This window comes from Citrus clementina, unplaced genomic scaffold (assembly GCF_000493195.1).
Source record: "Citrus clementina cultivar Clemenules unplaced genomic scaffold, Citrus_clementina_v1.0 scaffold_4, whole genome shotgun sequence".
NCBI classification, from domain to species: Eukaryota; Viridiplantae; Streptophyta; class Magnoliopsida; order Sapindales; family Rutaceae; genus Citrus; species Citrus x clementina.
This window is the reverse complement of record NW_006262274.1, coordinates 16,863,232-16,935,320: the sequence shown is the minus strand read 5'-3', so window position 1 is coordinate 16,935,320 and position 72,089 is coordinate 16,863,232. Positions and strand designations below refer to the sequence as shown.

Genomic DNA, 72,089 nt, shown 5'->3' with positions numbered 1-72,089 from the left:
CTCTCTATGAAGAACTAAACTTATTTTTCTGGTTGAAGGATAATGAAGCTTTGATTCATCACTATTGTGAGATCTTTCTTGTGCTTTAATTGTTTTATTGCTTTTTGGGTATTTGTTTATTCTCTGAATTATTTTCATGATTATGTTTGTTAATTAGGTAATTGGCCACTATTTAATTATCAACTTAATCTATTGTCAATTAAATGATTCATCGTATGAAGAATTTAATGTTTGTGACAAATAACATAACAGAGAGTTGTGTTGTGAGAATAAACAATCTAATTTAAATGAATCATCATATGTGTTGATTAGGATTTGGGTCTCTCTGGTTTTTCAGGTTGTCAATTGATTAAATTCTATGATCGTATCTAGGGTTGTCTATTGATTAGGGAAATAACTAACGGTCGTACCTTGGTTATCGACTAGTTAAGGAGAGATTGGCTATTAGAGGGTCTCGGTAGCTATAACCGGTCTATTCATGAGTAATAATAATCTATATTTGAATCAATGATCAGTAGTCGAATCAAGCTGAGTTAATTCCTTCAACCAGAGCTTTCTCCAATTTGAATTACAACTTTAATTTGCATTCTTGTTATTTTAATTTGATTTTTATTATTGTCAACAAAACCCCCATTTTATGTTTTACGTTTTAAAATGATTTAAATAACTACCGATCTCTGTGGACACGACCCTGCTCAATTACTATACACAATTTATTTAGAGTAGGAATTTATTTTTGTTGGCTTCGACACCCATCAAATTTTGGCGCCGTTGCCGGGGATTGGTGTCATTTATTTAATCCTTTTTACGTTTTACTTGGTGTATGGTTCGTTCTTCTCGTACAGGTACACTTTCGTTTGATCCTGAAATTGAGAAGACAGCTCGCCAGCTGAGACAGCAGACGAAGCGAGCTAAGCAACGATCCTCGTCACCTTTGCTTTCTGAAACAGATACGGTGCCTAATTTAGTTGAATCATCTAGCGATTCAGAAGAACAAGTGATGGATAGACCTGCACCTGTAGAAAGAACTCTTAGAGAGTTAGCTGAACCAGACTTGAATCAACAACCACTCTGCATTCAATATGTAGACTTGGAGGTAAATTTTGAATTAAAGTCTGGTCTTATTCATTTATTACCCAAGTTTCATGGTTTTGCAGGTGAAGATCCTCATAAACATCTTAAGGAGTTTCATGTTGTGTGTTCAAGTATGAGACCACAAGGTGTGACTGAAGAGCAGATTAAGTTGCGTGCTTTTCCGTTCTCTGTAGATGGGCTAGCTAAAGACTGGTTGTATTACTTGCCTCCTGGATCGATTACAACGTGGAATGGTTTGAAGAAGCAGTTCCTTGAGAAGTACTTTCCTGCTTCAAGAGCTGCCAACATCAGAAAAGATATTTGTGGGATCAGACAACTTCCTGGGGAGACTTTATATGAGTATTGGGAGCGATTCAAACAATTGTGTGCCAGCTGTCCTCAGCATCAAATTTCTGATCAACTTCTTATTCAATATTTTTACGAATGACTGTCATTGATGGATAGGAGTATGATAGATGCTTCTAGTGGAGGCGTGTTGGTGAACAAGACCCCTACTCAAGCAAGGGAGTTGATATCAAATATGGCTGCCAATGAACAACAATTTAGCAGCAGGCAAGAGCTCACTTCAAGGAAGGTGAATGAGGTAAATATTTCTTCTGTTGAACAACGTTTAGATAAACTTACTTCTCTTGTGGAAAAGTTTGTTGTAGGTAATGTGCAGCAGGTGAAGACTTGTGGTATATGTTACAATATGGGTCATTCAACTGATATGTGTCCTACACTTCAAGAAGAACCCATTGAACAAGCCAATACAGTTGGAGGATTTCCAGGCATGCCTCAGAGGAGGTATGATCCTTATGCACAAACATACAATCCGGGATGGAAGGATCATCCCAACTTCAGCTATGGAGTTAGGCCGTCAGGATTCCCACAACAGTATCCACAAAGACAACCAGCACCTCCACAGCCAAACTCCAAGTCAGGTATATCTCTTGAAGAAATTGTTAAATCACTTGCGATTAACACTCAACAATTTCAGCAGGCAACTACAGCAAGCATTCAGAACTTGGAGAACCAAATGAGTCAATTGGCGACTACAGTGAGCCGTCTGGAGTCTCAAGTATTAGGGAGATTGCCTTCACAATCTGAGGTGAATCCAAAGCAAAACGTTAGTGTTGTCATCCTTAGAAGTGGGACGGAGTTGCAAGAGCCTAGTAAGAAAGTGACAAAGCATGTAGAAGATGAGCTTGAGAAGAATGAATTGATGCCTCAATCTCAAGATGCACAACCCACCAAAGCGAAACCCCTACCTATTGTGATACCTCCTCCTTTTCCAAGCCGATTTGCAAAATCCAAGAAGGAGGAACAAGAGAAAGACATCCTTGAGACATTTCGCAAGGTTGAGGTAAATATTCCTTTATTAGATGCTATAAAAAAAATACCTCGATATGCTAAAGTCCTTAAGGAACTGTGCACCTCCAAGAGAAAATTAAAAGGAGATGAAAAAGTTCACATGGGGGAGAATGTTTCAGCAGTTCTCCAAAAGAAACTACCTCCTAAGTGCAAGGATCCAGGTATGTTTACTATCCCTTGTAAAATTGGTAGTGTTAGAGTTGAAAAGGCTTTGTTAGATCTAGGAGCTTCTATTAATGTCATGCCTCGTTCCATTTATTCATCTTTGAATATTGGTCCATTAAAAGAAACTGGTGTGATAATTCAACTAGCTGATAGGTCTAATGCATATCCTGATGGGGTATTAGAAGATGTCTTAGTACAAGTTAATGAGTTGGTTTTTCCTGCTGATTTTTATGTACTTGATATGGAAGATGATAACTCCTCTAATTCTGTCCCAATTTTGCTAGGAAGACCTTTTCTTAAGACTGCTAGGACTAAAATGGATATACATAAAGGGACTCTCACTATGGAGTTTGATGGAGAGGTTATAGAATTCAATATGAATGATGCCATGAAATATCCTAGTGAGGAAGATTCGGTATTTTCTGTGGATGTTATTAACCCTATAGCGCAGGAAATTTTTTACAGGGAAAAGACGAAGACATTTCATGATAGAATGATTTTGAGAAAGGAGTTCTCTGTTGGTCAAAAAGTTCTTCTTTTTCATTCTAAGCTTAAACTTTTTCCGGGTAAATTACGTTCTTGCTGGGTTGGACCTTTTATTGTTACTAATGTTTTTCCTCATGGTGCAGTTAAGATTCGGAGTCCGACCTCTGACAGAGTTCTTAAGGTTAATGGTCATCGCTTAAAACCTTTTTATGAAGGTTTTTCGGTGAATATTGTGGAGGATGTGGCTCTCGAGAGTCCAAATTATGGAGATTGATGCATAAATGTGTCTAGCCAAAGACATAAAACAAAGGCGCTTTTTGGGAGGCAACCCAAGTGATTTATTTATTTTGGTTTTTGTTATATCTTCTTTTAATTTTGATTCAGATTTTTTTTAAATAATGTGTTTGCTTATTTTGGTCAGAAGAAAATTTTTGATAAGGCGTGCCCACGTCTTAACTAATAAGTACTTCTGTAATTTTTAAAGTAAAATAGTTTTAAGGCGTGCCCACGTGCTTATTAGAAAAGTACTTCTGAAATTTTTAATGTCTCAAAGTGATTCATCACTAAAAAAAAAAAATTAATTAATTTTAATTAATTTTATTTATTTCTTTCTTTTATATATTTATTTTTTATTTATTTAAAAAAATCAAAAAAAAATCATTGTTGAAAAAAAAATTTTTACTGTTCACAAAATCCCTAATTTTCCAGAAATTGTTTTCTTCTCTAGCCGTTTGCAGCACGCCAGCAGGAAACCAGCCAGCCGGAGAATGCAGCATCAGTCGCGGGCAGCGCAAGCACCAGCAACGAGCACGCCCCGCAACGCAACTCAGAACCAGCTCTCGCGTGCAACAGTCCCGCAGCAACACAGCCACGCAGCAAGCTCCAGCCGAGCACGCAACGCAACAAGCGTCACCAGCGCGTGCACCAGCAATCCCCCAGCGCGCAGCAACAGTCGCAGCACGCAGATCCAGCGTCACCAGTTCACAGCATCAGTCCCATCCGCGCGCAACTGAACCAGCAGCCGTGTACCCACAAGCTCCAGTCGAGCAGCAATAGTCCGCAACCAGCCTACGACCTACATTCCAGCCGCGTGAATCGAAATCCGTGACAAGATGGAGCAGAATTTGGCCGCATACTTCAAGAGTGTAGGATTTATCCCACCATTCCCGCCAAGCCCATAGACGTTATGAGGATCAAAGCTCACAATTCAGGAAAGTTTTTGCCTTTAATCTTTTATCCTTACGCTTTAATTTTTATATGAGTTTTGATTATCTTACATTGGGGACAATGTAAGTTCTTAGTGTGGGGGAGGGATTTTTGCATTATTGATGTCTATAATTATTGTTTTCACTCTACTTATTTTTTTTTTTCACTCTACTCATCCTTAAATGATTTTGGAGTTAGTATGCTTCATATATTATTAATTTTCTTTTCCTTTCTCTCTCACTACTCTTTTCCCATCTATCTCAAATTATTTATATCTATTTTTTTTTCATACTCCTTCATCACTCACATTTTATCTTTCATTTTTTACTACATACATCTTTCTCGCTTATTATCATTCTTACCTTTCCTTTTATATCTCATTCATGCCTTCTTCTCATTCTACACCACTATTGATGGTTGATTCATTTGAAGAGTGTACATGATTTTATGGCAAATTTACCAACTTTGTGAGGATTTGAGCCTATGAGCAACCACTTTGCTCTAATTATTTTTGTTATGTGAATATCAATCCTAGTTTGTTTATTCTAGAACTTGCTTTATTATGCATGTTGAAGCCACATTACGGGATTTTATACATTAAAATGATAAGGGCAAACCATTTACCATTTTTCTATTCTCGCATTTTCCTTTTTCTCTACCCGAACACCTTTATTTGCTATCTTTGTTTGAGCCTTAACCATTACCCATCTAATTCTCTCCGTCTACTTAACCATTTTTCTTCTTTTTGAGCCTCAATTTAAGGAGATTTTTGGACTCATTGTGTGGATATATTTTGTTGCTTTTTCTACCTTGTATTAAAGTTTCTCAATTAGATCAACAAGCATTATGCTTGAATTAAATTGTGCAAGGTTCGTTTCTTTTGTTTGATTCAAAAACAAACAAAAAAGAACAAAAAAAAAAGAAAAAAAAAGAAAAAAAAAGAAGAAAAAAAGAAAAGAAGAAAAAGAAAAATCACAAAAAAAAAACAAAAAAAAATGTGTTTACATTCTTGGTGACTTGAGTAGAAATAAGCATTTTGATATCATAAGTTCATTCAATGAGTTTATTCTTCTCGTTTTGATCTCTTTTTCTTTCGTAAACCTTTCTTTTTCATTTAACCAATTTAACCCCATTACAACCCTTTTAAGACCCTTAGATTTTTGCATTTTATTCATGTTTTGTGGATTGAGATGTGATATATGAGCAAGCTTATGGTAATAGCATTCTTTGATTTGATTTGAGTGGATAAATGACACCCTAAACACTTTGAGTGCATGGAGTGAAGTTAATGAGAGGGTTATTAAATCTTGTTACACTTGAATTTTGAATGGATCTTCTTGGTGATTGAATGTTTTTATTCTAGCTTATGAGATTCTGTGCTTTAAAATCCTTGTCTCTCGAATGTTGAACGACTTAATTTCTTGAGGTATGCTTGCTTAAAATTGTTTTTGGATGAGTTGAGATGAGAATTGAGTGGAGATTTGGGATTAGTCTTGAGTTATATGCTTGAGGACAAGCATCATCTTGGTGTGGGGGAATTTGTTAGAGTGCAATTTATGCACTAGTTTTGCATTGTTTACTTCCCTTAATATCGATGTTTTGCACTTAATAATAGTGATTTATTTGTGTTTTACTTTTGTAGGTGCAATTCTATTGATTGGTGATAAAATTGAGCTATAAGATGATGTTTAAGGATGATTGTTCTCTTAGAGAAATTATGAGCGTCAGAAGAACTTTGTTGATAAGGCGTGGGCGCGTGCTGTCAACTGCGGACCTGCAGTTTTTAGTTTAACGTGTTTTGTATTTTTGGTTATTTTTGTAATTAAGAATTTAATATTTCAAATATTAGTATTTTATTTTAAATAGAATTCTAAAAGAGAAGAGAGAGAGAGTATTTAAGGGAGGAATCTATTATGAAAAAAAGGATTTTTAGATTGAAGAAAAAGAAAGAAAACCCTAGATCTAATTTTTCTCTTCTCTCTATGAAGAACTAAACCTATTTTTCTGGTTGAAGGATAATGAAGCTTTGATTCATCACTACTGTGAGATCTTTCTTGTGCTTTAATTGTTTTATTGCTTTTTGGGTATTTGTTTATTCTCTGAATTATTTTCATGATTATGTTTGTTAATTAGGTAATTGGCCACTATTTAATTATCAACTTAATCTATTGTCAATTAAAGGATTCATCGTATGAAGAATTTAATGTTTGTGACAAATAACATAACAGAGAGTTGTGTTGTGAGAATAAACAATCTAATTTAAATGAATCATCATATGTGTTGATTAGGATTTGGGTCTCTCTGGTTTTTCAGGTTGTCAATTGATTAAATTCTATGATCGTATCTAGGGTTGTCTATTGATTAGGGAAATAACTAACGGTCGTACCTTGGTTATCGACTAGTTAAGGAGAGATTGGCTATTAGAGGGTCTCGGTAGCTATAACTGGTCTATTCATGAGAAATAATAATCTATATTTGAATCAATGATCAGTAGTCGAATCAAGCTGAGTTAATTCCTTCAACCAGAGCTTTCTCCAATTTGAATTACAACTTTAATTTGCATTCTTGTTATTTTAATTTGATTTTTATTATTGTCAACAAAACCCCCATTTTATGTTTTACGTTTTAAAAGGATTTAAATAACTACCGATCTCTGTGGACACGACCCTGCTCAATTACTATACACAATTTATTTAGAGTAGGAATTTATTTTTGTTGGCTTCGACACCCATCAGTAACATTGCACCCCTGAATCATACATACTTAGCTTTGATCCCCAAAGTGCAAAAGCCTAGAAAAGTGACTGATTTCAGACCTATTAGCTTGTGTAATGTTATATATAGAATTATTGCTAAAACGCTAGCTAATAGGCTTAAGAAGATTCTGCATGTTATCATCTCCCCGACCCAAAGCGCTTTTGTACCCAATAGGCTCATTACTAATAATCTTATTATAGGATACGAGTGTCTTAATAAGATTAGACAAAGCAAGAGTAAAAGAAATGGGCTGGTAGCTCTTAAACTTGATATTAGTAAAGCCTATGATAGGGTTGAGTGGGAATTTGTAAAATGCACAATGCAAAAACTTGGATTTTTAGAAAAATGGGTGAAGTTGATCATGAATTGTATCACTACAACAAGTTTTTCAGTGTTAATCAATGGAGTGGCAAAAGACCTAATCCATCCTCAAAGAGGATTGAGACAAGGCTGCCCACTCTCCCCTTATCTTTTTATTATGTGTGCAAAGGTGTTTTCAAACTTAATAGTGAATGTAGAAAATCAAAAGCTCATAAATGGTCTGAAATTCAGCAGAGATCTATCAGTCACACACCTTCTCTTTGCCGACGATAGTCTGGTCTTTACAAAGGCATCAATTAACGATTGTAGAAATTTAAGAAAGATCTTTGACAACTATGCAGCAGCCTCAGGACAGGTGTTTAATTTTGAGAAGTCCTCTATGTTCTTTAGCAGCAGCACAAGTTCAGGTCAAAGGGAGGAAATCAAAAGTATTTTCGATTTGAATATCGTTTCAAAACATGAAAAGTATCTGGGACTTCCATCGATGATAGGGAGGAAAAAGACTAGTTTTTTCAACGACATAAAACTGAGAGTGCTAAGCAAGCTATCAAGTTGGCAAAATAAGTGTTTCTTAAGTGGGGGAAAAGAAATTCTCATCAAAGCTGTGCCTGCCTATGCGATGAGCGTATTTAAAATTCCTCAAGGGCTGTGTGATGATATACAAAAGGCTGTAGCAAGGTTCTGGTGGGGATCATCCGAAACTCATAGAAGGATTCATTGGGCAAGGTGGGAGAAATTGTGTCAGGCCAAGATTAAGGGTGGTCTGGGTTTTAGGGACTTTTCAAGCTTTAATCAAGCCCTTGTCGCCAAACAGGGGTGGAGGATCCTACATAATCCTGATGCTTTAATGTCAAAAATTTTAACAGCCAAGTACTTCAAGCATATTGACTTTATGGAGGCAAAATTGGGGTCAAATCCCTCTTTTGTTTGGAGAAGTATATTATGGGAGAGACAAGTGTTGCACAAAGGCTTAAGATGGAGAATAGGTAATGGAAACCGGGTCTCAGTGTCCAGCAGGAATTGGATGCAAAAACTCGAATGTTCCAGCTACGTTCCTCACCAAAATTTAGCAGAAAATGTTGTTGTTGCTGATTTTATTGATGACAAAAATCAGTGGATGGAGGAGAAGGTTGTGCAATGTTTTCCCGAAGAGGTGGCACAAAGGATTCTAAGAACCCCTCTGCCAAGAACTCCCCAGGAAGACCTGATGATTTGGCACTTTGATAAGTATGGCTGTTACTCAGTAAGAAGTGGATACCAGGTGGCAGTTAGAATGAAATTCTCAGATAATCCGGAGTGCTCTGATAGCTCTAAAACTCAATGGAAGGTAATTTAGTCAAATGAAATTCCAGAAAAAATAAAAATTTTCATGTGGAGAGCTGCTCAGAATCTATTACCAATAGCCAATAATCTATGGAGGAAAAATGTGGTGGGGAATCCAGCCTGTCAAAGATGTCATTGTAAAAGTGAGAATGTCACTCATGTGTTAATGGAGTGTAAGACTGCTCGGAAAGTCTGGAAGTTGACAGATTTTTACGAAGATATGAAGTTGTTGTCTCAGCATGACATACTGAGTATGCTCCAAGAACTAGCATCAAGAAGAATGAAGAAAGAGATTGAGTAGATTCTTGCAATATGTTGGGCCATTTGGTATGCGAGGAACCGCTTTGTAATTGAAGGAAAGCAGGAAGAGCCAAAACTGACAGCAGCTAGAGCATCAGCTATTGTGGAGTCATATAAGAGAATCAAAACCCAAAACGGTCCAGCTAGATCACTTCATTATCAAAATAACCAACAAATTTGGACACCTCCTCCAGAGGGGAAGTATAAAGTCAATGTGGATGTTGCGATTCAAATGGCAGGTCTAAAGGCAGGGTTGGAGGCAGTGGTTAGGAATTCCAATGGAAAAATCATTGCTGCAGCTGTTAAGAAGGTGTGCTTTCAGGGAACACACTACTAGAAAAATGGTCTTTACTGATGCTTAACTCGTGACACTTTTTTAAAAAGTATCAGTATTTACATACATGTGGACCATTTTCCGTATTTAACATTTAAGTATCACAAATTACTGATACGATGGTGTCTGTAAGTTAGACATCAGAGATCTCTGACACCAAAGTATCAGTTGAAAAAATATAATAATTCTAATCTTGTTCCACATACAACTCGAACCCAAGACTTCCAACAGTCAAACTTTTAAATTTAAGAAAAAAACCATTGTAACTGTGTTTTAAGGTATTAGCCAAAAAAACATTTATATAAACACAAAAAACCAATTAGAAAAAGAACTTGTAAGTAGAAATGAAAGAACCCTAATTTTCTAACTCTCAAAACACGATCTCCTATCTCACTGCCTTGCCCAAACTACCGTCATCTAGTCTTCGCGGTCGTCGCTTTGCCTCCCCTTGCGATCGTCATCCAGTCTTCATGATCGTTGTCTCTCATTCGTCATGGCGGTATCGCCTCTCATTTGTCGCGGTCATTTCGCTTCGGCTCTCATCGTTGCTTGTCATCATCGTCTAGGCGACCATCAGCCGTTGTTCTTTTCATTCATAATAAAGATAAAAGATAAGAAGCGAGGTATGTGCGATAGATGGCTATTTTCATATTAGATTTGAAAATTTTTAACATGTGTTATCTCTTTATTTCGTGAATTTTAGAAAATGAGGGAATCAGGTTGTAATTTAATTTTTTTATTAAAAAAAAGAGTGATTAATTTCTTGATTTTTATATTTTTAGATCAGATCTATAGAAAATTGATTAAATGATTGATGAAAGAACCAAATAAATTAGAAAACAAAAACCCTAAACTTTATTTACAAGTGTGAAATGCATCTTTGATGCTCAATAATTAAAATTAATCACTTTTTTTTTGTAGGTATCGTGAGTATAATAGAGGCAAAGAAAGAAGGCGTAGACATAGATCGTGTTCCCATTCAAGTGACAGATTGAGGAATCGGCCAAAATCACTCTCTCCTTCCCGTGCTCTTTCCAAAAGGTATAGAACAAATTAATTTAAATGTGGTCATTGAGGTGGTGAAACTGTGAAAGTTCCTTGTTAATTATTATATGGGGAAAGGCTTTACATGTTCAACTTTTGAGATATGTTATCTTCATTCTGTAAACAGATAAAATTAGGATAAGTATGGCGTTTATGTCTTTGTTCATTATTTCTTTTACCTTTTCTATTTTATCTGCAGCAAGCGGAGCAGTGGCTTTGATATGGCACCACTAGCTGCAGTCATACTACCTAGTGTTGTTGTTCTAGCTGCATTCATTTTTTTCCATTTTACTTCATTCACCTATAACTTTAAGTTGTTCTTTACAGACTATACTTTCATACTTTTCTTTTGATTTTATGCTTTTGATGTTAACATACGCAAAAAAAAATTTTGGTTGATTTGCTTTCTTTCTTTTCAGTATACAGATGAAGAAGTTGAACGCTCTTATGAAGAATTTTATGAGGATGTTCATACGGAGTTCCTGAAGTTTGGTGAAATTGTCAATTTCAATGTTGTTAACTATTTTCTGTAAATGTACTTGTTGTCTTGGAGTTTCTCAAGTTTCTTTATTTCTATTACCCTTTTCTTAGGTTTTTCAAATATCGCAATTTTGAGATTAGCAAAAATGATAAATATGAAGAAAACTAGCTGTCACCATTTTCTTTGACAATAATGACAGAGCCACAAACAAATTTTTACAGCTTAGTGTGTACCAACTGATGTGGTATGAAGAGCTTGGCTGAAAAGTGATAACAGTTATTTTTTTCAACTATGTAGACCTAGGATGGTTTCATACAATCAATCTCCTCATGCCATATTAGTTTGTATGCCCTTGTTTGTACAAGATGGTTGTGGTTCTTTCATTACTCTTTCTTTAATCATTCTCTGGCCTCCCAGATTAATTGAAACTCTATGGACATTATTTAGCATTTCTTGTAGACTCGGTATTCTGTAAGATTTAGGCATGGGTTTCTTCCTTTTCTGCTTATACTAACTAACAAATATGTGCAGGTGTGTAGAAATGGTTCTTCCCACTTGAGAGGAAATGTTTATGTTCTCTATAAGTCGCTGGAATCAGCTGTTCTCGCTTACCATTCTGTCAATGGTCGTTACTTTGCTGGGAAACAGGTCTTTGTGAAGAATTGTTGGAGCTTACTTTCTACTTTATATTTATTTGTTTTATATAAAGTAAATACTATTTAAAAAAATTTTGGCTCTCAGTGAATAGGCCTTGCCACTTTTCATTTTTCTGATAGAAATTTCAGAATACTGATATCCTGTCATTTTGATCCTCTTTGTCTGCCTGCATTCCTGGTAATTGGTGCCTGTTAAAATGGATTAAATTAAAGCTCTTGGCATTGGGTATAAGATTTGGTTTATCCGACAGACTTCAGTTGTAAATCTTACAGCGTGTCTTCTTGGAGGCTGTATTTGAATGTCCCAACATATTGACAGGATTTGGATAGTCTTAAATACCAGGGCAACTTTCTTAGCAAAGGGAGATTGAAAAGGCATGAACTAGGAGAAGCTTCTACTTTCTTAAGAGAAGCTTCTACTTTCTTAAGTCATTGTTTAAGGGTTGTTTTTACAGTATTCGTTGGGGTCTAGTTGTTCCGTAATTGTTCCAATTGTCCATTCAGCTTAAATTGCTGTGCATTGTACTAAAATTGCTTTACTTGTTTAATTGGTCTGAAAGTTGAAGAAAATTATTAAAATAATTTCATTTTATTGCTATGAGAACAGTTGTTTCAATATTTATTTACTTTACAGAAGATTCCTGACTAGTTTCCTTTAGACTTGACACTGGTAAAATTGCAATGGGTTAAGCTGTGAAAAATTATATGCTTAGTGAACGCCAGCACATTCTCCCATCTTTTAACTATCTGTGGACACTGTTGACATAGGCTAATCTGAAATTTTTCTCCATGCTTAAATTGTAATCAACACATTACTGTTTACTGAATTTTACAGCTTGTCATTTTCTGGATGGTGATGGTTTATTTATTTGTGTGTTTCTTGACATATCACATGTGAATATATTAATAGGACTAGATGGAAGATTGCCATATGTGGGGAATATATGAAGTCAAGACTAAAGGTACAGCCAATTGTCTCATTTTTTAGAGTTATAATTGTGCGGCTTATACACTTGCTTTTTTCTTTGCCATTTTGCTTTTGATATGAAATGAGTTTGTTTCTTTTCTTCTTTTCTTTACACTCTTATTATCTTCGTTGGGCATATTTTAACAGACATGCTCTCGTGGAATGGCTTGCAATTTTATCCACTGTTTCCGCAACCCTGGGGGAGACTATGAATGGGCTGATTGGGATAAACCACCTCCGAGATATTGGGTGAAAAAGATGGCTGCTTTATTTGGTTATTCTAATGAATCTGGGACCTGGAATCAAGAATGCTCAGGACAAACGAGGAACAAGATAGATTCAACTAATGCTGACAGGTATGCTTTTATTACTAGTCATAGACACTAAAAACTGTACTTGGTATATATGAACTCTTGTTTATTTAATTCACTTTCTGTTATTTGAATTTTTTAGTTTAAACTTCCATGTTTGACCGATGATTTTGAGAGGTTTCTTCATTGTATCGTTCTCTTCATTTGTGTTTTCTTCAAGTCTCCTAACTCGGTTTTCTTAGAAGCAATGAATAATGAAAAGATGTTCTCACAATGCAAGATTTAAAGAAAGTTCTTCTGTTGGTTTTTTGGTCTATTGGTGATGTAGCATTGCAATCTTATGTACAAGGGGTGATGATCCAAACTATGATCAAATTTCATTATTTAATGTATTTATTGCTGATGTTAGAAATCTTCTGGTTATTTATGGTTTTGTAATTTCTTATGCAGGCATCATTACAGAAGGTCTAGATCAAGGGAGGCTGATCGTGTGAAAAGTGGTTCTGGCAGAAGCCATGATGATGAACGTCAAGTTCATGAAACAACTTGGAGTCGGAGGCGCTCCAATTATCACAGTGAAAGCAGAAGTGATGAGGCTAATTCTGATGGAAGTTGGTTAGATAGGGATAGAGACTAATTTTTATATATTGAATTTGGATTATTTAGTTATGAGAGTAGGATATCTCATATTTTGGCTATTGAAGTTCAATTTGTAATATATGGTAATAATATTTAAATGTGAAATGAAAGATTTTGTGATATAAATAAATTTCTTTTTGTTATTTTGTGGTGCTTTTAATTTTACAAATAAATCAATAGGCAATGATCCAATTTAATTTTTTATTTTTTTTAAAATAAATTAACTAGTGATACCATGGTAACAGTAATCATAGACACTAATAAAATATCAATAACTACTAACACTATGGTGTCATAATATCGGTGATACTATAGTAATAGTAATCACTGACACCACTTACAAGTGTCACTATTTTTTTGACTCCCAGATTACTGACACAATTAACAAGTGTCAGTGAAAGTAATTTCTGACACTATTCTAAAGTCAGTAAAGACCATTTTTCTAGTAGTGACAGTGGCGAGCATGGAGGCTGAAGCAGTCCTTTTTGGCATTCAAGTTGCCCAACAAGTAGAATATTTGCCTATGATTATTGAATCAGATTCAACAGAAGTGGTGGAGCTGGTCTGGAGAAGGAAAAGTAGCTTGACTGAAGTTTCTTGGACAGTAGAAGAAATAAAACAACAGCTGCAGATCTCGAATGCATTTTCATTACAGTATGTTCCAAGGAAGTGTAATGCCATAGCTCATGCTATACCAAAAGTGGCTCTCGATTTTGAGAATTCTGTTATATGGCTGGAAGAGTTTCTAGTCCAGATCATGATGTTACTCTCAAATTTTATATTTTAGAAAGCTTTACTTTCTTTTCACAAAAAAAAAAAAATGAGGCATGCAATTGATGATGATGTGTACATATTGGTGAATTTATTTTAATTACTTACCTCATTGTCCCAATCGGTTTTCCAGGTGACATACCCCAGCAGAAGTGATTGCATTACTACCCCAAGCAGCATTCCAGTCCAAATACCCTGTGCAAATTAAAAGAATAATCGGAACTTGTTTCTGAAGATGAACTACAATCGAATTTCAAAAAAAGTTAAACTGTTCATGATGTGCAATATCAAACCATTCATTCAAATAATCATCATGGAATTTTTTTTTTTTTTGAAGAAAAAAATTTAAACTTAAATGTATGTTTCTAATTAAAACAAATCCGGTTCAATTTTAGTGCACTCGGGATTCGAACCCTTGACCATAGAATTGATCTGAGATTTATAAAGATATTTGGTGGCATGGTTCATAAGAATATGGAAAATTTCGCAGCTTTAGCATCTCTCCCCAGTTCATTTGAAAGCCGCACACTAGAAAACCAAATAACATACAAGAGATGATATGAATATAATAAAAGATGGCGACACCCGTGATTTGGAGAAATAGTGACAGGGATTCATTTATTTCAGAATAATGATCACACAGAACACCTTTTTTGGATAATTTTTTGGAGTTTGTTTAACAATTTTATGCACAGAAAAGATAGTTTTATATACTAAAAAAGGGTCTGTGTCACCATTTCTATAAATAAGAGAATTTTTGTGACTATTTACCATACCAAAAGATGTTACTATTCTTTCTTTTTTCTATGTTATTATTTGAAGGAGATGATCATTTTTAGAGACATACCCAGAGGCAGCCATGAAGCCAAAGACCAACATAAATTCCCAAGATATGACATTGAGGCTACAATGACATTCAAATATTCCAATTTAGTGTAGTTTTGGGTATAAAAATATTCATTTGTAAATAATCATTTAATGTTTTAAAGGATAATACTATATGTTTTAAATATTATGGATAAATTTTACAACATTTAAAATTATTTATTACTCACATTATACAAATAAAAAATTCCAAATAATACTTTAAAAAGTTTGACTTTTTTTTCCCTTAAAAAGAACAAAAATTAGGTTACGAACATTTTCAAATTAGCTTTAAATAATCTAGATATATAAATAGTATTTAATTAACACCAATCCATTATTATTTGAAATCTTATCTGAAATCTAGTAATTTTATTTCACAATAGTAATGGAAAAAAGAATTAAAAACAAATGATTCTTTCTATTTGGAATGGCCATATGTCTAATTCCTATTATTTTGGCGGGATTATTCGTAACCGTCTATTTACAATACAGACGTGGTAATTAGTTGGAGAGGTGCACAAGACCGAAAATTCAGCACTACAGTATAGGGGAATTAAAATCCCATAGTTGCATGATTAGCTAATGCCACTCACAGAACTTCTGAGAACACCAAATATCTAATCTCAAGTGGAGACAAAATGGGGATTAGGGTTAGGGTTAGGGTTTAGCAATTAGCAAAGGAAGAACCGCATTTTAACATTTTTGCATTTTATGATTTCGGGGACTTCTGAGTTTTCTTTTATTTTTTCACAATAATAATAATATCTAATACTCACGAAATATTAAAAAAAATAGATTTTTTTTTCTAAAGACCGACTTGGCGTCAGCCTCAAGCTCAACGGCTTCTTGGATTTGTCCGATTTAGGAAGGTTATTAAATGTCAGGACTTCTTACCCAACTCGCAAGTTCACCCGCGTTTCTCGGAGTTGCCTTAGGAAATTGTTACTTGTAATCCAAGCTACGTCACTTCACTCGTCCATATGTTATAAGGAAACTTTAACACCCGCACTTCTCACCACTTCTCTAATTCTCTGACTCTGTCTTTGCTTCTCTCTCAGCTTCTGTGTTCTTTGTTTTCAATAATTCACCGAAAAAATTTCCTCCATCAATCATCAATCAATCAACCAACCCACCATTGAATTAACCATCTTCTCCTCAAACAAAATGCAAGAACACAGACCCTTTCTTCCCCATGGCTTTCAGTTCAGACCATCCGATGAAGAACTCATCGAACATTATCTCAAGAAGAAAGTTTCGGGAATATTCATTCACCTTGCTGAGTATTTCATCAGGGATTGTAATCTTTACGAGGAAAAACCCTCTGAGATTTGGGATTCTCATGGAGGACCCTTTTTAAATGCTGATGAGGATCTTTATTTCTTCACCCAGTTGAAGAAAAAGTCTTCCAAGGGTTCCAGAATCGACCGCAAAGTGGGATCTTCCGGCGGTACTTGGCAAGGGGAGGATGCTGGTAAAGATATAGTAAGCGGCCAATCCAAAATCAAAATCGGCTCCAAGAAGCGGTTTCGTTACGAAAAACAAGGCTGTGAGGATCACGGGGCTTGGATCATGCACGAGTACACTCTACATTTGCCCAAGAATCAAGCTACCAGTTATGTGCTTTGCAGGCTCCGAAAGAATCAACCAACTGGCCATGATATTATGAAGTACGGTTCTGCAAAGAAAAGAAAGCTGAAGGATTTTCAAGACAACAGCAATCAATCCGAACAAGTAGCAGATATTGAGATGGATAGGCCGTTCACCCACCAGCAGAATCAGCAACAGAACTATATGGATTATCAAGAAGTAAGTTGCAGCAGTGCTGGCATGATGAGTGAGCAGAGCTTAGCTGGGCTTGCAAGCAGTGTTTACGAGCCATCCATGGAGATGATGATGAGTCATTTTGATCAGATGATATGTAACCAACAATATGACTCCGGGAACAACATGCTTCAGGGTAGAGAAACTGGAGAGAATTATCATTGTCATTCGGAGAGTATTGTTGAAGTGCCCATGGCGGTGCCTGAATCATTGGTGCAACACGAAGACAGTGATGGACTACCTGAGTTAATTGAGGAAGACTATTCTTTTCTGGAAGACTTACTTCATGATGATGCTGAAGAACCAATAGGGGATGTGCGCTGTTCATTCGGCTTGATGCTGGACTTGGATGATCTCTTGTCATAAATAATTGGATTATGACTTCGATTTGTATTGTAACTGTAACAACTTTTCCCCATGTACTTTAATCCTTTGTTCGTATATATTTGTATTGTTCAGTTTCTCGTATTCTTTATTCTCTTGAACTTCAATGAGTAGGCAAAGCCATTCGGTTTGCATTTAAGCCAAAATCATCATTAATTAGTTCCAATCAGTAAATCTGTTGGATCATTCTCTTATTCCATTTATTTATTTACAACTGAGTTCGTGAAAAATGATTGTTTTGAGAATACAGATAAAAATGATGAGCTAGTTAGAATCTTTCTAAAAATCTACTTCTTAATTTTCATGAAGCACAGAATTTTGTTCCTTGTCTAATAGTATTTGGCAGCTCATCATACTGTCAGTCAATCCTTCAGTAAACCCTTCCACAAATTTTTATATATGCATATATTTAAGATTTTATAGGTACAAGATGAAATGGGCGTGTATCACATGGCGGAGATCCTGTTCATGAATAAATGATTTTGCATGATTAATAATATCGTTTTGTTTACGTGAACGGTATTTTAGGTCTCACAAATTTAGCGTTTTTATGCAATTTAGAGCCGAACTTTTAGAGATTTAACACGTTCAAACAGTTATGTTTTCAATTTTTTTTTTTTTTTGGTGTGTGTGTAAAAAAGGGGAACAATTGTTTCTTTACAGCCAAGCTAACGAAGAAAAACTTCGAAAGTTGTCCTACTATTTTTATTTTATCTCCAAAAACAATAATTTATTCATTTAGTGTAATTAAGCAAATAAAAAAATCACCTGTCAATTGAAATTTTAAAAAAAAAATTGTATTGAAAGCAATTGGCATTCAATTCTATATTCGTCTTAGGACTTTATAAACTTTTTTTTTAATTTTCTATCATATAAAGTATTTATTTACTATACATGTTAATTATGTAAAATCATTTTTCTTGATGTGGATCAAGGTAAAATAAAATAAAAAGAATTCTTATTAGACATATATGATATATCAATAAAATTGGATCTAATACATTTGTAATTTTTTATTTTGTTTCCCAATAATACACCAATTTGTCATCCCTATATCAATTTATTTATTTTACCTTTCATTTATAAGTCTTATGTTTTATTTATTTAATTTTATGTTTTATTTTACACTTATTATTAATTTTTAAGTTTTATATTATATTTGTAAGTTTCTTTTGTTTACTATTGATACACTAATTTATCATTTTCATGTTGATTTACTTGTTTTACCTTTTATTTAGAAATCTTATGTTTTATTTAGACAATTTATGTTCTATTTTACACTTATTGTTGATTTATAAATTTTATGTTTCATTTGAAAGTTTTTGTTTTGTTTGCTAGTGGAACACCAATTTACCATTCTTATGTTAATTTACTTGTTTTACCTTTCATTTCTAAGTCTTATGTTGCATTTACATTATTTATGTTTTATTTATGCTTATTATTGATTTATAATTTTTCTATTGAATTTATATGTCTTATGTATCATTTACACAATTCATGTTTAATTACAATATTAATGCTTCATAGAATGAAACTTCATTTAATTTAAATATTTACCTCATTGTCCCAGTCGGTTTTCTTGGAACATAGCCAAGCACGATGATTGGTTTACTACTCCAAGCAGCATTCCAATCCATATACCATGCGCAAATTAATTGAATGAAGATATTCATCTAGTTTTTGAAAAATGAACTACAACAAGCCATTCCATGTACTCCAAAGTAAGGCATCATGATCAAAATAGGGTAAAAGCTTCTTTAGTACTTTTGGATTGGGTTAATTACCTAGTTAGTTCCTGTATTTTTAAAATTTATCCAAAATTCTCTATCATTACTTTTATAACTGTTGGATTACGCTAATTTGGTAATAAGTGCAGCTTTTAAAATAATTAATATTAGTTGTGCTTTAAAAATAATCAGTTGTGTAGGCAATCGTTTAATATATAGAAAAAATTATTTTTAAAAGTGTTATGAGTTTTAAAACTAATCATATATTTTTGGTAAATCTTACTATTAAATTACTGCAAGAATACATGCAAATGACTCAAATAGATATTATGTTCAATAATTGTTTTTTCATAAATTTATTGTCATTTTTATATATTATTTTTATTGTGTATATATAATAATTAATAAAAAATATTTTTTTTGTATTTTGTATTTTGTTATTCAATATAATTGATAATAATAGTAATCTCTTTAAATTTAATGATTTTATTTCACAATTAAATAAGGATAATTTTGGATTTTTATATATGTGAGGATATATATGAAATTGCATTAAGTACAAAACTCATTTTCAAAATTAAATATTATGAAGCTAATCTTTCCTACTATTCAAACTCTGCTATGGGATGAGGTAATTTTTTAAAGTAGTTTAAAAAAATTATCAAACACCAAAATTAGCTTTTAACTTTTCAAAATTATTTTTAACTCTCTCAAAAGTAATCTCAAAGGGGCCTAATAAAATAATACTTCATTTTGATATAACTTAAAAATTCAAATAAAGCAAGAGGTAATAAGTAAAAAATAGATTATATGAGAGGACTTTAATTTTTGGGCAATTTTAAAATAGTGAACGAACTAACGAAATGATAATTTGCTCAAACAGTCGCGATTAAAGGAACATTTACCGATTAAAAAAACATAAGAGCTATATTAACGATAAATATCAAATTATATATCCTCTGTAAAAGATGCTAAATTTAAATCTATGAAGTTCTTTATCAAGAGGGAAAAAGATGAAAAGTAAGAAATACAAAGATGAATTGATATCTTGACTTTGAGATTGGCCACGTACATGAAAAGCTCGTACAGGTACCAATCACATAATAGCAGCAAATGTTAATATATGCTACTATACTGTTACAAGATCACTCTCTGTCCTCTTATTCTCAACGTTACTTGATCACTCTCTGTATATGCCTATGACACTCTTAATATATGCATATGAGGAAGTAATGATATAATGGGCGACAATAATAACTTAATGGTGAGTGACAGTGTCACATGACGTTGTCTTATAAATCCACAATTTAAATATTATTTACATGATGTCTCAAAGTTCTGCTATGTTTTCAGGTGCTTACTACATGGTAGACGCTAATAACCACTAAATTATATTTATGTATGTATGTATTTTTCAATAACCCATTATATCCATAGTATATGGGGAAGTAATGATATAATGGGCGGCAGTAATTACCTAATGATGAGCGACAGTGTCACGTGACATTATCTTATTAATCCACAATTTAAATACTATTTATAGGATGTCTCACAGTCCTGCTACGTTTTTAGATGCTTTCTATATGGTAGACCCTAATGATCACTAAAATATATTTATGGATGTATGTAGTTTTCAATAACCCATTATATCCATAGTCTTAAAACAAGTAAATGACCAGAGAAAAAAAACACATTTTTCTTATTTTTATTACTATCATATATACTTTTGATAGTCTAATCTAATGTGTTTGTCAAAAGATGTGATAGATTTTACTTGTTAAAATTATTATTATCTTTTGTACAGTAAATTTGAATATCAAAATTTTAACTTAAGAGATATAATGGGTAATTCGAAAGAAGGAAAAAAAATTATAGGGACCGAAACAATAAAAGCGAAGCAAAAAACATTAGACAGTTATGTAGTATACATATATATATATCGTTCTGTAATGTAGCTTGCAGCGCATTGAAAATCCAATTTCGGGGTAAGAAAGAAAAAAAATAGAACCAACATAGAGTTACCATATGGAGATGGCAGATATCTCAACTCTGCATTTTTTCATAAATTTAATGAGTAATTAGTTTTTATTAAGAATGCTCGGTTGCACTTATGTACCATATCATACGTTCAAAGATGTCGAGAGTTTAATTAGAGGAAATAAATCAGCAAAAGAATCTAAATTGAATCCTCTCCAGGTATTAGGGCATCAACCACCAGTGACATAAATAATTTGAGTTTTCAAGCTGTGAGCGTAGGTGCCTTTGTATGGTCAAGTGAAAGTGCCAAAAACAAATAACGGCAATGAACCATGGGCAAGAAATGTCCTGCCCTATTTGCTATGTCTTTGCCTTGGCCAAGAAATTTGAAGATTGAACTTGAGACGATAAACCCAGGAAGCAATATTGTTGCTGTAATAAGATGTATTATCCACTAAATAAATTGAAATTATAATCAAAATTAAAATGAGTATTGGAATGCTGCTCAGTAAGAGAAGCCAGATATATATACATTTAATTGATCAATGGCATACTGATCGTTAATCAGCTCTCTCTTGTAATATGTATATTAATTTCCATTTATTTTTACAAATTAATCAAGTAGAACTTTAATATATCTAGCTACACGTGCTAGCTCATCGGATTAATTAAAATCATCACACATGTCGAATGAGATACCCAACACATTAATCATAGAAATTAAAGAGCAAAATTAGAGCTACAAAGTGCAAACTAGTTAATGTTAAGATATGTTCAAATATTTGTTTGACCAAAACCGACATATTGTTTGTCTCTCGTATATTTAACTGGCAATACGCAGCCAAACATGAGCTACGATCAAGTATTAATTTTATTGCAGACATATATATTTATTTGCGACGCAAGCAATGTTGTATATGACGCCAATTTTTCAATAAGTTGCTGATTAATTAGCTAGTGGGGATGGAAAATTTATTATTTACTATTTTACCATGCACAGGTGCGCTAGTATATATTGAGTAGCGACAGTATTGTTCACCATAAGGTGAGAATTATATTATTCACTAGATCATATATAAATAAATAGTGGTTTTCTAATTATGAATCTCTAACTTTAATAAAATCATAGATTAATTAAAAGATTAAAAAAAAAATCAATACATTACAAGACCAAATACATTGTATTTGAGTCTGTGTTTATTTTGTCTTTTAACTTATCCCTGACTTTATTAAAGTCAGATATCTCTAATTGGAAAGCTAATATATATATTAAGTGTGTGAATTTTAATCCAAAAGCCAATTCATACTTCAAGTTAGTGCTTTAAAATTCAAATATAGCCGTGTCCAACGTTTTAATCAAATGCAGTCTCTAAAATTTATAACCAAAATTGAGAATAATAGCAAACTAATAAGTACTCTTTGTTGTCTTTATGTTTAAGGTAGCATTTAATTCTCGGATTGAATTGAAAATTCTAAGAAGTGGAAATCTAGGATTGCGAGTATGAAGTAGGAGTTTGAATATGTTGTTTACTTATACTGAAATGAAAGTGTGGAATATGAATTAGAATCTCATTATGTATTTATTTTGTCTTGGGTTAGGAGCAAATTGTTTCAAATTACAGTTTTACTCATATTTAAAGAATTGGTTTGTAATTACAAAGCGAATAAAAAAATATTTGTAAAATAAACTATTTATTTTATTATTAATTTTAATTATATAAATTGATAATTATTATAATATTCTTAATTATTTAAATCACAATTGTTTTTATTAATTTTAATTTTAATTATGTAAGTTACAAATTCCTGATAATAGCAATACATGAAACATTATTATTAATAATATAGTACAAAATTATATTTTTTTAGAATAATTATTTATTACTATTAATTATTAACATTAAATAAATATAATACTATTAAAATTAAATAAATGAAAAGTAATATTATTAGTTCTCCACAAGTATAATAATAATATTTAAAAATAATTTAACTTAGATTAAATAAATTATTATTTTTCACTAAATATAATAATATTATATTCAAATAAGTTTAATATTAATATTTTTAAGTAACTGTGACATTACTTTATTTTAATAAATATAATTATATTATATTTAATAAAGAAATGCTAAAAAAAAAAAAAAGGTGGGAGTAGGAATCCCACTGCACACTCCAAAAATGAGTGGAATCCATGGAGTGGAACTTCCACCCCCCTTCTTAAATAAACAAGTAAATATTAGAGTGTATTAGGAAATTGGTGGGTGAAGCAGACACGCAGTTAAAATAAAATTAGAAGAAAAATAAAGAACAAGCACAAAGACGATACTAGAAAATTACGTGGTTCGGCTTTTAGACTACGTCCACGGGCGAAGACAGAAGGAAATATTTTACTAGTAAAAATGAGTTACGAGTATTGTAGTATTTTAGCTCACTTCCCAAAATCTCAATACACCCAAACTCTCAAATCACTATAACAAGAGCTTATAATTTCAAGCTCTCTAAACTCTCTTAATGGAATGAATTAGCTCTTCATATATACTTCTATTTATAGCAAAATATTAGCCAAGAAAATCAACGATTTTAGCCCACCAATTATGGTTTCAATTTCGTCAATCCGCGTGGCTTCAATTTGTCAATCTAGCTTTCAAAGTTTGTGGGCTATGTCCTCCATTTTCTTTGATTTGCTAGCACCAAAGTCAAGTACCAAATTTGGTGCTGACTTTTAGGTCCTTGCTTTGACATTCTCCCACTTAGAGATTAGATTGAAAAGCAATCAATCTCCACACCATCCTTTCTGCTTCGCCATAATCATGTTGCCTACGTTTCTGCTAGGCCACAAGAGGATCTACTCGAGACAAACTTGTCAGTGTTGATTGGCTTAGTCAAAACATCTGCTAGGTTCTCCTTCGTATGGATTTTCTGTAAATCCACACTTCCGTCTTCCACTACTTCTCGAACGAAGTGATACTGAACTCCTATATGCTTTGTTCTGGAATGAAAGGCTGAATTCCTTGCAATGTGCAAGGCACTCTGACTGTCACAAAATACAGGAATTTTCTGTTGTTTGTGCCCGAGCTCCTCCAATAACCTTTGTATCCAAATAGCTTCCTTGCAAGCTTGTGTAGCTGTCATGTACTCTGCTTCTATTGTAGATAAAGCCACAAAGGTCTGCAGTTTCAAAACCCAGCTTACAGCTGCTCCCGCAAGTGTAAACACATAACCAGTAGTGGATTTTCTTTTATCAAGATCTCCTGCAAAATCTGAATCCACATAGCCCCTGACAGTAAACTCTGACCCTCCATAACATAATGCAACATCTGAGGTTCCTTTGATGTATCTCAAAATCCTCTTCACAATTATCCAATGCTCTTCACCGGGATTTGCCATGTATCGACTGACTGCTCCCACTGCTTGTGCAATGTCTGGTCTAGTACATATCATAGCGAACATTAAACTTCCCACTGCTGATGCATACGGTACTCGAGACATCTTCTTCCTCTCTGCTTCATTGCTAGAACACATATTTGAGGATAATTTAAAATTAACAGGAAGTGGGGTAGAAATTGACTTACAATCTTTCATGTTGAAGCGCCGTAAGATTTTCTTTAAGTAATTCTTCTGTGAAAGTCAAATCTTCATGTTATTTCTGTCTCGGTGAATTTGCATCTCTAGAATCTTATTTGCTGGTCCCAAGTCCTTCATTTCAAACTCCCTAGCCAACTGTGCCTTCAATTCTTGGACTCGATCTTTGTTGGGGCCCGCTACCAACATGTCATCCATGTACAACAACAAAATGATGAAATCATTATCTTCAAACCTCTTGTAATATGCACAATGGTCTGAACGAGTCTGTTGTATCCAAAGCTCATGATGAAGGAATCAAATCTCTTATACCAACACCTCGGCGTCTGTTTAAGACCGTATAGAAATTTGTTCAACCTGCAAACCAAGTTCTCCTCTCCTGTTTCTGTAAAACCTTCTGGCTGGAGCATATATATTTCTTCTTCAAGTTCTCCATGAAGAAATGCAGTTTTCACATCTAACTGTTCAATATGTAAGTCAAATGTAGCACACATTGCCAAGACTACTCTGATTGTTGTAAGTCGAACCACCAGAGAAAATATCTCATTGAAGTCAATACCTTCTTTATGAGTATATCCTTTTACCACCAATCTTGCACGATACCGCTCTACTTGGTCATTGCCATCACGCTTGATCTTGTAGACCCATTTGTTTCCAATGGCTTTTCTTCTACGTGGTAGTGATACAAGTTCCAATGTCTTGTTCTTGTGTAGAGCCTCAATTTCTTCCTGCATTGCTGTCATCCAAAAAGCAACATCTGAGTTGTTTAAAGATTCATAGAAAGTTTAAGGCTCTCCATGCTCCGTTAGAAGACAGTACGCAACGTTGATCTCTGTGATATACTCCGAGTGCCACGTTGGCGGTCGTCTTTCATGAGTTGACCGACGAACTTATGGAGCCTCGGATTCAACTGGTTCTTGTTCCTCGTGCTCTGGTGCTGCTTCAGAAGAATCTGAATCTTTATGATTATTTTCCACATATACCGGTATAGTCTCTGACTTTTCTTTTACACTGTTATCATCTTCATCTCTCCTTTGCAGTTGATCTTCTATAAAGATAACATCTCTGGTGATGACTATCTTGTGGGCAGTGGGGTCCCACAGACGATACCCCTTTACTCCATCAGCATATCCCAAGAAGATACATCTTCTAGATTTTGGATCTAGCCTTATTCTTTCTTGGATATTGTACATCACGTACACAGGACATCCAAATGCATGTAAGTAGGAATAATCAACTGGCTTTCCAGTCCACATCTCCATCGCTGTCTTCAGCCCAATAGTTATAGATGGCGACCGATTTACTATATAACAAGCAGTTTTGGCTGTTTCTACCCAGAAGGAATTGGGTAGACCAGCAATCTTCAGCATAACTCTTATTCTTTCTGTAAGAGTTCTGTTCATCCGCTCCGCCACTCCATTTTGTTGAGGAGTGTATGCTACAGTGAACTGTCTCTGAATACTTCCTTTCTTACAGAAAGCAAGAAAATCACCGTCTGTATACTCTCCACCATTATCCGTCCTCAAGCACTTGATTTTTTTACCAGATTCAAGTTCTACCCACGCTTTGTATTCTTTAAACACTAGAAATGCATCTGACTTTTTCTTAATTGGATACACCCAACATCTTCTGGAATAATCATCAATGAAAGTCACCATGTACTTTGCACCTCTCATGGATATATCCGGTGATTCCCAAACATCAGAATGAATCAAGTTTAGAATGCATTTACTTCTAGCAATAGATCTACTGAATTTTAATCTATGTTGCTTACTTATAACACAATGCTAGCAAAATGGTAAACTAACCGATTTGAGCCCTGGAAGCAATTTTCGCTCAGAGAGAATCTTCAAACATTGTTCTGACATGTGGCCAAGTTTGAGATGCCACATTATCGTTGACTCTTCTCCATTTGACGCGACACACGCATCAGCCTCATGTAGTATTTCTTCTTTAAGCATGAATAAATTAGCACCGATCTTTTCTATCTTTATCAATACAAGCGCGCCTTTAACAATCTTCATAATTTTATTCTCCATATGAGTTTTGTACCTATGACTATCCATTTGTCCCAAAGACAATAGATTTTTCTTCAGGCCGTTGACATGTCGTACCTCCCCAATTGTGCGAATTGTACCATCAAACATTTTTATTTTGATAGTACCAATACCAGCGATCTCCAAGGTATGATCATTACCCATATATATAGATCCTCCTGAGATAGGTTCATATATGTGGAACCATTCTCTCCGAGAGGTCATGTGCCAGGTAGCTCCTGAGTTTATAAGCCAGACATCAAATAGTCATTTTCTGCCTTCTGAAATAGTTGTTGCCTCGCTGTAGAGAATTTCACCATCATCTGAGGTACTTGCTACACACCCATGAGCATTTGATGACTCAGGTTCTTTGCCCTCTCTTCTCTTCTGGGTACTCCAACACTCTTTCTTGACGTGCCCTTTCTTGCCACAGTTGTAGCATTTAACATTCTTCTTACTTCTGGATTTTGATCTACCATTATTGTGACTCCCACTGGGGCCATGTTCCGTTGATCTCCCTCTCATCACTGATAGCACCTCCGCTTGCTGCGAACTTGCTTGTTTTTTTTTTTCCACTTGCTCTCCTCATTTAATATGGACGCTACAATATCATCGAAAACTAGACTGTTCGCTGGATTGTTGTTCATCAGGTTGATGATGAGTTGATCATTTGAATCTGGTAGACTTTGAAGTAGAAGCTTTGTACGTTCATTTTCCTCTATATTATGACCCAACGTTGTGAGTTTTGAAAATAGAGTCTTCAAGGTGTTGATGTGGTCGGTCACTATTGTAGATTCCGCCATTCGAAGAGTATAGAGTTTCCTCTTCAAGAAGATTTTGTTGTGTAATGACTTGGCCTTATACAATTTTGTGAGAGTATCCCAAATTTCCTTCGTTGTATTTTTCTCTGCCACACTGGATAATACTCCGTCTGCAAGTGCCAAGTGAAGATCAGAAATGGCGTTGCCATCTATCTCGTCCCACTTGTCATCAGTTATCTCCATGGGCCTTTCTCCAATTGCTGCCAAGCAATTATTTTTCCTCAATACAGCTTTCATCTTCATTTTCCACAACGAAAAATTATTTCCGTTAAATATCTCAATTTCATACTTTGCCGCCATTTTGTTAATAAATACTTCACACAAGCTAGTATACCACCTTGAATAGTTGTGAGTATGTGTGAGAATTCACACCAGGAAAGTTCTTAGGAAAGACTGGAGGGGTCATAATGGTCCCACTTAAAACCCAGACTCCTTAAGCTCTTATCGCCTTTGTGACAGAACTTTCCTAGACATGTACAAAACCACACAATCGCTCCCACCGTTTCTTGTGAATAGTACCGTATACGTGAACAGTATCGTATACGTGAATAGTACCCCTTACGTGAACAGTACCCGACTCCAAAAATACAACCAATAGCTCTGATACCAATGTTAGGAAATTGGTGTGTGAAGCAGACACGCAGCTAAAATAAAATTGGAAGAAAAATAAAGAACAAGCATAAAGAGGATACTAGAAAATTACGTGGTTCGGCTTTTAGCCTACGTCCACGGGCAAAGACAGAAGGAAATATTTTACTAGTAAAAAAGAGTTACAAGTATTGTAGTATTTTAGCTCACTTCCCAAAATCTCAATACACCCAAACTCTCAAATCACTATAACAAGAGCTTATAATTTCAAGCTCTCTAAACTCTCTCTCAAAATGCTAAATTGCTCTTTCTCTTAATGGAATGAATTAGCTCTTCATCTGCACTTCTATTTATAGCAAAATAGTGGCCAAGAAAATCAACGATTTTAGCCCACCAATTATGGCTTCAATTTCGTCAATCTGCGTGGCTTCAATTTGTTAATCTAGCTTTCAAAGTTTGTGGGCTATGTCCTCCATTTTCTTTGATTTGCTGGCACCAAAGTCAAGTACCAAATTTAGGGCTGACTTTTAGGTGGTTGCTTTGACAGAGTGGAAGGAATCCACATTTCTCCTCCCACTCCAACAAATAAACACAACATTAAATATACTTCTTATGAAGATACAACTTCTTGAATTAATTAACCTCAGAATATTAGATTGCATTTGCGCAAGCTCATTATCAAGCTCTTCTTGCCAACAGACAAAAAGAAAGAAATTTGATCTGAAGTTGTTATTGGTGTTAACGGTAATCGGTTTATTGGCAGAGAAAATACATGCATGATTGAGATTATTAGGATCTTCAAGCAATGTTGGACCTTAACTTGTTGAGTTTAATTGCCGTTGGATTCTTCTTCAGAAGGCTTCAAGAGCCACTTATTGAGCCTCTCTGATGCTTTCTTCACCTAGAGAGAGGAAATAGTGTTGTCATCAATGTATGATTGAAGTCTACAAATTAAATATGACACTTCTTTTTTTGAAAAGTTTAGAGAGATTGAGCATCAATGAGGCATGCAATTGATGATGATGTGTACATATTGGTGAATTTATTTTAATTACTTACCTCATTGTCCCAATCGGTTTTCCAGGTGACATACCCCAGCACAAGTGATTGCATTACTACCCCAAGCAGCATTCCAGTCCAAATACCCTGTGCAAATTAAAAGAATAATCGGAACTTGTTTCTGAAGATGAACTACAATCGAATTTCAAAAAAAAGTTAAACTGTTCATGATGTGCAATATCAAACCATTCATTGAAATAATCATCATGGAATTTTGTTTTTGAAGAAAAAAATTTAAACTTAAATGTATGTTTCTAATTAAAACAAATCCGGTTCAATTTCAGTGCACTCGGGATTCGAACCCCTGACCATAGTATTGATCTGAGATTTATAAAGATATTTGGTAGCATGGTTCATAAGAATATGGATTAAGTTTATTGTTGATATGATTTTTATTTTTTTTCTTTTAGAGAATTGTAAATTGTGATCCATAGTTATTGAAAAATAATACATAGGCAATTAGATGTTAACGGTACACTACTATAGATTATTACATGCGTGGTAAAAATTTATTAAAAGAGGAGCAAAATTAAAATTATCGTATGATCTAAATTCAAATAAATCTTGTACATATGACACAAGATATTTATAGAATCACCCCAACTCAAATCAGTACTCTAATCCAAATTCAGATTGAAATATCAAAATGCAAAATAATTCTTACCTTAACTTTGAGATCGGCCACATATCCGAGAAGAACGCCAACAGGTGAGCCAATGAAATAATAGCAAATGATGTTAATATATGCAACCACAGCCTGCCGGCCAGCACCTACTGCCACCCCTGCAATAAATAACTTACATTGAAAATATTAATCCATTGTAATGATGAATTAGAAACATTTTAACTATCGCAATCTTATTTATTAAATTCAGTACATGCCTGAGAGTACTGCCTGAAAGCCATTGAGTAAAACCGAGAAAGCAAGCAGCACTGAGAGGCTTGTGACGGATTCTATTACTTCATCATTACTTGTGAACAAATGTGCGAGCTTACGGCTGAAGACTAAGCAGATTAAGGAAAAGAAAAATCCAATGACAGTTGTGGTAGCTATTGCAACTTTTACAGAAAATTTCGCAGCTTTAGCATCTCCTCTCGCCAGTTCATTTGAAACCCGCACGCTAGAAAACCAAATAAGATATAAGAGATGATATGAATATAATAAAAGATGGCGACACCCGTGATTTGGAGAAATAGTGACAGGGACTCATTTATTTCAGAATAATGATCACACAGACCACTTTTTTTTGGATAAATTTTAGGAGTTTGTTTAACAATTTTATGCACAGAAAAGATAATTTTATATACCAAAAAAGGGTCTGTGTGACCATTTTTATAAATAAGAGAATTTCTGTGACTATTTATCATACCAAAAGATGTTACTATTCTTTCTTTTTTCTATGTTATTTTTAAAGGAAATGATCATTTTTGGAGACATACCCAGAGGCAGCTAGGAAGCCAAAGACCAACATAAATTCCCAAGATATGATATTGAGGCTACAATGACATTCAAATATTCCAATTTAGTGTAGTTTTGGGTATAAAAAAACTTTAAAGGAAAACAAAGAAATATTATGGCATAGATTTAAAACTTACCAAATGGAGAAGGAAGAAATCTCAATTGTGGCATTTTTCATATATCCTGCTAATAGGACTAGAAGAGCATTGTACCAAAACTCTAAGCTATTAAAGTTAAAAGCCACCAAAAAAGAACATAAAAAGATATGATTAGCTCAAAAAAAAATAATAATAACTGTTTGAAAACTCTTGGGCTAACCGCTAACTTCATGGGGACAGATTAAAACATTATGTATTGTTCGGCTATAGATATACAATAGAAATAGATATCTTACCAAATCATTACACCTGAGGATATTGAGAGCTTCAAAACAGGATACAAATCAGCAAAAGCTGCAGAACTGAATCCTTTCCATGTATTGGGACACCAACCGCCAAAGAGTACACAAACTGTCCAATTACTATAAACCAACTTGCGATTATCATTGCACTCATTGCACCAGGAATCCCCAAGTTCAATTTGCTCACAAAGATCCATGACAAGGCCACATGAACAACAAATGCAACAGCCGAAAGCCATCCGACAAACATGTTCTTGAGCTGTGCTTGCAAGTACTTTTGGATCGTTAAGCTGAAGACAAAGAAATAGAGAATGCCAATGAACCAAAGTGAGATGTCTCCGGCTCTGTTTGCTATGTTTGTTCTCCGAGCAGTTTGAAAATATCTGCTGCGAAGATAAACGCAGGAAGCAATATTGTTCCAGTAGCAAGATTTATGATCCATGATCTGTGCAAGTAGATACCCATCATGTGGTATTGCTTTGCTCCAAATGCTTGCCCGCACAGAGTTTCAGTTGCGCTTGACATGCCGATCTACAAAATGCAAAATGAAAAGATTGAAAAAAAAAAATTACTTCGATTGCATTATGATTGTAAGAGCTGATTGTTTTGATTTATAAGAACTGAATATCGTTATCAATTTGCAAAGATCTCTTCTACCTCCATAATTTTGTTTTACGCAGTTTCATTGTTCATCATCAGTGGCGCCCTTGCCAATTTATTCAATTTGAATCCGGAGATTTTTAATACAACCTTATGATACATGATTAATACATCTTAATACAATACCATACGACGTATCGAAATAACTTAAATTTTATGGTGAGATCCTAACAGCATGACACAATTTGACACCCCTGAGTTCAACTATTTTAAGCTCTTTTACCATGGTAACCTTACTGTCAATCTACTACAATATATCCTGGATATATAATGGATAATTAATAATAAACTACGGACTTGAATAATAAATGTAAAAAAATATAAAGGACCTAAAATTTATTATCCCTTAAAATTAATATCGAATCAGCACAAAAAGGGCCGTGAAAGGATAGTAAAAATAGATAGTTTAAATGGACAAAATAAAACTTTACGTTTGAGATTCACGCATCATGGAATAATTCGATTTTATAACCCTAAAGAAATTCTGCACTCTGAAGGCTTCTTCATTGCGGGCCCTTCAGTGTTTGCCACTTCTTAAAGTAATCATTACGCACAATCAAGAAGAAGCCAGTGCCCTTCTACGCAGAGTCTACGCAGAGTCCCTGTACGTGTCGTAGTTGGACATGCACTTGTAAATTTTTAGTGATGATGCTAAAATTTTTAATAAATATTTAATATTGGAGTTTGAAATTTAAATTATTTTTATTTTTTATTTATATGACGAAAAATATATAATATTTTTAATATTTTATTAAAATTATATTTATTGTATTACTATTAATTTTTATTTTACATTGTAACTTTCCTTGATACCTAACAAAGTTACAAGCGAATCTGATGCCCTTATCATAAAAAGAGTCAACGTGATTCACACAAAATTCTGCTAAAGCTAGCTAGAAGGTTATAGGCATGGAGAAAACCTGGCACATAAAAAAATTTTGTAGTCATGTCGTATGTTTATTGTTAAACATATTTATAAGTACTATCCTTGAAATACTAGAAGAATGACAGTTAGATCCTTAATTTTTTTTTTTTTTACCAAGAGTTTTTTTTTTTGAAAAAATAAATAAGTATGAATTTAACAGAAGTCTAAATGAATATGAATACAAATATTTGGATGACCTATTTATTTATTTATTTTTTAATATCTAAACATAGGTACATTTTATTTATTTTTTTGAAATAAAAAAACTAACATGGATATTTGATGTTTATGTCCTTATAAGTTAAAACGAATAAAGATATTTAGTTTTATATTTTAAGAAATAAGTGTATTTGATAGAGATATTTCTGGATATAGTTTTTACTTTCCATTTAGATAAAAGTCACAGAAGTTAATATAAACATCTTTACATATAAATATCTAAAAATCATACATAAATTATAAAAAAAACAAAAAAGTAAACTTAAAAAGTATCTTAAATTAATAAAAATTTCAGACTTCAGACATTTAACAAATAAACTCTTGCTATTTAAGTCTCTAATATTCAAATATTAAAAGAAAAAAAAATAATTTGAATACAAAGTTTTGTAGGTAAAAAGTTACATTTGATCTTCAACAATAAAATTTGAACCTTGAAATTATAAAATCAAGAACGTAATGGGTATTAGGGGAAAAAAAAATAGAGCCTAAGTGATAAAAGTAAGAGATATTGGGACCTAACTCAAAGTCAATTCTCCCCAAATTCTTTACGTCATTTGATATGGACAAATTTCAGACACTAAACATCAATTTTTATCTTTAATTATTATTCAAACTCAAGTAACACGACGCAATTCATGACCAGATGAGGGCTGCGCCAGCCGCCCAGTGGCTACAATAATTGAGTTTGAACAAATATCTTCTATCTAACAAAATAGGACAAACCAAAGAGGAATAAAAAAAAAATCACGTCGAAAAGGTAGGTGATGAAATAAATTGAGAATACCAGAAAAAGATATAAGTAAAATTTTTGCATGATTGCTTTTTAGATAAAGGTGCAAATTAAATAATGGCGTCAATATGTAGCTCAACTTTAGGACACTAAAGTGGGGAATTACCAGGACGAATAAGACCAACTTTCTGAAAAAGAAAAATAAAATAGAAGGTCGAGTGGAATCGTGAGGGCAGATAAGATTAGTAGTGCTCATATTTTGTCGATCCCTATTGTATTGTAACCATAAGCATCAGAATTAAGTAATAGTAAAGGAAAAAAGTACGGGAGATAAGGATAATAAAGCAATCACAAAATCTTACCAAAATCCCATTTGAAAATCGGACGGCTATGATTTGAATGAGCGCGGAAGCTGCAAGCTCAACCTCACCAAGATGACCAATAAATCCTTGTGTGATAACAAACATACCATACTGGGAAACCCTAGCTAACATTGCGGGAAATGCAACCCTCCATAGCTTTTTCGATTCTTTCCAAACCCTCCCTTTTAAATCATCAATATCTTTCGCTTCTGAACCGAGGAGTCTCTCCTCCATCTGAAACACAGTTTTGTTTAGAGAAAATAATGTTACATATGAAAAATGCAAATATAGATAGCAAATTAATCTACCTAGACTGCTTTAATCCAGTAAAGAATTAATCCCGGCCCCTCTAAATTTGATCAATACCAAAAATTAAAAAGAAAAATCTGCCATGTGCGCAACCAATAGGCACATAATTTGTTGATATATTGCATACACACACCTTTGTTTAATTATGAGTGATATTATTCGAGTCTGAATTTTAATAGAAAAATCATCTATACGTCTAAGATTTGTTTAAATGAATATGTAGATTCTTTGATTTTAAAAATAGTTTCATAATTTTTTTTTAAATTTCAAAATAGTTGTGCAAACTCTAAAGTTTATCTTTAAAAAAAAATTATGTAACCGATGCACGTCTGTGTCACGTTTCAGTCCAAAAGCAAATCTCTTAAAAATCTTAGTGGCTTTTTCTCTTGAATTTTGCGTCTCATTGTGTGTGGATTTTGTGTGTCTCGGTGTTAGCTCACCGGTAGGAAGTGTTTATTTAAGGTGCACTTGTACGATGTTGGTAAGATGCATTGTAACAGCAAAAATCATGTTAATAATGTATCTTTTCGAGCTATGAATCAGACAAAAACTTGATTAAATATAAAGAAAACTTACGATCAAATCCACTCAACTTATCTGAATTCATGGGTGAGTGTAATTAATACAAACTACTTAAAGGACAAATAGGAAATAAAAGAAAATACAGTCCAACCACCACATTTTAAAAAAAAAAGTTTATTCAAGAAAGTATTAATGAATTGGAAATGACTAAGTACACGGGTAGGTATTAAGGAGAAAAAATCTATATGTATTAATTTAAACAATAAGAGATTGAAAGAAGAGATTAATGTTCATATCTTTCATTGAAAGAAAAAAAAAGGAACCTAATTGCAAAAACAGCTGCGCATAGTATGTATGTAAAGAGAGTTAGCTTTTTCTAGTATGAATCATGATTTCTTTATCACATTTGTCATGTGTTTTAAGGGTTCCAAGTTGTAGGGTTATTTTCTCAATTATTTTCTTGAAAAAGAATCAAATACAACAACACATACGTTCAAAACTTTAACAAAAAAAACTTATGAAGTTAATTAAGAGAAAACTTGAAACATATAACAAAAAACTATATTGAACTCTACACGTAGTTCCCCTCTGATTCATGTCACTGTTGACCGAAATATTTAGAGAAAAAGAGAGAGGAGGAAACTTAAAAGAGAGAGAGGAGGAAACTTACTTGGCCTTGAGAGAAGTTCTTGCTTGATTAGTTGAACAAGGAGGATAGCTTCTAGCTAGGGTTTCAGCCCAAGAGATTAATTTCTCACTTCAAGAATGCATAGGCAGAGGAGATATGAAAGTAGAGGCAAGCAAAGAAGACACCTGGGGAATGGGATATATGATATCAAACAAAATGTTAATTTAGTAAGCTGACAGAGTGGAATGAAAAAACAGTGAAAATGTGCGTACAATAATTACTCATGGGTATATATAATCAAGGAGCTGGCTAAGTTACAGATTCTGTAACATACAGATCCAACTTGGCCAGCTCCTGATTGGTTAGCTAGATACTAAACAAAAACAATTGCATGCTTTTTGTCCATATGCAGGACAGGTGTGGTGCATGCATTGGGTGCGTATGTTACAGAATCTGTAACATGGCAACCTCCATATAATCAATTCATTCATGCGTCAAAATCAATCGTTTGGGAATTTATCCATCCGCTCACTTTCCACTGGCCACGCTGCTCTGTAATTAATTAATTAAATTATACATGCTTCTCGGGCATATCATTGTACTATACATGGTGCTTGTTTTTGTCACAATATTTATGACAATAACGACAAAGAGAAATGGCAAAACAAGATTACTTTATTTGTTTCGCTGTTTAGTCTCTAAATTTAACTTAACTCTACGTTTAATGTTTGTATTTTAAAATTCTTTAAGACATTTTTATTATTAAATATATAACACTCCTATCCTTTCTTTTTTCTTTTTTATGTGTTTACAATAATACTCTTGAAACAATATATTTTACATACTCTTACAACAATATATTTTACATTAATTTTTTAGTCTATAAAAAAATTAATTAATAAATTAACCAATAATTACTTATTAATAAATTAAGAAATAAATATAAGTATAAAACAATTGATATTTTTCATACTTTTGTAACAATCTTGCTAATTAATATTTATAAATAAATGAATACCAAGTAATTTAAAGTAATGTTTAATACCCTTGCAACAATCTTACTAATAGTTTTTTGTATAAAATTAATTTAATTACCAAATTAATCCTAAAATAATAATAACTCATTTTTATTTTACTTTTAAGGTTGATTTGACAAATTCACATTTTTTTCCTTTTCATTAATGTTTTCAAGAATATTGTTACTATGATTTTATTTTAAACAAAAAGAAAATTAAGGGTAAGATTGTAATATAATTATTAGCAAAGTTATCTTAAATTATTCTTTAAAATATAGAGATTAAATGAGTATTTTTCTCAAAATATAGAGAGTAAACAAACATCTACTTTTTATTACTTTTTATTTCTTTAATCAATCATGTCACAATAGTTTTATCAATTATATGTTGCTCTTTTATCATATCGCGATGTGGTCTTTCATAATTCATTTTCATGCATATGCATAAGAAAAAAAAGACAAACTTTTTAGAAAAAAAAAATTGAAACCAAGTTAGGCGGGACCCCTTATCTATAGATTAAATAAAATAAAAGAAAATACATTTGAAGAGTGATGTGACCAAAACCACTAAGTCAAAGAACAAACACTACTAACAAAAACAAAATAAATAGCAAAAGCAATTAAATAACAAAGAATTAACTAAAGAGAGCAAACTAAGGTAAAATCTAACAAAGAAACTATAAGAAGATGAGCTAATACCTAGAGTGCGGCTTATTATACATGCGAGCAGTGTCAAATGTGAAGCCTTTCTTTAAACCAGAGGCATGCGGGCTAGCAATACCAAAATCGGGACTAAGATCAAGCCTTCCAGTATCCTCAGGCTCAAACAAGAAATAAGCATCAACATTGGATTCCCATCAAAACTGAAATTCTCATCAAATTGGACAAGATTGTCAACAGTATGGGAATTGAAGCTCGCAACCACATGCTGAATATCTTCCACTGGAGATTTGAAAAAAGTAAGACCCATGGAATACCCTAAAAATCCAAATCCTCCAAAACCATATCCTTACCACCACCAACAATATCAACTCAGCTCTACTGATACCAGTAAAACTCTCAAAGGCATATATACTTATTGAGGTTATTTCATAACATGATCAAAAGGCAAAAAGTAAATTTCATGTGAATTGATTTTACCACTTTATAATTATTTCATAATAAGTATGATCATTTCATAAATAAAACGATTGTTTGAAACTTCCACAAATAAAAATTAACTAATTTAATTGTTAAAATATAACTTTTACCCATCAACAGCTTATTTATTCTGTCATTGTTTGAACATCATAGATAAAATGAGGTATTAAAATCTATTAAAGATTAAAATGTGAAAATGAGTTATAAGATGGACTAAGATGTTACTCTCCCTATTCTAATAGATCTCAATTGTTATTTTGAGAAATGGGTTTGTCGAGATCACGTCCATGGATTTCTGTCGCCAAGGAAAGATGTCACTATAATTACTTTCGGACAAATGTGAACGAGACAAGATCAATCACGTGATTCATTCTACACCCTATTTTCTTTTCTGGTTTGGTAAATTTTGGACGGTTGGCACGTCACTCGACGTGTGTGTTCATGATTTGTACTTTTCTTTCTTTTTTTCTTTTTATTTAACATTTTTCACATTGGACCCCAGGTAAAAATGCTCTTTTGTGTACTAATTGTCAATTAGATTATGAGGAAAAGTATATTTTATTTTATTAATGAGGGTATAATTTTGAGCTGTGTTTTAATAGTATTAATCTAAGTGAGTTTTATTAGGATTCTAATTTTAAATATATCAATAAAATTTTACCATGTTTAAAAATAAATATATATAAAAGAAGAAAGAAAGTGGAAGTGGAAACTCTGAGTCACTGAATGGCCATTGGCATATATGCAGGAGCATAAGTGCATAACTAAGAAAGCCAGTCAACACTTACTCTCAGATGAATGGCAAAAATTGCAGAAGCATTGATTACGATTTCGAGTGCATTGAGTCTTTGTTTGTCTCGTATTTGTTTGGCCACACGCGGACACATGAGCCCACGAGCATAAATTCCGAGTCCAAGCATATACAAGACGCAAGCACTCAAGGGAAACGTAGCATGACGCCACGATGTTGGTTGGTGATAGTTATTAAGTAGAAAAATATCTTCCACTAATTTTCAAAATATGTTTATATATATTTTCCGTTATAACGGCGTCATCTTTATTAATTATTTTTCTATTTTACTTTTGGTCTCGACGTCAACTATGGAGTTCAAAATGTTTTAAGAGTATAAATCAAGTGAAATGACATATTTACCCTTCGTGATTGAATTAATTAAATAATTAAGAGTTTGCATTAATACAGTAACTAGTACATATGCAGATATCAACGGATCATATAAGATACCTACAACTACAAATATTAATTATATACATAATTAAGACTTTGAGTATCAGATATCGTAGAAGGGAACATGCAACTGAGAGTCTTTTAATAATAAAAGAATTTAGGTTGCCTATCGAAATTTCTAAAAGCACATTGATTTATTTAAATAAAACTAAGAGTCTTTTAACTAGGGTTGGCAATGGGACGGGATGGGATGAGATTTACCAATCACAGTCCTGTCCCATATATACAAGCGAGATAAAAAAAAAATGTCTCACTCTCGTTCTTATATTTTTTTTGGACAAAAATATATCCTGATCCCGTCCAAAAAGATATGGGATTCTGAGAGATTCTATCTCAATTGAAAAAGTTCTCATCCTTAGTCTGCAATGTAACGAGATGAGACGGAATTTGTCAATCCCAATCCCGTCCCGTATATGTAAGAGGGATGAAAAAAATGTCTCACTCTCATTCCTATATTTTTTTGTGAGATAAAAATATATCTAAATCACATCCCAAATAACATGATATCCCATAAGATTCCATCGAAAAAAATTATCATCCTTACTTTTAACAATAAAATCCTAGCAACACAGCATAAATGTGGTGGACCCATAACCCACATGTCCCAGGATTTAAACCTCGCTCAAATAAATTTTTTTATTTTCTTTTTAAATTTAGATAAAAAATTTTTAAAATCTATATTTTATGCAAATCGGGACGAACCTATATGTAAAATTACCGAATTCCATCTTACGACGCTGGAACTATTAATTGTGAGGAATTTGATTCCAGCAGGTGCATGCTCCATACCGAAGTAGGGTTACAAAATTGATTATGATCAAGAGCTTTCTAGATCGTCTCGGCTCTTGTGATTCATCCATATCAAGAACAAAGTATCAATTCAGTCCGTGGTATTATATAATCATCAAAATTTGGTACTTGTTAAAAGCTTTGCTTCTCATTCCCTTTTCTAGTCTTATCTCTATAATAACTATAAATAGTTCGTACAAATTTTAATTTTAATCTATTTTCCTTTCTCTCTTTTTTTTTCTCATTTTCATTATTTTTATTTTTAATATTTGAGAAGTTAGTTTTTTTGAATTTGCAGATAGAGAAAATTCAAAGAGAAGAGTAAAGATATTAAAGACTAAAAATAGTTTTAAAAGTGAGAAAATTACAGGCACACATAGATTAAAAAATAAAAAGAATATTTATTTTAAAAAATTGACATTAAGTGGAATATATAACTAAAGAAGAGATTTTAAGATGGATTTTCCAGGGGTGACAAAAGAAGATGGAAAATCCATTTTACATTCAATTGAATAACTTTGGATTCCTTCTCAAAAAAAAAAAAAAAAAAAGAATAACTTTGGATTCAACTCATTCAGATTTATTATTATTCTACTGATAGGCCCAACCGACAAATATTCTTGTGCAAGTAATGAATTACACAACTCTACATATTTGGAGAGCTTCGATCAGATTCTTCAGATGGTTTCAGCAACCATTTGTTGAGACGTTGGGATGCCTTGTTCACCCGCAAGAATGAGAGCAATATCTATAAATTTTAGCCAACTTTTGATCTTTATTTATTTTTTTAATTTTTATAACCCAAATAAACACCCATTGTGGACCAAAAAAAACCCTTCAAAGAGTGTGTTCTAAAGCCAACCACTCAATAATTAATCTCATAAAAATTTGCAGTAATCACAACACGTGCCCTGCAATCAATCCTAATTTACCTGATCATCCCAATTGGTCCTCCATATGATGAAGGAAAGAATAATCGTTTGAATAACAATTCCACCCAACAATCCAATCCATAAACCCTGTCAAATTAAACCAACATCAATCAACTCGTGAGAGAGTCAATGGTACAATTTTTACAAAACACCATATCTATTTAATTAAAATTGTATTCAATTAACCAGAGTACATTTGATCGTTATTATTAATTAAACATAAACTATATTTCTTACTGTAACTCCGAGATTGGCCACATATGCAAGCAAAACTCCTGTAGGAACTCCAACAAAGTAATAGCTTCCCAAGTTAACAAATGCAACCGTGCTTTGCATTCCAGCACCTACAGCTACCCCTGAAAAATTGATTTGCGAGGCATCAATGAGTATCCAACAAAGTATCCATACTTAGGGTGCGTTTGGAATTGAGGTTGGACAGCTGTAACTTAAAAGGTACAGCACTAAAGTGTTTGGTAAACACTAACTGTTGTAATTTAAAAGTTATACTAATACAATTTTTCACTTGTGTAATGAAAAATTTATTATATCTTTAATAATTTTATCAAAATTATTATTTAAAATTTATATTTACTACGTATTACTAATTTTTATTTCATAAATACATTTTTTTTCCACAACAATTGTAGCTTTTAAGCTACAACACCTTAATATCAAACGCACCCTTAGTAATCAAAGCATTATTGTTTTTTTTTTCCAAGTTTTCGAAGAAATAACACTTGCCTGAGAGTACTGGCTGAACGCTGTTAAGCAAAAGGGAGAAAGAAAGCAGAACAGATAGTTTCGATACTTCTTCTGCAATTTCCTCACTAGTTGTAAACAGGTATGAAATCTGACGGTCAAAGATTAAACATAAAATCCAACAGATCACTCCAAGACAGGCTGAAATAGTGAGTATGACTTTAATGGAAAATTTTGTGGCTTTCGCATTTCCTCTCCCGAGTTCATTCGACACTCGCACGCTGATCAACAAATGATATTACAACATTAGAGCTTGCGAATTTCAAGTATAAGGAGCCAGAGAGGGTATTTGTTGAAGCAATGTATATCTATACTATGAGGCACCAAGGAAGCCAAGGAAGATCATTAATTGAAATGCACTGACATTGAGGCTGCAACAACAATGTAATTAATTAGCTTTAAAGCCAAATTCTTAAAAAGATTATTTAGGAAAATCAACTGGAACTGGAAGTAATAAATGTGAAATAAGGTTTTAATAATAGCTAAGACCTTACCAAATAGAGAAAGCAGATATGGCAACGGTTGCATTTTTCATGTACCCAGCCAATAAGACTAGAATGGAATTGTACCAGAGCTCCAAGCTATCACAATTCAAAATTAAGTAAGATAATTGATTATGAAACCAAAAAAGAAAAAAAAAAGTGTCAAAACGGAATCTTATGAGACAGATTTAGAGAGCGTTCCAATATTTATTTGTTTGCTTATTTTTTAAAGCATAGCATAAAAATGAGCGGGGTTTGAACAGCAGAGTTCATGTACTATCGTAGGATTTTACAAGTTCGATTAATTAGCACCCAGGAGATGCATCATGACATGCAGGGTATAATTTCCGAGGAAGAACATTCAATATTTACCATATCATGACCCCGGCGGATATCGACAGCTTTATTACAGGAAGAATGTCAGTAAAGGCAGCGTTGGTGAAACCTTTCCAAGTATCAGGGCACCAACCACAGAAGATGTAAACAAACAATCCAATGATATTTAGCCAAGCAGAAATGTTTAATGAGCCCATTGCACCAGCAATACCTAAGTCAAGTTCACTCACAAAGATCCAGGACATAAGCACGTGAAGCAGGAAAGAAGCAGTAGATAGCCACCCGATAATCATGTTCTTGAGCTGTGCTTGTAAGAACATTTGGATTGTCAAGGAGAAGACGAAGTTATAAACAAAGGGAATCAACCACAGAGAAATCACCCCCCCTGTTTCTGCTATATCCTTTTGCTGGCCAAGCAGATTCATGATCGGTGTTCCAAAGATGAAGACGGGGAGCATTATTGTAGCAGTTACACAATCAACTAGCCACGATCGTTGCAAGTAAATTCCCATCATATGATAATGCCCTGCTCCAAATGCTTGTCCACATAATGTCTCTGTTGCACTTGACATTCCCAGCTTCAAATGAATGAACAAGTAAATGAAACGAACCATAGAACATTTAGAGGCAAACAACAGCTCGTCACTAGATCTTTAAAAAGATATATATATATATATAAAGACATTTGTAAAAGGCATCACATAAAGCAGAGTGCAGTTTAGTACATGATCAGAGAAAATCATTCAGGTTACTGTCTTTCTTCAATCCAGTGATCTACACATTCACAAACGTACGCACACACAAACATGTATATGATTCAAATTGACGATGCTTACCAGTATTCCATTAACAAAGCGCAAAAAGATGCTTTGAACGAGTGCAAATGAGGCGAGTTCAATTTCCCCAACATGTCCAAGAAAACTCTGTGTCACCAAAATTTGTCCAAATGAAGTAATCCTGGAAAGTATAGAAGGAAATGCAATCCTCCACGTCAGCTTCATTTCCTTCTAAATCCTCTGTTTCAGATCATTCCTCTCCTGTTCCTCGAATCACAGAAGCCTCTCTCGCTCTTCCAATCCGTTGTCCATTGTTATTCTGAAGTGTTTAACAAACAAATGCTAACTTACATAATTGCCTTCAGCTTGAGCTTCCAAGATTTTAACATGTTAAATGTAATGAATGTGAAAGCCCTTTTAATTTCACTATCTATAAAATATATAGACAGTCTTATCTAAACAGAGGGGATACTGTGGCACAAAAATTAACCACATTTTTTAGCATATGACCTGTTGTAAGAGTCGAAATTATAAAGACATTGTCCTTTACAATTTGGACACTATCTCTAAGCTGCATTGGTGACGGTATTTCGACTGTGGGGTACACTATGTCATGAGTGTTAAACTCAAAACACAAATTGAACTTTGTTTTCAAGTTGGCAGAGTTTTCACTATATATATATATATATAGATTGTGAGTGGCTAATGTCCGTCCGTTAAGAATATCTTTTATTATTTTGTAATTCAAAGCTTGATTGGTTTTTTATTATAAGTGAATGAACCTGCGATAAGATTTGAGTGACGATCAACACTTTACCACAATAATCATGTTGGCTTTGTCCCTATTGTTGCCAATCTACTTTTCCGCGACAAGTCCATCTCGTACTTTATCAGGTAATTATTATTTGAGCAGAAAAAATTAGCATAATTAAATTTAATATTCTGTTACGTGACAAATCATCACTGGACATATGCTGAAATAGGGAGAAAAAACTGTCCTGCACGATTGCTTATATAATTGAAGATCATTTAAGTCATCAATGACCTATGCAGCTTGTCTTCACGCTCTTTTTTGTTCTTTTTTATTTATATAGCCAATCATTCTTTCTACTTAATCAGCACCAGTCTTCTGTTGTGCGCGGAATGCAGAATCAAGCGCACCAAATAATTACAGAAAAATAAAGGACACAAGAATTTACGTGGTTCGGTAATTAAACTTACATCCACGGAGGCAAGAAAGAATAATTGTTTATTTAACAATTAATAGAGTATAATATTTGAGTAATGAATCTCACTTCCCAGAAATCCAAATATACCCAGTACTCTCACACTCTGCAGGAAAGATAAATTCTCCAGACACACTTCTCTCACTTCTCTCAAAAGCTTATAAACTTATAAGCTTAACAATTTTGGAATGATTTCAAATGAATGAAATCCTTAGCTATTTATAGGAGAAATGAATTACTATGCTAAAAATAAAAAAATAAAAAATATAATTTTTAATTATTAATATTTTTCAAATCCATCCCCCATTCTTTCTTTTCGGCTTTGCAAAATCAACAAATTTGCACCAACAATTTGTTGACTTCAACAAATCTCCACCTCGGCGAAAATTTTTTAAATCTGATCCGACTACCAACGAGCCATCATCCCCAAAGTGGCTGCATCTCTATGACTGCCTACGTAGCCAAAATTTGGGATCAAGTCAACCGTAGTTCAAAATTCCCGAAGGACATATCTTAACACAATCGAAGGATTTTAATTAATTTCAAGCAATGTTGAAACTTAACTCCAGAAACTATCTTTGTCAACATATCTGATGGATTATCTTTGGTATCGATCTTTCTCAACAACACAACACCGCTCTCGATAATCTCTCTCACATAATGATATTTCACATCTATGTGCTTCGTCCGAGCGTGATATGTTTGATTCTTCGCAAGGAATATCGCACTTTGATTATCACAGAAAACCGCAATGTTCTCCTGAATTACTCCCAAATCACCTAACAAGCCTTTCAACTAGATAGCTTTTTTTACAGCTTCAGTTGCTGCCATATACTCTGCTTCCGTAGTGGACAGAGCAATTGTCGATTGTAGAATCGACCTCCAACTAACCGGACCTCCACCCAATGTGAATACGTAGCCCGTTGTTGATCTTCGCTTGTCAAGGTCTCCAGCGAAATCAGAATGACAATACCCAACACATTGTTGACCACAATCCTTCTTGAACAATAACCCAACATCAACTGTCCCATATAGATGTCGGAGAATCTATTTTACCACAAGCCATTGATTTTTACCCGGATTGTGCATGTATCTATTAACCATGCTCACTGCTTGAGATATATCGGGCCTTGTGCATACCATAGCATACATAAGACTACCCATAGCACTAGCATATGGAACACAAGCCATGTAATCGCGCTCCTCTTGAGATTTAGGACATGAAGAAGATCTTAATTTGAAATGAAGAGCTAGAAGTGTACATATCGGTTTAGTTTTGTCATCCATACCGAATCTTTCTAGCACTTTCTTCAAATAAGACTTTTGAGTCAACCATATGCTCCTATTCTTCTTGTCTCTACGAATCTCCATCCCAAGTATTCTCTGTGCAGCACCCAAGTCTTTCATCTCGAACTCAGAAGCCAGCTGCTTCTTTAATCTTTCGATCTCATCTTTATTATTCGAAACTATAAACATATCATCGACATAGAGTAACAAATAGATGAAAGCTCCATCTGGTAGTCTTCTAAAGTAAACACAATGATCGTGTTCACTTCTGGTGAATTTCTGCCCTTGTATAAATTGATCAAATCTTTTGTACCACTGCCTTGGCGATTGCTTCAGTCCGTACAAAGATTTAATCAACCTACACATATGATTCTCCTTTCCAGCAACTCTGAAACCACAAGGCTGAATCATATAGATTTCCTCCTCCAAATCTCCATGTAAGAACGCCGTCTTAACATCCAATTGAGCCAACTCTAACTCATATTCTGCAACTAAGGCAAATAGGATAGAAATGGAAGTATGTTTTACAACTGGAGAGAAAACTTTATTGTAGTCAATACCTTCCTTTTGAGCAAAACCTTTTACCACGAGCCTTACCTTGTATCGAGGAGTTGTTTGATTTGGAGATCCTTGCTTTTTGATGTAAACCCATTTATTGCCAATAGCCCTTTTCCCCTTTGGTAACTTTACAAGTTCCTAAGTCTGGTTTTGATGGAGATATTTCATCTCTTCTTCCATGGCTAACTTCCACTGATCACTTTCACTGTTACGTAATGCTTTACCAAAAGTGTTGGGGATGTCATCATCAATAACTGAAAGTGCATAGGCTACCACAATATATTTAGTAAGTCATCCGGGTTTCTTTATCTCTCTTTTTGGCCTCCTTGTTGCTGTAAAATCATCATTATCTACATCAACAATTGTTTCTTCATTTTGTGGGACATCAGAAGAAACAACCTCTTCTTCAACTCTAGGTGTCACCTCCATAGTTGAACTCTTCTTTGATGTAGAACTAACTGGTACATATGGAGCTGCATCAAACTCCACCCCGCTGCAATACCTCTTTGGTCTTGTTCTCCACCTACTGAGAACTTGAAGCTTTCATCATTGAAACTTCATCAAATGTGACATCTCTACTACACACAAACTTTTTGTCTTCGAGATCCCAAAGCTTGAAGCCCTTTACTCCACCTTTGAATCCCACAAAGATAGTTTTTCTAGCACGAGGATCCAGTTTACCATCTTTAACATGATAATAAGTTGGACACCCGAATATACGAAAGGAATCATAGTCTTGTGCATGCTTTCCAGACCACATTTCTATAGGAGTTTTACCTCCAATTGTAATAGAAGGCAACCGGTTTGCCAAGTGACTTGCGTAGCTCACAGCTTCAGCCCAAAACTTTTTATCTAAGCCAGCATTAGATAACAAACATCGTACCTTCTCCAGTAAAGTACGATTCATACACTCAGCCACACCGTTCTGTTGCGGAGTATGTCTCACCGTGAAATGTCTTTTAATACCCTCGTTCTGGCATACTTGCAAGAATGGATCAAAAGTATATTCACCCTCATTATCAGATCGTAATACTTTGATCTTTCTGCCAGTTTGAGTCTCCACTAATTTCTTCCATTTCACGAAAATCTCTAGAACCTCATCCTTTGCTCGCATGGTGTACACCCACACACGTCTAGAGAAATCATCAACAAATGTAACAAAATAATGGCTTCCACCAATTGATGCAGTCTTGGTTGGTCCTCATACATCACTATGAACATATTCAAGGATCTCACGAGTATCGTGATTAGCTGTACCAAACTTGACCCTTGTTTTCTTGCCTACTACACAATGCTCACAGAAATTTAATTTACAGGTTTTGGTACCTTTTAAAAGTCCATACCTCATCAGAGTTTGCAAAGACTTCTCTCCAACATGTCCCAGTCGTACATGCCATAGCTTAGTGGTGTCACTGTGCGCCTCAACAACATTTGCTTCATCAGTTGTACCTCCCTTCAAATAGTACAGATTGTGACGCCGAACCCCTTGCAGAATCACCATAGCCCCATGTGTAAACTTCATTATACCATCTTCAATGGTAACCTTGTAGCCTTTATCTTCTAAAGCACCCACAGAAATTAGATTTTTCTTTAAAGTTGGAACAAATCTAACCTCTTTGAGTTCTCTGACTATTCCATCAAACATTTTGAGCCGAATTATTCATATCTCCATTGTGCGACAAGGTTGATCATTCCCCATCACAACTGCACCGGATTCCAGATTACGAAAATCCGTAAACCATTCCTTAATAGGACACAAATGATAGGTTGCTCCAGTATCAAGTATCCACTCACTCGAACTAGCCACGTATGCTGCAGGAGTAATACTTAGTGAATAATCAGAGCCCTCATCTTTCCGTGCCATGTTTGCTGCTGCTGGTTTCTTCCCATCTCTCTTTTGAGCCTTTGGACAACCTTTCCTCCAATGGCCCTTTTCAGGACAAAATACACACTCATCTCGAGCTATATTTCTGTTTCTCGATTTGGATCGAGAATTCTTTCCACAACGCTTCTTCTGTTTCTCCATCGCCCAATCTCTGCTCACCAAAGCTTCAGATGATGCTCGTTCAGAATTTTTATCATTATTCCGAATCTCTAAGCTAGTCAATGCTGTGCAAACATCTTTAAAGACGATCACACTCTTCCCATATATCAAAGTAGTCACAAAATGGCTATATTCCTTTGGTAGTGAGTGTAACAGAATCATAGCCTTGACTTCATCCTTAATATCTTCATCAAGATTCTTCAAATCAGCAAGTAACTTTTCAAATCTTGAAACATGATCGTGCATTGACACCCTAGGCTTCATTCGAAAACCATATACTTGGCTCATTGCATGAAGGCGATTTTCAGGACTTTTCACCAGGTACTTCTCCTCCAATGTACGACACAAAGTCACCGCACACTCCTTATCTTTCACCAAGAATTTCACATCCCTGGTCAAACAAGATCTGATCTGACCACAAGCTTTTTCATTCATACGATCCCAAATTTCTTCATCATACAAGTGTCTTTTATTTTTCAGAACAACATCGAGATCGATTTGAATAAGGGTATCCATAACTTCGCGCCTCCACATGCCGAAGTTGATTTTCCCATCAAACTTTTCAACATCGATCTTCTGGCCTCCTATAACAGGTACTGAATAGCGATTTGACAAATCTCACCTCTCACCTAAAGTGTTTCCTGAAATAGTCTCAGTAGATTTCTCCCCAATTCTGGAAGTTTCACCTTCTACAATTTTCTCAACAAACTATTTCCACTTGAAAAACAATCTCTATGATGTTAATTTCACGTGAATAAATGCACCAGGAAAGTTATCAGGAAACTGGACGGGAACTTGGTCCTAATTAAAAACTAGAATCCTTAGACTCTTATCGCCTTTGTTGACAGAACTTTCCTAGACATGCAAAATACACACTACTTACAATCGACAGTCTCCCAAGTACAAATGGCCGTCTCCACCGTATTCGTGAACAATACCGTATACGAGAATAGTACTTTATACGTGAATAGTACCGTATCCCCCCAAGTATGAACCTTCGGCTCTGATACCACTTGTTGTGCGCGGAATGCAGAATCAAGCGCACCAAATAATTACAGAAAAATAAAGGACATAAGAATTTACGTGGTTCGGTAATTAAACCTACATCCACGGAGGCAAGAAAGAATAATTGTTTATTTAACAATTAATAGGAGAAATGAATTACTATGCTAAGAATAAAATAATTAAAAATATAATTTTTAATTATTATTATTTTTCAAATCCATCCCCCATTCTTTCTTTTCGCCTTTACAAAATCAACAAATTGTTGGTGCACCAACAATTTATTGACTTCAACATCTTCATCTCGCGGTTGGTCCACCAAATTGATTCTTCCAAAATTTTAGAACCAATTTGATTGGTTGTCTTGTGAAGGTATGTAAAATACCTTTGGCATAGCAGACCTGGATGATGTTGTTTCAAAGTATGAGTTAAACATCATTTCATCCAACAAATGGAGACACAGAAGAGAAGTTGTTTTGCAAGCACCTTGCAAACTTTTTTTTTTTATTTGAAATGTTGCAAACATTATTGCTAATCCAGTAATTTGATGACACAAGCAATTAATCTTTACTAATCACGCTAGGATATAAACTATTGTACACACTCTATTTACAAAACTAATGCATGAGTATGAACACTGTATTAAGTGAGCACATGCTCATTTTCTACAGCTATCTAATGAACAAATCCGAAATATATCATGTCCAATGCTACAATTAAGCCAATACGAATGAATCTCACAATGGTGATGTTGAAACACCAAAAACAGGAAAAACAAAAAAAAGAAATTCCACTTTTTGATTCTCCATCTACATGAGCAATGTAGTTGAACATCAAGTCCCACGAGGCAGATTGAATGCTTGATTGTACTCTTGAAAGCAAAAACAAAACTGTAAGCAATTAATTGGCAAAAGCTTTACACCAAGCAAAAAAGATTTTGGAAATTGAAGAAGTTTGATGTCAAGCTGCGACATCTGCTTGTTCGTTAGGCGATTGTTCCGGTGATTCGGGAATGAACCACTTGTTCACGCGTTCGCGAGCCTTCATCACCTGCATTGATGCATATCATTTACATGTTCAATCATTGGGGTTAATCAAAAAAACAAAATTATAAACTCATACATGAGAAAGCTAGATGGAAAAACATAATACCTGTTTGTCCCAGTCCGTTTTCAAAGTGATGATGATAAGAACTACAGTTTGAACAAAAGTTCCAATTAACATTCCGGTCCAAACACCCTACAAAAGGAGAGAGGACAAAATAGAGCCGGTATGATAAGAAAATTAAACTTTTTAATTATGGAACAATTTGTATTCTGTCCTAAGAATTTTGTAGAAAAGAATGATGTGTGTGCACTCATGAAAAGCAACTCCTTCAAAACGAACTGCTGCGGCACTCATAATCAATAACATGATGACAAACCAAGCTGCAAGGTATCTGCATTATACAATAAGGAGGAGACCGGTTGTTCACTATATTCGTGCTTTCAGGACCAGAGAATTAGGATATGATGATTTGAGCCAAATTAAAATGGAACCGAACTGAATTATATTTATTTGGAGACAACAGTAACAATACAAATACTGCCACGTGTAAGTAAAACGCAAAGATACTGCAGAATGGGAAAAAGAAAACTCACTTTGACTTCCAAATGGGTTAAATAACCAAGCACGACTCCGATAGGAATCCCAATCAGGTAGTAGCAAGCGATGTTAACATATGCTACGATACTCTGCCATCCAGCCCCGACAGCAACTCCTGTTCAGGCATGATTTTTGGTTACGAATTTAACAACATATTTTCCTTTTTATCTTCGACCCTCCCATTCAATTGGTGACTTGGAGAATATAGAAAGAAACTGACAGGAAAGGGAAGCATTACCGGAGAGCACTGGCTGCACACTGTTCAAAAGTATAGAGAAAGAGAGTAGTGGTGATAGATCTGCAACTGTGTCAATCACATCTTGATTGTCGGTGAAAATGTATGCTACGCGTCCTCTGAGGAAGAGGAAAATGATAAAGAGTGCACATCCAATCAAAAAGGATGTGGAAACTGCCACCTTAATAGCAAATTTCGTAGCATTTGCGCTTCCTCGGCCAAGCTCATTTGACACCCTAACACTGAACATTTTTCCAACTAAACTGAGTTTATTCAGCACATATATCAACCTTCCAAAGAAAAGGGTAATAGAGAAGTAATATTCAATATTAACGTGAAACATTGTTAAGGGAATAGATAATTCCATTTTCTACAACACATCGCCTTGAGGATCATGCATTATGCACAGAAATGTTTCCAGGAGATCGAGCAGTTTTTGTTAGAATACAGAAATATAATTAGATTGACTTCTATCCGAAGTTCACGCAAGATATGGCTGAAATTATTGGTCAAGGCTGAAGGCAAAAAATAAGTTTTTTTTTCCCTGCAAATGGATAAGGCAGTCGGGATTGTAGTTAACTGAGTTTCATAATCAGATTTTCATTCTTTAAATCTAGTAAGTTTGTTTAAAAGAACAGAATAAAGATATAAAAAAATAAAAAAATAGAAGAAAAAGAAGAGGATTATACCCTACTGCAGCCAAGAAACCAAGCGAGATCATCATTTCTAGCCCATTGATGTTGATGCTGCAAATAAGAATAATTTAAACCAAATAGATAACTGGCCCCATATAAAAGAAGAGGGAAACAAAATCCAAAATGATGATAATGGGAAGGAGCCTATGAATTCGGTACCATATCGCAAGAGCATCAATGGCAACCTCAGCATTTTTCATGTTTCCTGTTAAAAGAACCAAGACTGTGTTGTACCAGAGCTCGAGACTGTCAAGTATAACATAATGCTGAGTTAAAATCCCCACATAGTTGAGTTACAGGAAAGCATAAATATGGCAGTTAATCAGCAAATACTAGATTAACATCATTGTTCCTCAGCGATATTATATGTTGTCTGTAGACCACAAACAAGTACTTTTTATCAGGGATTCATATCATAATATAAAATTCACCATTTCCCTGCCCCCACAACCCAATGAAAGAAAGAATATATGATATTGCCACACAGTAACACAAACTGAAGCAATCAATGATCTAAACACAAGGGAAGAACCAAGAAAGGCTGAAACATGGCCACAAACAAAATGAGGAAAGATCCCACTCGAAACTAATAATAGTAACAAACACATATGAAATGATATAGATTCAGATGTAAGCCCTAGAATCTTATCTGCCGATTCCCAGTTAAGCCAATTAGAATTTATAAAATGCATAATCTTTTACTGCCTAAATTCATGCAAGGCCACAATTAGACAAGAACCTCACCATAGCATGGCACCAGACGACAAGGAAAGTTTTACTACAGGCCAGAGATCCTTGAAAGCGGCAAATGAGAAACCCTTCCATGTTACGAATATTTTCAAATTAGCTTTAAATAATCTAGATATCTACATAGTATTTAATTAACACAAATCCATTATTATTTGAAATCTTATCTAAAATCTAGTAATTTTATTTCACAGTAGCAATGGAAAAAAGAATATAAAAAAATGGTACTTTCTATTTGGAATGGCCATATATCTAATTCCTATTATTTTGGCTGGATTATTCGTAACCGTCTATTTACAATACAGACGTGCTGATTAGTCAGAGAGGTGCACTAGACCGAAATTTCAGCACCACCGTATAGGGGAATTAAAATCCCATAGTTGCATGATTAGCTAATGCTACTCACAGAACTTCTTACAACACCAAATATCTAATCTCGACTTGAAACAAACTGGCGGATAAGGTTAGGGTTTAGCAATTACCCAACTCGCAAGTTCACCCGCGTTTCGCGGAATTGCCTTAGGAAATTGTTACTTGTAATCCAAGCTACGTCACTTCACTCCTCCATATGTTATAAGGAAACTTTAACACCCACGCTTCTTACCACTTCTGCTCTAATTCTCCAACCCTATCGTTGCTTCTCTCTCGGCTTCCGTGTTCTTTGTTTTCAATAATTCACCGAAAAAATTTCCTCCATCAATCATCAATCAATCAATCAACCAACCCACCATTGAATTAACCCTCTTCTCCTCAAACAAAATGCAAGAACACAGACCCTTTCTTCCCCATGGCTTCCAGTTCAGACCATCCGATGAAGAACTCATCGAACATTATCTCAAGAAGAAAGTTTCGGGAATATTCATCCCTCTTGCTGAGTATTTCATCAGGGATTGTAATCTTTACCAGGAAAAACCCTCTGAGATTTGGGATTCTCATGGAGGACCCTTTTTAAATGCTGATGAGGATCTTTATTTCTTCACCCAGTTGAAGAAAAAGTCTTCCAAGGGTTCCAGAATCGATCGCAAAGTCGGATCCTCTTGCGGTACGTGGCAAGGGGAGGACGCTGGTAAAGATATAGTAAGCGGCCAATCCAAAATCAAAATCGGCTCCAAGAAGCGGTTTCGTTACGAAAAACAGGGTTGTGAGGATCACGGGGCTTGGATCATGCACGAGTACACTCTACATATGCCCAAGAATAGAGCTACCAATTATGTGCTTTGCAGGCTCCGAAAGAATCGACCAACTGGCCATGATATTTGAAGTACGGTTCTGCAAAGAAAAGAAAGCTGAAGGGTTTTCAAGACAACAGCAATCAATCCGAACAAGTAGCAGATATTGAGATGGATAGGCTGTTGACCCACCAACAGAATCAACAACAAAACTATATGGATTATCAAGAAGTAAGCTGCAGTAGTTCTGACATGATGAGTGAGCAGAGCTTAGCTGGTGGAATGGGGCTTGCAAGCAGTGTTTACGAGCCATCCATGGAGATGATGATGAGTCATTTTGATCAGATGATATGTAACCAACATTATGACTCCGGGAACAACATGCTTCAGGGTGGAGAAACTGGAGAGAATTATCATTGTCATTCGGAGAGTATCGCTGAAGTGCCCATGGCGGTGCCTGAATCATCGGTGCAACACGAAGACAGTGGTGGACTACCTGAGTTAATTGAGGAAGACTATTCTTTTCTGGAAGACTTTCTTCAAGAGCCAATAGGGGATGTGAGCGGTTCATTCGGCTTGATGCTGGACTTGGATGATCTCTTGTCATAAATAATTGGATTATGACTTCGATTTGTATTGTAACTGTAACAACTTTTCCCCCATTTACTTTAATCCTTTGCTCGTATTTATTTGTATTGTTCAGTTTCTCGTATTCTTTATTCTCTTGAACTTCAATGAGTATGTTTTCTGCAAGCTGATAACAGGGAAAGGCATTCGGTTTGCATTTAAGCCAAAATCATCATTAAGTAGTTCCAATCAGTAAATCTGATGGTTCATTCTCTTATTCCATTTATTTGTTTACAAATGAGTTCGCAAAAAATGATTGTTTTGAGATTACAGATAAAAATGATGAGCTAGTTAGAATCTTTCTAAAATTCTACTTAATTTTCATGAAGCACATAATTTTGTTCCTTGTCTAATAGTATTTAGCAGCTCATCATACTGTCAATCAATCCTTCAGTAAACCCTTCCACAAATTTTTATATGTGCATGTATATATTTAAGATTTTATGGGTACATATATATTTAAGATTTTATAGGTACAAGATGAAATGGGCTTATCTCACATGGCTAAGATCCTGTTCATGAATACATGATTTTGCATGATTGATAATATCGTTTTGTTTACGTGAACGGTATTTTCGCAAATTTAGCGTTTTTATGCAATTTAGAGCCGAACTTTTAGAGATTTAACACGTTTGAACAATTATGTTTTGAATTTTGTGTGTGTGTGTGTGTAAAAAAAGGGAACAATTGTTTCTTTACAGCCAAGCTAACGAGGAAAAATTTCGAAAGTTGTCCTACTATTTTTTTTTATCTCCGAAAATAATAATTTATTCATTTAGTTTAATTAAGCAAATAAAAAATCACCTGTCAATTGAAAATTAAAAAAAAAGTTGTATTGAAAGTAATTGGAATTCAATTCTATATTCGTCCTAGGACATTTATAACTTTTTTTTTCTCAAATTCTATCATATATGCTGCGTTTACTTGTCAGTAATCGGAATGGGCTAGAATCGGAATAAACTGGAATGGGAATGGGGAATGGGAATCAAAATAAATTGTTTACTTGAGGTACAGGAATCGGAATAGTCTGAATTGTTTCAAGTTACTAAAATGCCCTTAGTTAATTATAATAATAACTATTGTTATTATTATTATTAAAATTACTGTTAATATATTAATTAATTATATTCATGTATTGTTAGTTTATTAATTAATTATAATTTATCATTAATAATAATAATAAAATTAATAACAATAATCAAAATAAAAAATATCATCATCAGCAAAATAATAATCCATTTCAAAAAATAATAATGATCATAATCAGATTCATCATCATCAACAAAATAATCCATTTCCAAAATAATAATAATAATAATCATCATCATCAAATTAATCCATTTCCCAAATAATCATCATCAACAAAAATAATCCATTTCCCAAAAAAAAAAAACAGCAACAATCAAAATCTCAATTGTCATTGTCATACACAACAACGGCAACAACAATCATCGTCGTTAGCAGTAGCAACAACATCATATTAGAATCGTCGCCATTAAAGACGAAATCGGAGATGAAATGAGACGGGGGCGAAATCAAGACGGTGACGAAATTGATGCGGCCCAACGGAGACGAAACCAGCGACGAGCAGCTGTCCACAGCCGACGAACCACGACGTCAAAGACGGTGATGGCTGCGATGGTGATGGAAGCAGCTCCGATGGCATTCGATTGGGAGGCACGGGTGAGAGAGTTTAGGTTTTAGGGATTTTTTTTTTTTCGCTTTTTATATTTTTAATCTAAAGTGAGGGTATTTCTGGAATAATACAAATTAACGTGGGTAGAATGGGAAATGCAGGGAATGGGAGTCTGATTCCCAAGCCCCCCTTGGGAATCAGACTCCCATATTTGATTCCCAAATTGCTGTGGGGTCCACGAAAATGAATTCGATTCCGCTCCTTATTTTAGCAAGTAAACGCAGGAATGATTTCGATTCCGGATTCCCATTCCTGAATCCGGCAAGTAAATGTAGCAATAAAGTATTTGTTTACTATACAGGTTAATTACGTAAAATAATTTTTCTTAATGTGGATTAAGGCAAAAAAGAAGAAGAAGAAGATATTCTTATTAGCCATATATCATATATCAATAAATTTGGATCTAATACACTTGTAATTTTTTATTTTGTTTACCAATAATACACCAATTTGTCATTCCTATATCAATTTACTTATTTTATCTTTCAATTATAAGTCTTATATTTTATTTATTTAATTTTTATTTTATTTTACACTTATTATTGATTTACAAGTTTTATATTATATTTGTAAGTTTTTTTTGTTTACTATTGATACACTAATTATCATTTTTATGTTGATTTACTTGTTTTACCTTTTATTTAGAAGTCTTATGTTTTATTTAGACAATTTATGTTCTAATTTACATTTAATGTTGATTTACAAATTTTATGTTTCATTTGTAAGTTTTTGTTTTGTTTACTGGTAGAACACCAATATACCATTTTTATGTTAATTCACTTCTTTTACCTTTCATTCATAAGTTTTATCTTGCATTTACATAATTCATGTTAATACAGATGTTGGATCTTCAATCAGGTAATTAAAGTTCTGAATAAGTAACATTTATTGTAATCATTGCGGTTCACTCCTTGATCGTTAAAGGCTGGGAAACGGCAAAGCCACCCCAGTCAATTATGAAGAGCCTTGGTTCCAAGCGTCCCCTTAAGAAATCAACTTGCTCATCCAACATCTGACCAGCCATATTTTATTAAACACACTTAACTTTGTGCTATATTCTGCATTTCTACTTGGTGTCTTCATATTGTTGAATTTTACGTGCAGGAAAGCCATCTTCTTTAGGTGGTATCCGCTTTCTTTCTTTTTTTGAATTCTGTTATACACAGATTGTTACTGATATTAAATTAGACATTATAATTACAATATTTACAATCGTACTAAACAATTGGGACCACCGCCATACATTAACGCACTGAAGCACTTGTCCAAATACTTTAAACCCTCTCTAATATTCGAGGGGTGTCTACTCCACTCACATTTCGTAAGGGAGAGACTGTCTCCACTCAATTAGTTGATAATTGAGGAAGAACTGAAACTAACCTCCATAATGCTCTTATAGAGGCTCAAACCATTGCACTCAACATTGTAAGTGCAAGGCTTCTCCCATTGGACCAAAGGCCCATTGGTAGGTGGTATCCGCTTTCTAGAACTGCTTGAGAAAGATGAAATGGCATTCGACAACCTTTATTGTGTAGCCTTTCAAATGATGGATGCTCAACGGCTTGCAAAACGGACTTCATATGTGGAATTTAACGTAAACTTAACCTAGCATCCTCCACTTTATGGGGGTTTTTTTTTTAACATGAACCATGATTTAGGCTTAATTGTTGTTATATGATTTTTTATTTTTTTTTTCAGGATGTATTGAAGTCTACAAGAGCACAATTAGAGCGCGAGCTTAAACTCGAAGATGTTTCTTGTGTACAAGATTTACCCGCATACAATCTGTTGCATAGATAGATAGGTAGATGATCAAATTTGCATATTTTGAATTGTGAAATAAAAACATCAGCTGTAGAGGTTGTTTATTTAAACTGTTGCTGCCATAATCTCTGTAACATTGCAAATTATATAGTTGGTATCATAGAAAGATGTATATTTGTTGAACTAATTTGGTTTCAGGATCATTTTTTTCAATTATCAAGATCCGAAATCTCTTTTAGATCTCATTTTTTAATAATCATTTAATGTTTTAAAGAGTAATACTATATGTCTTAAATATTATGGATAAATTTTACAACATTTAAAATTATTTATTACTCACTTTATATAAATAAAAAATTCCAAATAATACTTAAAAGTTTGACCTTTTTTTTCCTTCAAAAGAACAAAAATTAGGTTACGAATATTTTCAAATTAGCTTTAAATAATCTAGATATCTAAATAGTATTTAATTAACACAAATCCATTATTATTTAAAATCTTATCTGAAATCTAGTAATTTTATTTCACAGTAGCAATGGAAAAAAGAATAAAAAAAATGATACTTTCTATTTGGAATGGCCATATATCTAATTCCTATTATTTTGGCTGGATTATTCGTACCGTCTATTTACAATACAGACGTGGTGATTAGTTGGACCTTTGATTAATTAACATCTTTTCTTTAATTGACCCCTTCCTTCTTCAATTTAATCCAAGGGGAAGGTCTCAAACTTGCTATCAACATTGATCTTAGTCAAGATCAAATTTTTAAGGGAAAAAGGAAAAAAGGGAGAGAGATCCACAATTTTAACCGCCACAAGTAGCTGCATTACTTTTAGAATATGTTAAAATTTTATAAGATTGACTTAGCAGGGCACATAGGCCATGCCAACGTGGGCCGTGCCATGCCAACTCACTTATTTTTTAAATTATTTAATTTTTTTTTATAATGCCTTATTATAAACTTATTTTATGTCTTCAATTATGGAGTCAAAACACTTTCATTTAAATATAAACAGCTTTTTGAAGTATCAATCATCCAAATTTATATATTATATTATACAATGCTCATCAGATATTTCCCATAAATTCTTTTTTAGAGTTGCATTAAACAATTGATTAGAAATATATTTAAAAATTTTATTACATTTACATAATATAGAACCAACAATTATAAGAAAACTTGACAAGACAATATCTCACTAAATCATACGACAAACTCAATTCAAATTTAATTAATGAATTAAAATTAATTTATAATTTAAAATAACACAACATTTATTAATTATAAAAATTCAATACAATTAAAATAAAAAATATTATTAGATTTAATGTTGATTAATTCAAATTTATTTATTTAATTAAATAATATGCAGGAGTATAATTCTAATAAAATTTAGTTATAAAACTTGAACTGAGCTTTTCACAAACTTTTTTATGTGCTAAACTTTGACATTTTTTACACTACGACGTGTTTTAAGACTCGTGTGCCTACGAATCTAGGTCTGACCTCCCACATGAGTGTCGTATTGTTCTTTGTGCCTTGACGAAGCATGCATGTATCGCGCTGTGCTGTACGGTCCCATCCCGTGTCTTGTGCCACCCAATTCGTTGGCCATCTCTATTACTAATTATTTAATAATAAATTGACAATATGTGTAATTCTGAAAATTTTGATTATGTGGGGGATAACGATAAGCGACAAAGATTCTATTTTATAAGATGGGAGCAAATGTTCGCCTTAACACTTCACAGTCATGCACGGACATTAATTGAAAGAAAAATTTGAAGAGTATAAAATTTTAGTGCATTAGGTCCCTCAGTATTTGTGAAATTATACTTCACCCCAAGAAGTTTCATACTTACACAAATTTGCCCAAAAGAATTAACAACTGGTGAAAATTGTTCGAGAGGCGCACGAGACCGAAATTTCAGCACTACAGTATAGGGAATTAAAATTCTATAGTTGCATGGTTAGCTAATGCTACTCACCGAACTTGTTAGAGCAAGAAATATCCAATCCCGTGAGGAAACAAACTGGGGGTTAAAGGAACAATCATAATTTAATATTTGTGTATTTTTTAATTTAATAGAGGACCTCTGATTTTTATTTTTAAAAAATAATAATAAATAATAATAAGCAAATTTCTAATAATCATGAAATATTTTTTTAAAAAAAGGAGAATTTTTTCCCCCAAAGACCAACTTGGCGGTAACTTCAAGCTCAATGACTTCTTGGATTTGTCCGATTTAGCAAGGTTATTATATGCAAGGACCCCTCACCCTACTTGCAAGTTCACCCGCTTTTCTCGGAGTTGCCTTAAGAAATTGTTACTTGTAATCCAAGCTACGTCACTTCACTCCTCCATATGTTATAAGGAAACTTTAACACCCGCGCTTCTCACCACTTCTTCTCTAGTTCTCCGACTCTATCTTTGCTCCTCTCTCGGCTTCTGTGTTCTTTGTTTTCAATAATTCACCGAAAACATTTCCTCCATCAATCATCAATCAACCAACCCACCATTGAATTAACCCTCTTCTCCTCAAACAAAATGCAAGAACACAGACCCTTTCTTCCCCATGGCTTCCAGTTCAGACCATCCGATGAAGAACTCATCGAACATTATCTCAAGAAGAAAGTTTCGGGAATATTCATCCCTCTTGCTGAGTATTTCATCAGGGATTGTAATCTTTACCAGGAAAAACCCTCTGAGATTTGGGATTCTCATGGAGGACCCTTTTTAAATGCTGATGAGGATCTTTATTTCTTCACCCAGTTGAAGAAAAAGTTTTCCAAGGGTTCCAGAATCGACCGCAAAGTGGGATCTTCTGGCGGTACTTGGCAAGGGGAGGATGCTGGTAAAGATATAGTAAGCGGCCAATCCAAAATCAAAATCGGCTCCAAGAAGCGGTTTCGTTACGAAAAACAAGGTTGTGAGGATCACGGGGCTTGGATCATGCACGAGTACACTCTACATATGCCCAAGAATCAAGCTACCAATTATGTGCTTTGCAGGCTCCGAAAGAATCAACCGTCTTGCCATGATATTATGAAGTACGGTTCTGCAAAGAAAAGAAAGCTGAAGGATTTTCAAGACAACAGCAATCAATCCGAACAAGTAGCAGATATTGAGATGGATAGGCTGTTGACCCACCAACAGAATCAACAACAGAACTATATGGATTATCAAGAAGTAAGCTGCAGCAGTTCTCACATGATGAGTGAGCAGAGCTTAGCTGGTGGAATGGGGCTTGCAAGCAGTGTTTACGAGCCATCCATGGAGATGATGATGAGTCATTTTGATCAGATGATATGCAACCAACAATATGACTCCTGGAACAACATGCTTCAGGGTGGAGAAACTGGAGAGAATTATCATTGTCATTTGGAGAGTATCGCTGAAGTGCCCATGGTGGTGCCTGAATCATTGGCGCAACACGAAGAAAGTGATGGACTACCTGAGTTAATTGAAGAAGACTATTCTTTTCTTGAAGACTTACTTCATGATGATGCTGAAGAACCAATAGGGGATGTGAGCGGTTCATTCGGCTTGATGCTGGACTTGGATGATCTCTTGTCATAAATAATTGAATTATGACTTCGATTTGTATTGTAACTGTAACAACTTTTCCCCATTTACTTTAATCCTTTGTTCGTATATATTCGTATTATTTATTCTCTTGAACTTCAATGAATATGTTTTCTGCAAGCTGATAACAGGCAAAGGCATTCGGTTTGCATTTAAGCCAAAATCATCATTAATTAGTTCCAATCAGCAAAAAATGATTGTTTTGAGAATACAGTTAAAAATGATGAGCTAGTTAGAATCTTTCTAAAATTCTACTTCTTAATTTTCATGAAGCACAGAATTTTGTTCCTTGTCTAATAGTTTTTTTTTTTTGTCTTAACCACGAGGTATCATGGGGAGGGCCCCAACTGTGTGAGGCACCTTTAAGCTCGTACCACAACCCAGACTAGAAGTCCCCACTCGAACTGAGAGGCATAGGTTTGTTGCGTAAATTAGCAAGTGTGCTAGTCGGCACAAGTAATATAATGAAGAGTAGAGTATTGACCCACAGAGATTGTATACCCTATTAGTTACCAAAATTATTCTAACCCTAATTTATATGAACAATCAAATAAGTGAATTTAGATTAAAATAAAATAAAATAAAATAATTAAGAATTAAACAAAGATGCAGACAATAATAGAAAATTACCAAGAGATTAAAACACTAGGACATTCGATTTCACCATAACCAATCCAATTTAATCCTCCATCTATGCTATTAAAGTTTATTACCCATGTTGACAATGAATTTCTCTAATTTATTCAATATCCTCTCTCGAGTAATATCAAAAATATCTCCACATATCAACCCACTATATCTCTATGTGAATTTAAATATGCAAAGATTCATTAAGTTCTATGGAAATTCTTAGATAAAACTGCACGAATCACGTTGGCACATCTCTGTCTTTCGTTCAATTCATGGCATCCATTACACAGAGCAAAAATACATAAATCTCCTCTCGGTCTCATTATGTATCCTCAAATCATTCAAATATTGGCCAAATAATTAAAAGCATTAAGCACAATAATGAACACTCAATCATGGAATAATTAATTAAAAATAACATAGATTTATGGAATTAAATCTTCATAGTTAGGCTACATCGTAGCCCTAGTAAAATAAATTAGTTCATGGGAATATAAAGAGAATCCATTAATTTAATTGGAAACATTCAAGTAAGATAATAGAGAAGAGAGAAAGAAAAAAAAACTCAAGAATTAATGTGTCTTCCTTCTGCTCTAAATTATTCCCGCTGCTCTCGGTTTTCCTCAAAACTTGCGGCTGCTACTGTATTATTTTTCTCTTTTCTCTTGGCTTCCCCCCTCTTGTGCGGCTGCCTTTCTTCTCTTTTATAATGATGTGGTTTCTTCCAAATCCTTCAAGGAAAAGGATTGCAAATCCAGCCCACGAGTCCTTAAATGAAAAGGATTTCAAACAAAACAATTCTAGCCACCTTTTAAGCCCATCCACGTGACTTGTAAAGTTTGATTGTCCAATTTGCAAATTAATTCTTTAATGCTTCCTAATTTGCTGCCATATTTGTCAACAAATATTCAATGCTTCCCCCACGTGTTGCATGCATGATGATTAAATTTGGCTTTTTATTTCTTTCCCTCTTGCTTCCACATTATTTCCATTATACTCCAATTTGTTTCCTCTTTAAGCTTCTTTTCTCATTAATATTCCCAATATTCCTACAATGAATAAATATAAAAATTAAGATAAAAATTAATATAATTTAACATAAATTAATTATGAAAGGATTAAAATAATAGATAAATTATGAGCACATCAAATACCCCCAAACTTAACATTTTGCTAGTCCTCGAGCAAAAACTAAAATAAAAACTACGAAAAGAAAGTTCTAACTAAACCACTTTCGCAGGTGATCGCGATTGCATTTAGCGTATGCAACAAGCCTTTAAACCCCTAGGCGGCCCTAGTGGACGAGTTATAGTCCCGTGAGGGTTTCCAGCGATGATACCCACAAACATCATCAAAAATGCCTCAAAGATTGCATAAAGTATATAGCTCAAAGAAAATTAAAAATATTAGCAAAGTTCTAACTTTAATTCAATGGTCAGCCTCATCTCATATTGGATTCCTGTGTTGTGTGTGAATCAATTCAATCAAAACCCATTCTCAAGATTTTCAACATCACAGCCCTTGTTTCGAATAATAAACAGAGTAGGTCAAACTAACCTCATCATCTTGATTTTTTTTTTTCAGGCATAAATTTGCATTTTTTTTTTGAAGCACACGCTTTTTTTTTCTTTTTTCATTTCTTTATCCATAGTCAGGAGCTTTCACTCTACCCCTTAAGGTAGCCTTCTTTTCATGGTAGATTATCCTCTACATACTGGTGGTACATAGGCCCAAATTACTCAAGGATAGCTTCACTCTTAAGGGTTGTAGGTAGTTATTTCTGACTATGGTGCCTGGGTAGACTTAAGTAATGTAGAATTAAGGCAAACAGTCATTTACTCAATCTAAAATTCTCAACTTAGGCTGTATCAATCTCAAATCTCAAGTCAAAATTCTAAAAGAATCGATATAAGTGCGCAAGATATTTAAAGAATCACAATCAAGACGAAACTAACACAAGAATCAAGTATAAACTAAGATAATATTCATCCCTTTCTAAGAACCATATTTATTGTCAATCATAAACTCATCATAGGCATTAAAATCTTTTTTTTTTATAAAATGAAAAGCAAATATTCCCACCCCCAAACTTAAAATAAACATTGTCCTCAATGTAACGAAAAAGAAAAGGAAAAGAGAAACTCCCCCAGTTTTGCACTTGAAGATGGAAAGTTGTAGCTGAGTTGTTGAAAGGCATGTGGAAAGTTAATGTTCATCGACCCCCGAACTTGTGCAAAATCTAGATAAAACAAAATAAAATAAGTAAAAGAAAAGAAAAAGAATACGAAAAAAAAATTGATAATAATAAAGTTTAGAAAGCTTGGGTTGCCTCCCAAGAAGCGCTTAATTTATAGTCATTAGCTTGACTGTCTCTGGTCGTCATTCAGGACTAGACAGCTCAATACCTATCTTGTGCTTATCAAATGCATCATCCAAATAAGGCTTCAATCGATGACCATTAACCTTGAATGTGCCCTTTGTATCATGTGAAACTTCTACCACGCCAGACGGAAAGACTTGTGTTATTGTAAAAGGACCAGACCAACGGGATCGCAACTTGCCTGGGAAAAACCGAAGTCGAGAATTATATAATAAAACATTTTGGCCAACTTGAAATTCACGTCTGAGTATATGCTTGTCATGCCAATGTTTAGTGCGGGCTTTATAGATCCGAGCATTCTCATAAGCTGCATTGCGAAATTCATCCATTTCATTAAGTTGCAACAATCTCTTTTCTCCTGCTGCTTGCATGTCAAAGTTCAAAATCTTCATCGCTCAATATGCCCCATGCTCAAGTTCAATAGGTAGATGGCATGCTTTTCCGAATACTAGACAATAAGGAGACATACCAATAGGTGTTTTGAAAGCTGTTCGATACGCCCAGAGTGCATCGTCTAATTTTATCGACCAATCCTTCCGTGAAGCGTTTACTGTTTTCTCCAAAATTCTCTTTAATTCTCGATTCGAAACTTCAACTTGGCCGCTAGTTTGTGGATGGTAAGGGGTGGCAACTCTGTGTGTGACTCCATATTTGCTCAAGAGGGCTTCAAATTGTCGATTGCAAAAATATTTGCCACCATCACTTATAATTGCTCTTGGAGTGCCAAACCGCAGGAAAATATTTTTCTTCAAAAACCTCACAACAACCCGAGCATCATTGGAAGGCAAAGCAACAGCTTCAACCCACTTAGAAACATAATCAACAGCTACCAGAATATATTTATTCTTGAAGGAAGATGGAAACGGACCCATGAAGTCAATTCCCCAGACATCAAACAATTCTATTTCAAGAATATTAGTTAGTGGCATTTCATTCTTCCTTGAAATGTTACCAGTTCTCTGACACCGGTCACAAGCAGCAACAAAAACATAAGCATCTTTAAATAAGGTGGGCCAATAAAAACCTGATTGAAGCACTTTTGCCGCAGTTTTGGTTGTGCCAAAATGTCCACCGACTTCACGAGAATGACAGTGTTGTAGAATGCTCCTCATCTCTTCTTCCGGGACACATCGTCGAATGATTTGATCTGAGCAGTACTTATACAAGAACGGATCTTCCCAAAGATAATACTTGACATCTGAAAAGAATTTCTTCTTCTGCTGATATGATAAATCAGAAGGAACAACGGCGCTCGCCAAATAGTTCACGAAATCTGCATACCATGGTGCGTCGCAAGTCTGCAAGGCCAGCAGCTTTTCATCAGGAAATTCTTCGGTGATTGAAACCATTACATTATCCCCTCGCTCTCCCTGCTCTAACCGAGATAAGTGATCCGCCACCAAATTTTCAGATCCCTTCTTATCCCGAATCTCTAAATCAAATTCTTGTAGTAAGAGCACCCAACGGATCAGTCTTGGTTTAGCATTTGCCTTTGTGAACAGATACTTGAGAGCTGAATGATCAGTGTAAACTATTACCTTGGAGCAAACCAAATATGAGCGGAATTTTTCTAGTGCAAACACAAAGGCTAGAAACTCTTTCTCAGTGGTAGCACAATTCAATTGCGCGTCTGTCAGAGTTCGACTTGCATAGTAAATAACATGCAACATGTTTTTATACCGCTGCCCCAAAACTGCTCCAATAGCATAATCACTCGCATCACACACAACCTCGAACGGCAGATCCCAATCTGGAGCCATAATAACTGGAGCTGAAATCAGTTTCTCCTTTAAAGTGTTAAAAGCCTGCAAACACTTATCGGTAAAATTGAAAGGCACATCCTTGAGTAAAATGTTGCATAAGGGTTTCGTTATCTTTGAAAAATCTTTAATAAAACGTCGATAAAACCCGGCATGCCCTAGAAAACTTCTTATTGCTTTCACGGAAGTCGGTGGTGGCAACTTCTCAATGACTTCGATCTTTGCTCTATCAACTTTAATTCCTTTAGCTGAAATACGATGACCTAGCACAATGCCTTCTTGCACCATAAAGTGACATTTTTCTCAATTCAAAACCAAGTTTGTCTCTTCACATCGTTGTAAAACTAGATCTAAATTGTTTAGACAATGATCAAATGAAGATCCAAAAATTGAGAAATCATCCATAAACACCTAAATGAATCTCTCCACCATATTAGAAAATATTGCCATCATGCAACGTTGAAAGGTAGTTGGTGCATTGCATAAGTCGAATGACATTCTTCTATAAGCAAATGTACCATAAGGACATGTGAAGGTGGTTTTTTCTTGATCTTCTGGTGCTATAGGGATTTGATTATAGCCTGAATATCCATCTAAAAAGCAATAGTAAGCATGGCCAGCAAGTCTCTCCAACATTTGATCAATAAAAGGTAGTGGAAAATGGTCTTTTCTAGTAGCAGCATTAAGTTTTCTGTAATCCATGCATACCCGCCAACCTGTGACTATCCTTGTTGGGATAAGTTCATTATTGTCATTCTTCACGACCGTCATTCCTCCTTTCTTTGGTACCACTTGCACTGGACTAACCCATTTGCTATCAGAGATTGGATAAATTATCCCAGCATCCAATAATTTAAGCACCTCTGCCCTAACCACTTCTTGCATGTTTGGATTTAGGCGCCTTTGTGGCTGTACTGTCGGCTGATAACTCTCCTCCATTAGAATCTTGTGCATGCAAATTGAAGGGCTTATTCCTTTGATGTCGGCAATAGTCCATCCTAGAGCAGCTTTGTGATCCCTCAAAACTCGAAGTACCTTTTCCTCTTCAAGATCTGTCAAAGCAGAAGAAATAATAACTGGTAGCTTAGAGTTATCATCTAAATAAGCATACCTTAAATGAGAGGGCAACGGCTTAAGCTCATGTTTTGGAGGTTCTTCTATTGAAGGTTTTGGTCTAGAAGGATTTCTACCAAGCTATTCCAATTCTAGCTTTTTCGAGGGCACGTAAAATGGTGAAGCTTCCAAATACCGTGCATACTCATGAATACTTGTATTCGTAGATTAAGTAGTCCCAGAGTGAACAATACATCCTTCTAGTGTGTCATTTGGCATTGTATCGCGAAAGCTCTCAATTATCTCCTTATCAATGGTGTCTATTTGAAGGCACGTGTCGATCTCCGATGGATATTTCATTGCTTCGAATACATTGAAAGTGACTTGCTCATTTTGCACCCTAAGGATTAGTTTTCCTTTTTGGACATCAATAAGAGTTCTTCCTGTGGCCAAGAATGGTCGGCCTAAAATGATTGGTATCTCTCGATCTTCAATCATATCCAAAACAATAAAATCTGCAGGAAATATAAACTTGTCGACCTTAACAAGTACGTCCTCAATCATTCCTCTAGGATACTTTATAGACCTATCTGCCAATTGAAGAGAAACAGTTGTTGCTTTTGGTTCACCAAGTCCTAATTTCCTGAAAACAGATAGAGGCATCAAATTAATACTTGCACTTAAATCACACAAAGCTTTATCAAAATAAGTATTTCCAATAGTGCATGGGATAGAAAAACTCCCTGGATCTTTCAACTTCGGTGGCAATTTATTCTGTAGAATTGCAGTTGACTCTTCAGTTAACAACACAGTTTCATGCTTTTCTAATTTCCTCTTGTTGGATAAAATTTCTTTCATGAATTTAGCATAGCTTGGCATTTGTTCTAATGCATCTGCAAAAGGAATGTTAATATGTAACTTTTTAAAGACATCAAGAAATTTAGAGAACTGCTTATCTAATTTGTTTTTCCGAAGGCGCTGAGGAAACGGGATTGGAGGGACATAAGCTTTGACTGGTGCTGATTGTTGTGATTGTGGAATTTCTGCACTTGCTGTCTCATATGTTCTAGTGGTGTCTTTAGTTTGCTCCATGTTATCTTCTTCAACTTCATTTACTTCTTTTGGCGGATCTTCAAGTTGTCTACCATTCCGAAGCATAATTGCATTCATTTGTTCCTTTGGATTTGTCTCTGTATTGCTCGGCAGAGAGCCTTGTGGTCTGCTGGATAACAAGTTTGCAATCTGACCCATTTGTACTTCGAGGTTCCGGATTGATGCAGCTTGATTCTGAAAAGTTGTCTCTATTTTGGTCATGAATTGAGACATATTTGTTGTAAGTTGGGTAAGAGCATCTTCCAAATTTGACTTCTTCTCTTGTGATTGGAACCCTGGAGGTGGCTTCAATGTATTTTGAGTGTTGTTCCATGACAAATTCGGGTGGTTTCTCCAGCCAGAATTGTAGGTATTAGAATATGGGTTATTTTGTTGCCTCTGGAAGTTTGACACATAATGAGCTTGTTCAGCAGATGACGACGCAAAAGGACTTCCAACTTGGCAGTTGACACTGGTATGGTTCCCTCCGCATAATTCACACACTTGAGTTTGAATTGCACTAACATTTAGGTGCTCCAGCTTATTAGATAAAGCAGTCATCTGTGCAGCTAAAGCAGTGACAACATCTACATTATGGGCTCCTACAATTTTCCTTGGCATTGATCGCTCTGAAGTCCACTGGTAATTGTTAGATGCCATCTCCTCCAATAATTCATAAGCTGCTTCTGGTGTTTTTCCCATTAACGTTCCTCCTGCTGCAGCATCAATCATTGTTCTAGTATTGGATCCCAAACCATTGTAAAATGTCTGCACCTGAAGCCAAACTGGTAGACCATGATGTGGGCATTTTCTTAGTAGGTCTTTGTATCTCTCCCACGCTTCATATAATGATTCCATCTCGAATTGAGCAAAGGTTGTGATGTCATTCCTCAATTTGGCTATTTTTGCTAGAGGAAAGTACTTTGCTAAAAACTTCTGTGCTAAACCATCCCAAGTAGTGATTGTTCCAGCAGGGAGTAAGTTCAACCACTCTTTTGCTTTATCTCTCAGTGAGAACGGAAAAAGCCTTAGCTTGATAGCATTGTTTGAAACACCATTTTGCTTAAATGTATCACAAATTTCTAAGAAATTTGTAATATGAGCATTTGGATCATCATTTGGCATCCCAGCAAACTGTACTGACGTCTGAATCATCTGGATTATAGCTGGCTTAATTTCAAAATTATTGGCTTGAATGGCAGGACGTGCAATGCTTGAGCAGGCACCATTAACTGTAGGTACAACATAATCTCTTAAGGGTTTTGCATCCTCATTTCCATGTAATGCTTCGTCAGCCATGATTAATTGTTGCTCCTGTGAAGCTTCTCTCCTTTCTTTATTAAGCCTTCTACACGTACGTTCAATCTCTGGATCAAAAGGCAATAAATCAAAACTTCTTGAACGTCTCATAAAATTTAAACAAGAAAATAAAAATTCAAATAAAAACAATAAAAATAAAATTCAAATTAAACTAAGGTTAGTTGGTATCGATACTAATCCAAACAATCCCCGGCAACGGAGCCAAAAACTTGTTGCGTAAATTAGCAAGTGTACTAGTCGGCACAAGTAATATAATGAAGAGTAGAGTATCGTCCCACAGAGATTATATACCCTATTAGTTACCAAAATTATTCTAACCCTAATTTATATGAACAATCAAATAAGTGAATTTAGATTAAAATTAAATAAAATAAAATAATTAAGAATTAAACAAAGATGCAGACAATAATAGAAAATTACCAAGAGATTAAAACACTAGGACATTCGATTTCACCATAACCAATCCAATTTAATCCTCCATCTATGCTATTAAAGTTTATTACCCATGTTGACAGTGAATTTCCCTAATTTATTCAATATCCTCTCTCGAGTAATATCAAAAATATCTCCACATATCAACCCACTATATCTCTATGTGAATTTAAATATGCAAAGATTCATTAAGTTCTATGGAAATTCTTAGATAAAACTGCACGAATCACGTTGGCACATCTCTGTCTTTCGTTCAATTCATGGCATCCATTACACAGAGCAAAAATACATAAATCTCCTCTCGGTCTCATTATGTATCCTCAAATCATTCAAATATTGGCCAAATAATTAAAAGCATTAAGCACAATAATGAACACTCAATCATGGAATAATTAATTAAAAATAACATAGATTTATGGAATTAAATCTTCATAGTTAGGCTACATCGTAGCCCTAGTAAAATAAATTAGTTCATGGGAATATAAAGAGATCCATTAATTTAATTGGAAACATTCAAGTAAGATAATAGAGAAGAGAGAAAGAAAAAAAAAACTCAAGAATTAATGTGTCTTCCTTCTGCTCTAAATTATTCCTGCTGCTCTCGATTTTCCTCAAAACTTACGGCTGCTGCTCTATTATTTTTCTCTTTTCTCTTGGCTTCCCCCCTCTTGTGCGGCTGCCTTTCTTCTCTTTTATAATGATGTGGTTTCTTCCAAATCCTTCAAGGAAAAGGATTGCAAATCCAGCCCACGAATCCTTAAATGAAAAGGATTTCAAACAAAACAATTCTAGCCACCTTTTAAGCCCATCCACGTGACTTGTAAAGTTTGATTGTCCAATTTGCAAATTAATTCTTTAATGCTTCCCAATTTGCTGCCATATTTGTCAACAAATATTCAATGCTTCCCCCACGTGTTGCATGCATGATGATTAAATTTAGCTTTTTATTTCTTTCCCTCTTGCTTCCACATTATTTCCATTATACTCCAATTTGTTTCCTCTTTAAGCTTCTTTTCTCATTAATATTCCCAATATTCCTACAATGAATAAATATAAAAATTAAGATAAAAATTAATATAATTTAACATAAATTAATTATAAAAGTATTAAAATAATAGATAAATTATGAGCACATCAAGGTTCTCCCAACAAAAGCGACTTCCCTACGACTCGAACTAGGGAGCAAACCCAGTCAAACCACTTAAGGGGACCTCATTGCCAGTGGAGCCAATACTTTGTTGGTTTGTCTAATAGTATTTGGCAGCTCATCATACTGTCAATCAATCCTTCAGTAAACCCTTCCACAAATTTTTATATATGCACACACACATATATATATATATATATATATATATATATAGAGAGAGAGAGAGAGAGAGAGAGAAATGTTCCAGTCCGAAATTTTAAAGTGCGGAAAAGAGCGGGAAACCTTTAAAACCATGCGGTTTTAAAGGCTTAAACTCTAAGCCTTTAAAGCCATGCGGTTTTAAAGTTTTCCCGGACTTTTCCGTACTTTAAAATCATTGACCAGAAAACTACTATATATATATATATATATATATATATATAAGATTTTATAGGTACAAGATGCAATGGGCTTGTATCACATGGTTGAGATCCCGTTCATGAATAAATGATTTTGCATGATTGATAATATCATTTTGTTTACGTGAACGGTATTTTAGGTCTCGCAAATTTAGCGTTTTTATGCAATTTAGAGCCGAACTTTTAGAGATTTAACACGTTCGAACAGTTATGTTTTCAATTTGTGTGTGTGTGTGTGTAAAAAAGAGGAACAATTGTTTCTTTACAGCCAAGCTAACGAAGAAAAATTTCGAAAGTTGTCCTACTATTTTTATTTTATCTCCGAAAACAATAATTTATTCATTTAGTTTAATTAAGCAAATAAAAAAGCCACCTGGCAATTGAAAATTAAAAAAAATGTATTGAAAATAATTGGAATTCAATTCTATATTCGTCCTAGGATATTTATAACTCTTTTTCTCAATTTCTATCATATAAAGTATTTGTTTACTACACAGGTTAATTATGTAAAATCATTTTTCTTAATGTGGATTAAGGCTAAAAAAAAGAAGATATTCTTATTAGACATATACCATATATCAATAAAATTGGATCTAATACACTTCAAATTTTTTATTTTGTTTACCAATAATACACCAATTTGTCATTCCTATATCAATTTACTTATTTTATCTTTCATTTATAAGTGTTATGTTTTATTTATTTAATTTATATTTTATTTTACACTTATTATTGATTTACAAGTTTTATATTATATTTGTAAGTTTTTTTTGTTTACTATTGATACACTAATTTATCATTTTTATGTTGATTTACTTGTTTTACCTTTTA

The 72,089-nt window shown here is 34.3% G+C and overlaps 5 protein-coding genes, 1 non-coding gene and 2 pseudogenes across 6 annotated transcripts; 4 read left to right on the top strand and 4 right to left on the bottom strand.

Annotated features, from left to right (window-relative positions):
* The first annotated feature begins 16,239 nt into the window (after positions 1–16,239).
* On the top strand, positions 16,240–17,262 carry LOC18044325 (NAC domain-containing protein 83). The gene has a single exon (XM_006437224.1). The coding sequence runs from the start codon at positions 16,240–16,242 to the stop codon at positions 17,260–17,262; it is 1,023 nt and encodes a 340-aa protein (XP_006437287.1).
* An 11,458-nt stretch (positions 17,263–28,720) lies between these two features.
* LOC18043368 lies at positions 28,721–35,524 on the bottom strand (annotated as a pseudogene).
* Positions 35,525–40,014: 4,490 nt separating this feature from the next.
* Positions 40,015–43,323, bottom strand: LOC18043367 (annotated as a pseudogene).
* A 6,377-nt stretch (positions 43,324–49,700) lies between these two features.
* LOC18043366 (protein DETOXIFICATION 20) lies at positions 49,701–52,448 on the bottom strand. Its single transcript, XM_006437220.2, has 8 exons — positions 52,429–52,448; positions 52,198–52,311; positions 51,613–51,699; positions 51,448–51,504; positions 50,762–51,000; positions 50,520–50,638; positions 50,032–50,118; positions 49,701–49,929 (listed from the first exon to the last, which is right to left on the bottom strand). The coding sequence occupies exons 1-8, from the start codon at positions 52,446–52,448 to the stop codon at positions 49,840–49,842; spliced, it is 813 nt and encodes a 270-aa protein (XP_006437283.2). The 3' UTR covers positions 49,701–49,839.
* Positions 52,449–52,959: 511 nt separating this feature from the next.
* Positions 52,960–53,460, top strand: LOC18043365 (NAC domain-containing protein 96). The gene has a single exon (XM_006437219.1). The coding sequence runs from the start codon at positions 52,960–52,962 to the stop codon at positions 53,458–53,460; it is 501 nt and encodes a 166-aa protein (XP_006437282.1).
* A 6,548-nt stretch (positions 53,461–60,008) lies between these two features.
* Positions 60,009–61,040, top strand: LOC18043364 (NAC domain-containing protein 83). The gene has a single exon (XM_006437218.2). It carries the CDS (start codon positions 60,009–60,011, stop codon positions 61,038–61,040), a length of 1,032 nt encoding a protein of 343 aa, XP_006437281.2.
* A 3,015-nt stretch (positions 61,041–64,055) lies between these two features.
* Positions 64,056–64,448, bottom strand: LOC112099149. The gene has a single exon (XM_024186257.1). It carries the CDS (start codon positions 64,446–64,448, stop codon positions 64,056–64,058), a length of 393 nt encoding a protein of 130 aa, XP_024042025.1.
* Positions 64,449–68,751: 4,303 nt separating this feature from the next.
* On the top strand, positions 68,752–68,858 carry LOC112099450. Its single transcript, XR_002906251.1, has one exon. It is a non-coding gene; the product is annotated as a small nucleolar RNA R71 (small nucleolar RNA).
* Positions 68,859–72,089: the final 3,231 nt, after the last annotated feature.

What these genes read in the sequence shown, in the direction of transcription:
- LOC18044325 (XM_006437224.1), top strand. Translation starts at nt 16,240, where the DNA reads ATGCAAGAACACAGACCCTTTCTTCCCCATGGCTTTCAGTTCAGACCA.
- LOC18043366 (XM_006437220.2), bottom strand. Translation starts at nt 52,448, where the DNA reads ATGGCCATTCCAAATAGAAA. An exon ending in ATGGCCATTCCAAATAGAAA is followed by an intron (nt 52,312 to 52,428) that starts GTACCATTTTTT and finishes GTAGATATCTAG; the next exon opens with ATTATTTAAAGCTAATTTGA. An exon ending in TGTGCAGCCAGTGCTCTCCG is followed by an intron (nt 50,639 to 50,761) that starts GTAATGCTTCCC and finishes ATGCCTGAACAG; the next exon opens with GAGTTGCTGTCGGGGCTGGA.
- LOC18043365 (XM_006437219.1), top strand. Translation starts at nt 52,960, where the DNA reads ATGCAAGAACACAGACCCTTTCTTCCCCATGGCTTCCAGTTCAGACCA.
- LOC18043364 (XM_006437218.2), top strand. Translation starts at nt 60,009, where the DNA reads ATGCAAGAACACAGACCCTTTCTTCCCCATGGCTTCCAGTTCAGACCA.
- LOC112099149 (XM_024186257.1), bottom strand. Translation starts at nt 64,448, where the DNA reads ATGAAGATTTTGAACTTTGACATGCAAGCAGCAGGAGAAAAGAGATTG.